Raw genomic sequence first — 72089 nt, 5'->3', positions numbered from 1 at the left:
GAGGTAGAGTTAACACCCTCCGGCATAATACCAGTCTTAAAAAATTCCTTAACCGCCGCCAGCACGCTATCCTTGAGTGTGCTCCAATTCCGCTGAAAAAAGCGTGCAGGAAAACCATCTGGGCCAGGAGATTTTAGTGGCCCAATTTGAAATAATGCATCTGGAAAAAAATTGTCAGAGAACTCAGCACACAAGCGAATATTATCTTCTGTTGTCACCAATGTATCCAAGAGGTCTAGCAACGGACTAGCATCTATATTATCATTAGCCGAGAACATACCCTTAAAATACTCATTTGCCATATTCTTCATTACAGCCAAATCTGAATGTACATTCCCAATGGAATCAGTAAGCTCTCAAATTTTATTCTTCCTAGCTCTCCACACGGCCTTGCTCTGAAAATATTTTGTGTTCATGTTGCCCTCTTTAAGCCACATGATTCTCGACCGTTCTAACCACATCATCTCCTCTTGGTACAATAGTTCATTCATTTTCTCAGTAACCCTTCTAATATCTTTCCTATCGGCATTCATGTGCATCAACTCCTCTAGCTGAGTCCGTGATTTGGCAAGTTCTCTAGTAACGTTGCCGAATTTTTTACTCCACGTCGCTAGGATAGCCATGGTCTTCTTCAAAGCATCCTGTAGCATGGCCAAGTTCTGCACTGCCCCAACCGATTCCCCAAGCATCCTTAATGATTCCTTCGGGCTTTGCCTGCCGACGTTCTAATAAAGAATTCCGGCTCGGCCCGGGAAAGCGCTGGCAACAACATAAAGAAAGGGTCTAGGAGGGTGGCATCACGCTCCCAAAATACCTCATACTGGCGGCTGCATCCCGACGGTCCAAGGTCAGGTGAGCCTTTGAGAACCAGTACAATATGATCTGAGCATGGTGAAGGTACATGTTGTACTGTACAGAATGCATACATATTCCTCCACGAGCTAGACGCGACGGCCCTATCCAGTCTCACCTTCACATTACCTGCACCACTTCGTTTGTTATCATAGGTGAACGGGACTCCCGAGAAACCGAGATCAACTAGTTCACACATCTCCAAAGTATCCCTAAAAGCAACCATCTGTGCTTCCGCTCTCGGGGTCGCTGAAATATGTTCGAAGTCCCAGAGCTTCATTAAAATCACCAATTACCAACCATGGTAAATCGCTGGTACTTTTCAAGGCTTTCAACTTTTCCCACATGAGGTGGTGATTCTCTACGCGAGGTTCACCGTATACACAAGTAACTCTCCATTGTCCAGCTCCTTCATGGGTTCTGACTAGTGCATCAATACATCGATCATCTTTATCCACCACTTCCACAATACATGACTCATGCCAATATAAAGCTAGGTCGCCACTCAAGCCATTGTTGTCCACGCCGGCAAACCCTTTAAGGCCCAATATGCCATGAATCATTTTCATCTTGCTCTCTTTCTGCCTAGTTTAGCATAAGAAAACGATTATGGGGGAATGCGACTTAACCAACATCGCTAACTCGCGAACTATCCAGGAGTTCCCTCCCCCCCCCGGTAATTCCAACTTAGAAGGTTCATTTGTCCAGGCGCAAACCTTGCACCTACAGATCTCCTGACCTTACACACGCAGATCAGCCAGCAATATTGCAAGCACAGATCACTTTCACTTGCACGAACAGACCGTACCTCAAGTAAACAATCAGTAATCAAAAGAACATGCAGCGACCTGGCGTAGCAAGCCGGCTGGATTGACAACGACGCCCGCGGCGAAGCAAGTTCACCAAGGGACGGACAAAGTACGAACGATCTAACGAGCAGACCACCTGGAATCAAAGACGACACCCGCCGCGACGCAAGTTCCTGTCGGGGCGGAGAAAGAACAGACGATCTGACGAGCAGACCGACTAGAAGCAAAGACAACACACCTACGCAGGGCGGAGGGGTCGGAACATAGCAGTGGCGGCGGCGCCGCCGAAGTGGCGGCCGGCGCGACCACTGACCTAGATCACCATTTATTGACAGTAATTAAAATTTGAACTACATCTACATGCAACGGCTAACCACAACGGTTTGAAAAATCATATTTGCGTACTTGTGTGTGAGATAATTCCATGTGCGGTAAATTAGAAGGAATTTTCAAACATATTGGTCTCACGGCATGGACACATGTACATGCATGGAGTGCCATGGCATTTAAATTCCAAAAAATTAAAAAATGATCATAAAAACATGAAACCTTGCTTGATGTAATGTCATGCCATCAAGATGATGTGGTAAAAAAATGGCCTATTTGACGAAAGTTTGGACACACACCCCTCACAAACCGGAGCAACTCACTAGAAGGCTAGTGGTTCCGAGAGGGAACAATGCATGTTTGATGACGAACGGGAGATAGCTTCCCCTTACGGCCTTCAAATTTTTTCTACGTTTAACATGCAATAATACAACTGTCGTGTGAAAATTTGGAAAATTTCAGGGGTCATTTGACCTTTTAAAGACATTTAAGTGATTTTCTAGCCATTTATTGACCGTAATTAAAATTTGAACTACATCTACATGCAACGGCTAACCATAACGGTTTGAAAAATCATATTTGCGTACTTGTGTGCGAGTTAATTCCATGTGCAGTAAATTAGAAAGAATTTTCAAACATATTGGTCTAACGGCATGGAGTGCCATGGCATTTAAATTCCCAAAAATTAAAAAATGATCAGAAAAACATGAAACCTTGCTTGTGTAATGTCATGCCACCAAGATAATGTGGTAAAAAAATTGGCTTGTTTGACGAAAGTTTGGACACACACCCCTCACAAACTAGAGCAACTCACTAGAAGGCTAGTGGTTCCGAGAGGGAACAATGCATGTTTGATGACGAACGGGAGATAGCTTCCCTTATGGCCTTCAAATTTTTTCTACGTTTAACATGCACTAATACAACTGCCATGTGAAAATTTGGAAAATTTCAAGGGTCATTTGACCTTTTAAAGACATTTAAGTGATTTTCTAGCCATTTATTAACCGTAATTGAAATTTGAACTACATCTACATGCAATGGCTAACCATAACGGTTTGAAAAATTATATTTGCGTACTTGTGTGTGAGTTACTTCCATGTGCGGTAAATTAGAAGGAATTTTCAAACATATTGGTGTCACGGCATGGACACATGGCATGCATTGAGTGCCATGGCATTTAAATTCCAAAAAAATTAAAAAATGATCAGAAAAACATGAAACCTTGCTTGATGTAATGTCATGCCACCAAGATGATGTGGTAAAAAAAATTAGCATGTTTGACGAAAGTTTGGACACACACCCCTCACAAACCGGAGCAACTCACTAGAAGGCTAGTGGTTCTGAGAGTAAATATCTGGTGTTCAAAAAATCTTCAGACGATGTAAATATCTGGTGTTTAAAAAAGAAAATGTAAAGATCTGACAAGACAACTGGCTCCCACACGATTGGCACTCTATTTTGCGCCTCGAGGTTTGGAAGGTGAATGGCGGGGGTTATTAATCAGACACGATTCTGTATTGGAAACCGTCAGCTATTATGTTCACACATGGATTCTGATGTGGGAATCGTGTGTAATTCAAACTACAGTACTCATAAATTCCGGCGACCGGCGTGTGTACTGTTCCCGTCGATCTAGATTCCGGCCACCAATAAATACTACCTTGCTCATGCCGTCCCGCCTGCATTCTAATCTACATCCTCCCCTCGCTCGCCCTCTCTCTCTCTCTCTCTCTCAAAGCTCTGCCATGGCATTGCCGATCTGCCCACGCGCCGACGAGGAGTCGCCGCCCCCGAGGACGCTCAGTCGAAGAGCAACGACGAGGAGGACCCCTATGCGCCACCGGACGAGGTTGCACCGGACCCCCCAACTTTGGATTGGTTTTGGGGCCAGTACAATCTTTGTCTGTGGAAGTCACTACCGCCGACTGAGAAAGCCAGGCAAGTGGTGTTCAAGAAGGAGATGGCGGAGGAGGAAGCCAGGTACCAGGTGGCCTGTGAAGCCCGTGATGTCGCCTGGGAAAGGAGAAGGTGGAGCTTTGGGGGCGGGCGCGTTGTCGTGCGGAGGAGGTGTACGAAGACGGGTACTTCGCGAGGAAGGTCAAAGGCGCTAGGCGCCTCATCACTGCGTGGAGGTGGGCCGATAAGCTCCAGCGTGCCACCGGCGAGGAGCTCCGGTGGGCGCCCAACGAAATGTCAAGATCGTCCGCGTGCGTCCGCCAGCAAGAGGCAGATCGGTAAGTCAAGCGCTGCGAGGCGGAGGAGGTGGAGTACTGCCTCCACGCTGGGAAGACGCCGCGCATCAGGAGGGATTATTAGTTTTAGTATTGTTCGTTTTCAATTTTATGCATTGTACCTAGTAGTTAAGTATCATCACGTATATGTGATGATATTATATATATTCTGTGATGAACTAATGAACAATTAATATATATATATATATTATGAATTCCATTTTCTATCTGTTTTTGTATATTAATTTGAATCTAGCTGTTATCATCGACAGATACATAATGGAAAGTGTATATACACACATTGAAACAGAACATATAAGAACGAAAAGCAGAGTACACACATTGAAACAGAGTAATTAACATAGCAATACTATGATTGTTGTTAATACATAGCTATCCACGTCGAAACGACTCAACAAAATAAAACGCGTCCATGAGACAATGACAAGCAGCCCTTGCCTACGGTAGCTCTTGGCTCTGCCTGAACTCGCGCAGTCGTTCGTCCAAGCGGTCGATACGCTCGCGGTACATCTGGAGCACGATCTCGAGCTCCAAATTGGCTATTTCATCGGAGATCACCAGCTCGAGGATGTGACGGCCATGTTCCTCTACTGCGCCCAGGTGGACACCTGGGCCAAGGAGGCGGTCGAGCCTGCCAACCAGCGTGTTGGCATCGAGCGGGCCGCGGACAAGGAGAACGGCGCGACCCATGCGAACGGCGTGGCGGGCGTCCGGTGCAAGTACGACGCGGCCAGCCTCTGATGCAAGTACGCCGCAGAGGGCATCTGCCCACTCCTGGCGAGGAATGGGGGTATTGACGGGACGTGTACCCAGCTGCGACGCCGTGTCGACAGCAGGCAAGCGCCGATGGATCCGCTCTTGCTGTGCGGCGTGCCGCGCCTCTCGCTCTGTGGCGCTCCAATGGTCTCGCCATGCGGCGAGCCGCACCCTATCGGCGCGGACGCGCCTAGCTTGCTCTGCGGCGCGCCATCGATCATGTTGGGCGGCGAGCTGCAGCCTCTCGGTGCTGACATGCCTGTCTTGATCCACGGCGCTCAAGCGCCATGCGCCAAGGGTCTGCTCAACCCTGGCGATGACGCGCATCATGGCGTCGTCCATCGCGTTGCGGGGAGCGCCTCGGCCTCGACGGGCCGTGGGGCCTGCTCGTTTTGCTCATCGACGAGGTTGATGGCAGAGGCGGCGCTTTGGTGGGTTGGCATGCTTGGAAAAGGTGGATGTGCTACAGGCTGCGCTTGTCGCCTCCGTGCGTCGCGCGCCGCCTAGGTTTATGCGCAATATCACTGGGTAGCGGGAAACAGGTGAGGAAATTGTGACACCCAAGTTTTTATTTGGATTTTTCAAAAGATTTTATTTGACTTGAGGGGAATGATTTAAATTTTTCTTCAAGAGAACTCTCCCTCTCATATATTTTTCTTTATGGCAAAAGTTTTGTTTGGATTCACCCAAGATCTGCCTTTGGTCTTGGAAGTTCTTGCTTTTCATTTGGACTCAAGACAAAATGTTTTTCATTTGGGAAAATAACTTTTGAAAATCTTTTTGAATTTGCACTATGGCTTTTGGAAAGTCCTTTGCCACTTTCAACAATTCCTTCTTGCCATGGCATTAGTGCAAATCCTCTCTCCTAACCACTTCCTCACCTTTGGATCATGATTTGCATCAAATCCAGCAAGTTGAACCTCCCCATGTGATTATTTCCATTCAAATTCTATTCAAATAAATTTCTGCCTTCTTTTCTAGCACTTAGAGATTTACAAAGGAACTCCACTTTCTGTCTTGATTTTTTGCCACCAAACCTTTTTCCCCTCCTAGCCCTTTGAACCCTCAACCTAGAACCATGAAGATCCACTGGTCTTCAGTTCAAAATTTTCAAACTACACCTACTGCAAGTTTGGACCAGATTTGTCAAATTTGGTGAAATTCATTCAAAACCTTCTCCAAAAATTCCAAGTAAAATCGGGCAGCCTCTGGGTGCATTGAGTGGTCATCTCACCAAGTTACAGCTCCAGAAAAATTTATCTCATAGCCAAAACCTTCTGTCGAACACCTGCAGTGCACTGTCTATGTCAAGTTCAGAAAGTTCAGAGAACACTGCAGTGGCTGCTGTCGTTTTCTTCAGAGAAGGACGTCGATCTCGCCAGTGCCACCGCGTCGCCTTGATCCTTGTCCCCGCCCTCTTGTTCCTGCACCGCACTGATGAAACGACTCCAGTAACCTCCACTGATGCTGCCTGGCCGCTCAAACCACCTGCCAATCCACTGCTCCGCCGTAATCGCTCGCCGGAGATTCTCCGTTCACGGCCACCCCGTCGATCTGCCTATAAATAGAGGCCCCGAGCTTCAACTCGAGCACCCACCATCCCTGCACTCCCCCTAGAGCAAGCCTAGCCACTGGTAGAGCCCCGAGGAAGCCTCCTTCCTCGACTCCGGCCGCCGCGACCCGCCACGGGATCCAGCCCGATTCGCCCTCGTGTGCGCTCCTCCGCCTCCATTCTCTTGCCAGTAGCTTCACCTTGCATCCCTCGTTCTGACCCGCGCCTCAATTCGTAGTTTGCAGCCCTCCACCGGAGTTCCCCATCCTCACCCGAGCCGCCGTCCGCCGGAGATAGTGTCGCCGTCGACGTGGTGCTCCCCGTTGGACGAGTCCACCACCCACCGACGCGGAAGAAGACGCTGAAGCTCTTGGTACCCTCCGTTTCTCCTAACTCGCCGTGGTTCGACGCCGGCGTCCACCGCAGTCTTCGGGCGCCGGCGAGCTTTTCAAACCTGACATGTGGACCCCGCATGTCAGCCTCTGTTCTTTTATTCGCGAACCGTTTTCTGTTGGCGCCTTCGGGCAAAATACGTTTTCTCCTTTGCGCTTGCGCATTCCCAACCGAAGTGTTTTCTGTTTTCTCAGTTAAAACCCTGGAACTTTTCTGTTTCATTACAGATAAGTCCCTGGACAGAAACCTTTATAACTTTTTAATAAAAAGGTATTTTTGAGTGATTCTTTTTCTGGAAATCTTCAAATTTTGTCTAGTTTTTTATGGGATTTATTTGAAAAATATTTGGAAAAGTTTCTGTGCAAGTGTTGGTTTTCACGTTAGTACCCGTTTCGTGATTGCCGTAGGTTCCGGGAGAGGTGACGGAGCCGCGAACTTCGCCGAGCTAGACTCCGACTTCTCCGAACCAGGCAAGCATGTTTTGAACATTTGATATGATAGGTGTTTTACATGTTCACGTGAGAGTTTGTGCGTGGCATATGAGTGTCGGTAAATACCTCGTTGCTTGTAAGGCAACGACCCGGTTGTTCCAAAGTCGCGATGATCTCTGATGAGAGATGGCCTAATCATGTGGTGACATGAAGGGCAGCAAGGTGGTACTGTTGTAGCATACCAGCCTTGCGTCATCCGACTTTCCCCAACGTTAACGTGGTTGGAGCCACGTTATCGTTCTTTTCCCGCATGTTCCAAAGTTGCAATGATCTCTGATGAGAGATGGCCTAATCATGTGGTGACATGAAGGGCAGCAAGGTGGTACTGTTGTAGCATACCAGCCTTGCGTCATCCGACTTCCTCCGACGTTAACGTGGTTGGAGCCACGTTACCGTTCTTTCCCCTTTCCGTGCTACCACATGTCTCATTGCCAGGATGCGGTTTAGTAAGTTGGTAACCTCTTTCCGTGTACACACCAAACAGAGAGGCCGGGATGATGGTACCTTGCCCTAGGATTAAAGCCAGTCATCCGGTCAGGGGGCATGGGTGTTTCCGGTTGGGACCGAGAGGGGGGGCACCCCCTTAGAGCGCGCGTATAGAAATTTGATCCCATGCTACGCGAGGTTGTAGCCTCCCCGTCTCAAGGTTTTTCTTGAACGTCGCAGAGGGTGATCCCTGGCTTCGGATGGTTGAATTGGGTGTGTACTGGTTAGACGTGTTTCTTCCAAAACACCATAGACGGAACTAGTCCCCGTGACTACTGAAATCCGTTGGCTGTGGTTAAGTACAAACTCTGCAGAGTCAATTCTTTCCAAATCATCGCATCCATGATCAAGTAGTGTAAACATTATATCCATATCTATCCGTGTGAAAAACTTGTCCCCGGTGAACAAGCTCAGTGGTAAATTCAGATTTATTGTTATTCCTGTGGATGGACTAACGTTATATTTGTCTCATGCTTGTGATAAATTATGTTCCCGAACTATTGTTTTATTGAGCTACAATATAAGCCCTTTATGAGACGTCGCTCAGACGTCCGACTGCGGCATGCACTGTCTTTATTTTCTGTTATAAGCCCTTTATGTGGTGTCGCCCCGACGCCCGACTGTGGCATTATTATTCTGCATTTTCCTCTCGAGGAGTCTTTCAGACACTCGTTTGGCACCCGCATTATTATTCTGCATTTTCCTCTCGAGGAGTCTTTCAGACACTCGTTTGGCACCTGTATTATTATTCCGCATTTTCCGCTCGAGGAGTCTTTCAGACACTCGTTTGGCACCAGTATTACTATTCTGCAGTTTCCGCTCGAGGCGTCATTCAAACCCTCGCTTGGCACCCAGTATTTATTATCTCTATGTCTGATCGCACTGGTTAACTTGTTCATATGTTTCATGTTTGCATTCGTTATATCTTATGTCCGAACTGTCTTGCGAGTACTTTCATAGTACTCACCTGGCTTGTTGATTTGGCCAGATGTTGACGAAGGCGATCTCTTGGATGAAGAGTTTGATAGCGCGTCCGATGCCTAGAGGAGTCCCAGTCAGTCCTACGTGATCCCGGATATTGGTCACTTGTATTGTATACGCTTCTGCCACCCGCAATAAGTCTTCTCGAGCCTCACTCCGACGCTCGATGGGTTGTAGTCTTCTGGAATCATATCACTCGCTTCGCGATGATATTTCCACCACCGTTATTATCGTGAGTTAGTAGTTTGCCACCCTATCCGCCGTCTTGTTTTAGCGGCGTGCATGTAATAAATTGTTGGGCAGTCTCTGCTCAACCTTGTATTATATTTAGTACTCCTGGTATTTTTCTTCTGTGACCAAGATATTGTCTACCAGTGAGAAGGGATTCTTCCTCGCTGGTCTGTAAAAGGGATTGGTCTCTCAATAATTATTTTATTGAAAAACCGGTCGTGACAAGCTTGGTATCAGAGCCAGGCTGACTGTAGGAAGCCACTAGGTGCGATCGCTAATCGGTTATTAGCATCTTTTGTGCTTTTTCAGCATTTTGCAATTGTAGCTATTTTCTGTTGGTCATCATAAATTTATGACATGACTACTCAGAATTTTTGCCTACTTTTGTAGATGGCTGGCAGCAACTGTGAGGATCGAGTGTTCACCAACGTGCCCGAGGGGTTTGTCAAGCTCCTCGTCTCCATCACCAAGCTCGCGATCGGGCCAGCAGCTCGCCCGGAGTTCACACTCTATCAGCACAAGCTCAGTGACGACGTGTCTATGCACCAAGCTGTGGTGCAGTTCAAGGGAGGACGATCTGCTGCTCGCCACTTCCGTTTTGTGGGAAGGGCCATGCCTACGGAGAGGCATGCCATGCAGATGGCTGCCCGTGAGGCGATAGCTCGCCTTCGGGACATCCTTCCTATGATGAAGACTCGTCGCTACCGCTACCTTCCATGCCATGTGCCCTACACCAGCCACTATGCGTTCGCCTGCCATCGGGGAGAACGAGATGAAGCCATCGAGATGGTTGTGGAGTATCTCAAGGCTCTGGAGGAGTCTTTCGACAACCTCGTAGATGATCTTGTGGCTGCCCGCATGGACTTAGTCCGGGGCGGCCCTGCCAGCAGGAAGGAGCTTCTCCACACGGCGCCGCCTCTGACATTCGTCTCGTCTTCAGCCTCGTATGCACCGGCCGTTTTGACCACTGCTCGCCGTCTGCCTACCACTGAGGAGTTCGACCGAGTCATCGCTCCTACTCCAGTCAGAGCCGCACCGCCTGCCGCACGCGCTCTACCACCAGTCGCCCCCGCACCATCACCGCAGCGCAGCGTCACGCGCCAGGAGCCAGCTAGAGAGGAGGAGGTTGACTCTCCTGGACCGCTGAGCCTTGCCATCGGCAAGGGGAAGGAGATCTTCACCATCTCCGACTGAGAGCACCGAGTAGCCGCGTGTTATGCCTGCTTCTATGATGTGTTGTTTTATCTGTACGCTAGTTTTTATTGGTGTGTTTGCTGCCTTCCGGAGTAGTACGCTAGTTTTTAATAACATGTCAGGATTGTGTACGCGCATCCTGAGTGCTGTATCCTGTGTTTGCTTTTCGCATGTAAGTTTTATGTTAAGCACTTCTCCATGAAAAATCATTTGTGTTTCTTTGAAAACCTTGAAGCCTTTTGATTATTGCCTTTGCGAGATTTTTCTTGTACTACACAGTTTTTCTCATGGGTTTTGCAAATAATACCCCCAGACTGGAAAAATGTCTCGCCCGTGGACTCGCTCCATGCCCAATCAGCCAGAAGAGGTTTACGGGACACAGACCAGCAACAATTTCACTCAGGGTCAGTCCAGCCAACAAGACAGCGAAGCAGCACTGTCTCAAGTATGCCGTCTCTTCGAGCAAAGCCAGCAACAGCACCAAGAGATGATGAACCATGTCATCAACATGGGAAACCACCGTGAACCCTATCAACCCCATTCCAAGTTATCTGAGTTACAGAAGACTCGCCCCTCAACTTTTGCTCACACCGACAGACCGCTGGAAGCCGATGATTGGCTTCGTGAGATTGAAAGGAAACTGATTATTGCTCAGTGCTCAGATCATGAGAAGGTGCTTTATGCACCACACTATCTTACTGGAGCAGCCGCAGCATGGTGGGAAAACTTCCTACACATGCATCCCAGGGAACACAACATCACCTGGGAAGAGTTCAAGGAAGGCTTCCGTGGGGCACACATCCCCAGGAGCATCCTAAAGATCAAGAAGAGAGAGTTTGATGACCTGAAGCAAAGAGGCATGTCAGTGACAGAGTACAATGGTCAGTTCACTCAGCTGTCTCGTTATGCCTACGACGAGCACATGACAGAAAGCAAAAAGATGGAAAAATTCCTGGACGGCCTGGCACCAGCACTGAGATGCCAACTGATTGTACACACCTTTCCGGATTTTAAGACGCTGGTGGACAAGGCCATCACCTTGGAGAATGAGCGCCGTAGTCTGGAAGATATCCGTAAGCGGAAGAGGGACAAGACGACTCTTGCCCGCAGCAACCGAGGCAAGACTGAGGTCCCAAGGACAGACACAAGGAGATCCACGACTACTGAGCCAAGGCCCGTCGGACAATTTCATGCCAGGGACAAGGAGTTCACATACCGTCCAGGGGTCACCTGCTATGCATGTGGTCAACAAGGGCATTATGCTAAACAGTGCCCGAAGCCAAGAGACTCGGCACCCAAGCCGAACAATGGTGGAAACAATCCAGCCCCCAAGCGCAACAACTTCAATCCCAGCAACAACCACAGGAAGGGTCACCTGAACCATGTGACCAGGGAAGAAGCGCAGAATGCCCCAGACATCGTGCTCGGTACGTTCCCTGTCAACACAGTACCTGCCACGGTTTTGTTTGATTCTGGAGCTTCCCATTCGTTCGTTTCGAAGAGTTTTGTTTCGCAACACGGTTTTCCGATACTTCCCTTGGAAAAATCTATGATCATCAAGTCCCCCGGAAATAAGCAAATCGCTCAGGGTTACTGCCAAGGAGTGGTCATTGAGTTCGAAGGACTACAATTCCACGCGAATCTCATCGTGTTGGAAAGTAAAGGACTGGATGTCATTTTAGGGATGGACTGGTTAACCACCAACAAAGGATTCATCGACTGCTTCAATCGAACAGTGATTCTCACTCACCATCACGGCAAGACTATAAGAGTTTCCGCTCAAGAAAGGCCACGATCACAGCAGCCAAAGCTGAACAAAATGGACATTGCAGAACTGAGGAAAGGTTCCAGTGGTATGCGAGTTTCCTGATGTGTTCCCTGAAGAACTACCAGGCATGCCACCAGACCGAGAGATCGAATTCAGCATCGAACTAGCACCTGGCACCGCTCCCATCTATAAGAAGCCTTATAGAATGGCACCCTCAGAATTGGTGGAGTTGAAGAAGCAGATAAAGGAGTTGTTGGACAAAGGATTTATACGAGCCAGCTCCTCACCATGGGGTTCGCCCGTGTTATTCGCCAAGAAGAAGGATGGGACACTGAGGCTGTGCATAGACTATCGAGCCCTCAATATGGTCACCATCAAAAACAAATATCCGATGCCACGGATCAATGATTTGTTTGACCAGCTCGCACAAGCCAAGGTATTTTCAAAGATTGATTTGAGATCGGGATACCATCAACTGAAGGTACGGACAGAAGATATTCCCAAGACAGCTTTCACTTCCAGATATGGGTTATACGAGTTCACAGTGATGCCTTTTGGACTAACGAACGCCCCCGCATATTTCGTCCACCTCATGAACAAAGTATTCATGAAATTCATGGACAAATTTGTGGTGGTATTCATTGACGACATTCTGGTTTACTCGAGGACACCAGAAGAGCATGCTGAACACCTCAGAATTGTTTTGGGAGAATTGAGGAAACATCAGTTGTACGCCAAATTTAGCAAGTGCGAATTTTGGCTAAGACAAGTTGGTTTCTTGGGCCATATACTGAACCAAGAAGGCGTGGCCGTAGACCCAGAAAAAGTCAAGGCCATACTGGACTGGAAGCCACCCGCCAATGTTACTGATGTGCGGAGTTTTCTGGGAATGGCCGGATATTACAGAGATTTATTGAAGGATTCTCCACTGTGGCGAAACCTATAACACAGTTACTCAAGAAGGACAAGAAATTTGTATGGACGGAAGCATGCGAGCAGAGCTTCCAAGAACTCAAGAAGAAGCTGACAACCGCACCAGTCTTAACTGTGCCAGACATACACAAGAGCTTTGAAGTGTATTGTGACGCGTCCCGAAAAGGTCTCGGATGTGTACTAATGCAGGATGGCAAAGTTGTCGCATATGCCTCCAGGCAGCTGCGAAAACATGAGGAAAATTACCCAACACATGACTTGGAGCTAGCAGCAGTTATACATGCACTCAAGGAGTGGAGGCACTTTCTGTTGGGAAATCGCTGTGAAATATATACGGACCATAAGAGCCTCAAATATATTTTCACACAGCCAGAGCTGAATTTACGCCAACGACGCTGGTTGGAACTAGTCAAGGACTATGACGTCGGTATTCACTACCACCCAGGGAAAGCTAATGTAGTGGCCGATGCCCTTAGTCGAAACCCCAGCCCGGACAATGACGGTCCGCAAAATTTGAGGCCTGAGTTTCAGCGAGAGTTCGCTAGGCTCAACATGATGTTAGTCTCTGAGGGCACCGTATCGAACCTGGAGATACAACCCACCCTGGTGGAACAAATCAAGAAGGCTCAGCAGGGACATCCCAGCATCGAAGGCATAAAGAAGAAAATGAATCTTCGTAAGACTTCCGAGTTCGTCACCGACAGTGAAGGAACATTATGGTACCGAGACAGACTTTGCGTACCTAACATTGAGGAACTCAAGCAACAGATCTTGACGGAGAGCCACACCGCTCCATACTCGATTCATCCTGGAGGAACCAAAATGTACAAGGACATTCAGGAAAGATTTTGGTGGCACGGTATGAAAAGAGATATAGCCACATTCATTGCTTGTTGCGATTCATGTCAGCGCATCAAGGCCGAGCATCAAAAGCCAGCAGGGCTACTCCAACCAAACAGGATACCAGAGTGGAAATGGGATGAAATAGGAATGGATTTCATCGTCGGATTACCCCGATCACAACGTGGGAATGACGCCATATGGGTCATCACAGACCGACTAACCAAGGTTGCTCATTTCATTCCCGTGAAGACTACCTACTCCACCCAAAGACTGGCAAAACTTAATCTCTCTTGTATAGTTTGCTTGCACGGAGTCCCAAAGACTATAATATCAGACCGAGGCACCCAATTCGTCTCCAAATTTTGGGATCACCTACAACAAGCTCTGGGCACGCAACTAGCTTTCAGTACAGCATACCACCCTCAGACTGATGGACAGACGGAACGTGTGAACCAGATCCTAGAGGATATGCTAAGAGCCTGTGTGCTCACCTATGGATCCAGTTGGGAAGAGAGTTTGCCGTATGCCGAATTTGCTTACAACAACAGTTACCAAGCCAGCTTGCAAATGGCACCCTTTGAAGCATTGTACGTACGAAGGTGTCGTACCCCATTGAATTGGTCAGAAACAGGTGACAGCCGTATCTTCGGCCCAGATATGCTTAAAGAGGCCGAGGAGAAAGTTAAACAAATCAGGGACAGACTCAAGACAGCACAGAGCCGCCAAAAGAGCTACTATGATCAGAAGCACCGTGAGGTCAGCTTTGAACCCGGTGATTCCGTATACCTCCGAGTATCTCCTATGAGGGGTCTGCAACGGTTCAAAATAAAGGGGAAGCTAGCCCCAAGATTTATTGGACCATTTTGTGTAAAGGCACGAAGAGGCACGGTGGCCTACCAACTAGACCTCCCCAAGGAGCTGTCAGACGTCCATGACGTGTTCCACGTCTCACAGTTAAGAAAATGTGTGAGCAACCCAGAAAAACATGTACCTCATGAGGACATTGATATGCAACCAGATCTCACCTACAGAGAAAGACCGGTAAAGATTTTAGAAGAGTCTGAACGGAGGACCCGTCAGAAAACAACAAGATTTTTCACGGTTCAGTGGAGCAACCACACTGAGGATGAAGCCACATGGGAAAGGGAAGATTTCCTCCGAGCAGAGTATCCATATCTATTTGAGGATCAGCAGAAATCTCGAGGACGAGATTTTTCCTAAGGGGGTAGGTGTTTTGACACCCAAGTTTTTATTTGGATTTTTCAAAAGATTTTATTTGACTTGAGGGGAGTGATTTAAATTTTTCTTCAAGAGAACTCTCCCTCTCATATATTTTTCTTTATGGCAAAAGTTTTGTTTGGATTCACCCAAGATCTGCCTTTGGTCTTGGAAGTTCTTGCTTTTCATTTGGACTCAAGACAAAAAAAATTTCATTTGGGAAAATAACTTTTGAAAATCTTTTTGAATTTGCACTATGGCTTTTGGAAAGTCCTTTGCCACTTTCAACAATTCCTTCTTGCCATGGCATTAGTGCAAATCCTCTCTCCTAACCACTTCCTCACCTTTGGATCATGATTTGCATCAAATCCAGCAAGTTGAACCTCCCCATGTGATTATTTCCATTCAAATTCTATTCAAATAAATTTCTGCCTTCTTTTCTAGCACTTGGAGATTTACAAAGGAACTCCACTTTCTGTCTTGATTTTTGCCACCAAACCTTTTTCCCCTCCTAGTCCTTTGAACCCTCAACCTAGAACCATGAAGATCCACTGGTCTTCAGTTCAAAATTTTCAAACTACACCTGCTGCAAGTTTGGACCAGATTTGTCAAATTTGGTGAAATTCATTCAAAACCTTCTCCAAAAATTCCAAGTAAAATCAGGCAGCCTCTGGGTGCATTGAGTGGTCATCTCACCAAGTTACAGCTCCAGAAAAATTTATCTCATAGCCAAAACCTTCTGTCGAACACCTGCAGTGCACTGTCTATGTCAAGTTCAGAAAGTTCAGAGAACACTGCAGTGGCTGCTGTCGTTTTCTTCAGAGAAGGACGTCGATCTCGCCAGTGCCACCGCGTCGCCTTGCTCCTCGTCCCCGCCCTCTTGTTCCTGCACCGCACGAACGCCTGGCGCCTTGCGGGCGTCGGCGACGAGCAGCAGAAGGTGCGCCGCCCCGTGACCGACGCCGGCGGCGGCTTTGCGGACGCCAGCGGGAGACACGGCGCCGACGACGCCACCCAGCGCCGCCCAAACCACCGGAGCCCGCCGCGTGGCCTTCCACTCCCCCGAATGCGCTGCCGCTCTCGTCGTGAACCGCAGGGCGCGGAGCGCGCTCTCTGCCGCCGTTGAGCCCGTGCGGTCACCTCACCGTGGACCGACGCCATTACGCCAAGACCATCTCCGTTTAGCTGTGAAACGACTCCAGTAACCTCCACTGATGCTGCCTGGCCGCTCAAACCACCTGCCAATCCACTGCTCCGCCGTAATCGCTCGCCGGAGATTCTCCGTTCACGGCCACCCCGTCGATCTGCCTATAAATAGAGGCCCCGAGCTTCAACTCGAGCACCCACCATCCCTGCACTCCCCCTAGAGCAAGCCTAGCCACTGGTAGAGCCCCGAGGAGGTCTCCTTCCTCGACTCCGGCCGCCGCGACCCGCCACGGGATCCAGCCCGATTCGCCCCCGTGTGCGCTCCTCCGCCTCCATTCTCTTGCCAGTAGCTTCACCTTGCATCCCTCGTTCTGACCCGCGCCTCAATTCGTAGTTTGCAGCCCTCCACCGGAGTTCCCCATCCTCACCCGAGCCGCCGTCCGCCGGAGATAGTGTCGCCGTCGACGTGGTGCTCCCCGTTGGACGAGTCCACCACCCACCGACGCGGAAGAAGACGCTGAAGCTCTTGGTACCCTCCGTTTCTCCTAACTCGCCGTGGTTCGACGCCGGCGTCCACCGCAGTCTTCGGGCGCCGGCGAGCTTTTCAAACCTGACATGTGGACCCCGCGTGTCAGCCTCTGTTCTTTTATTCGCGAACCGTTTTCTGTTGGCGCCTTCGGGCAAAATACGTTTTCTCCTTTGCGCTTGCGCATTCCCAACCGAAGCGTTTTCTGTTTTCTCAGTTAAAACCCTGGAACTTTTCTGTTTCATTACAGATAAGTCCCTGGACAGAAACCTTTATAACTTTTTAATAAAAAGGTATTTTTGAGTGATTCTTTTTCTGACAATCTTCAAATTTTGTCTAGTTTTTTATGGGATTTATTTGAAAAATATTTGGAAAAGTTTCTGTGCAAGTGTTGGTTTTCACGTTAGTACCCGTTTCGTGATTGCCGTAGGTTCCGGGAGAGGTGACGGAGCCGCGAACTTCGCCGAGCTAGACTCCGACTTCTCCGAACCAGGCAAGCATGTTTTGAACATTTGATATGACAGGTGTTTTACATGTTCACGTGAGAGTTTGTGCGTGGCATATGAGTGTCGGTAAATACCTCGTTGCTTGTAAGGCAACGACCCGGTTGTTCCAAAGTCGCGATGATCTCTGATGAGAGATGGCCTAATCATGTGGTGACATGAAGGGCAGCAAGGTGGTACTGTTGTAGCATACCAGCCTTGCGTCATCCGACTTTCCCCGACGTTAACGTGGTTGGAGCCACGTTATCGTTCTTTTCCCGCATGTTCCAAAGTTGCGATGATCTCTGATGAGAGATGGCCTAATCATGTGGTGACATGAAGGGCAGCAAGGTGGTACTGTTGTAGCATACCAGCCTTGCGTCATCCGACTTCCTCCGACGTTAACGTGGTTGGAGCCACGTTACCGTTCTTTCCCCTTTCCGTGCTACCACATGTCTCATTGCCAGGATGCGGTTTAGTAAGTTGGTAACCTCTTTCCGTGTACACACCAAACAGAGAGGCCGGGATGATGGTACCTTGGCCCAGGATTAAAGCCAGTCATCCGGTCAGGGGGCATGGGTGTTTCCGGTTGGGACCGAGAGGGGGGCACCCCCTTAGAGCGCGCGTATAGAAATTTGATCCCATGCTACGCGAGGTTGTAGCCTCCCCGTCTCAAGGTTTTTCTTGAACGTCGCCGAGGGTGATCCCTGGCTTCAGATGGTTGAATTGGGTGTGTACTGGTTAGACGTGTTTCTTCCAAAACACCGTAGACGGAACTAGTCCCCGTGACTACTGAAATCCGTTGGCTGTGGTTAAGTACAAACTCTGCAGAGTCAATTCTTTCCAAATCATCGCATCCATGATCAAGTAGTGTAAACATTATATCCATATCTATCCGTGTGAAAAACTTGTCCCCGGTGAACAAGCTCAGTGGTAAATTCAGATTTATTGTTATTCCTGTGGATGGACTAACGTTATATTTGTCTCATGCTTGTGATAAATTATGTTCCCGAACTATTGTTTTATTGAGCTACAATATAAGCCCTTTATGAGACGTCGCTCAGACGTCCGACTGCGGCATGCACTGTCTTTATTTTCTGTTATAAGCCCTGTATGTGGTGTCGCCCCGACGCCCGACTGTGGCATTATTATTCTGCATTTTCCTCTCGAGGAGTCTTTCAGACACTCGTTTGGCACCCGCATTATTATTCTGCATTTTCCTCTCGAGGAGTCTTTCAGACACTCGTTTGGCACCTGTATTATTATTCCGCATTTTCCGCTCGAGGAGTCTTTCAGACACTCGTTTGGCACCAGTATTACTATTCTGCAGTTTCCGCTCGAGGCGTCATTCAGACCCTCGCTTGGCACCCAGTATTTATTATCTCTATGTCTGATCGCACTGGTTAACTTGTTCATATGTTTCATGTTTGCATTCGTTATATCTTATGTCCGAACTGTCTTGCGAGTACTTTCATAGTACTCACCTGGCTTGTTGATTTGGCCAGATGTTGACGAAGGCGATCTCTTGGATGAAGAGTTTGATAGCGCGTCCGATGCCTAGAGGAGTCCCAGTCAGTCCTGCGCGATCCCGGATATTGGTCACTTGTATTGTATACGCTTCCGCCACCCGCAATAAGTCTTCTCGAGCCTCACTCCGACGCTCGATGAGTTGTAGTCTTCTGGAATCATATCACTCGCTTCGCGATGATATTTCCACCACCGTTATTATCGTGAGTTAGTAGTTTGCCACCCTATCCGCCGTCTTGTTTTAGCGGCGTGCATGTAATAAATTGTTGGGCAGTCTCTGCTCAACCTTGTATTATATTTAGTACTCCTGGTATTTTTCTTCTGTGACCAAGATATTGTCTACCAGTGAGAAGGGATTCTTCCTCGCTGGTCCGTAAAAGGGATTGGTCTCTCAATAATTATTTTATTGAAAAACCGGTCGTGACAGAAATGGCGGGAAACGGTGGTGTGTTCATAAAACGCCATCAATTAATGGAAACTTGGCATAGAAGGAACATCGAGCAAGCACAAGAAGTAGATGATAATCAGATAAACACGGACCACACTAGAGAACCCGTCGGTGATGAATTTATCAATCGCAAACGGTTGTATACTAGCAAGCGTTTGCGCAGAACACACATGGCTTATTCCATCACAAACAGGTCGGATGGATCAACTGTATGCCACGTATCGCACAGTCAAAAAGTAATGTAGTAGACCTTCTTTAACATGTGTTAAAAAAACAAGGACCTCGAGGTTAATTTAACTAATGGGATGGATCATAGAGGTCATTTAATTTGGACCTTTATGACCCATCCTATCAGTTAATTTAACATCAAGACAACTTCCCATCCAGTCACCCATCTGATGGCTGCTCCAGCCTGAGCACAATTAACTTGAGAGTTCTCTTAGATGAGCTATTGGTGGAACAGCTAGTCCTTGCTGATATAGGATGCCTCTTCGCATCCTTATGGCCAATAGATGTTGTGTAGACAGAGCATATCACATACGTCTTATTAGAAGCAATCGTCTGTGTTATTATCGGTCTTCGCACACATTTCTGTTTACAGACCTGTTTGTTGTGTATCGCACACATCCTGTTAAATTGAACTGTTTATGTTCTCTTGGCTCAAAGCAAACAGTTCATCCAAGTGAACGGTATGCCGTATATCGCACACATCTTGATCTGGTTGACCGTTTCTTTTGTGTTGCCTAATCACAAACAGTTCATCTAAGTGAACCGTATGTTGTATATCGCACACCCTTCATTTGGCTGCCCGTTTCTTTTCTTCTTCCTCATCGCGAACAGTTCATTGAACTGAACCGTATGCCCTACATCGCACACGCAACTAAAATCTGAACCGTGTTTGATGTTCCCGCCATCGCAAACGTTTTGCACCTTTTTTGACGGTTGTTTTACACCACCGTTTGCTATTATTGCATCGCACACAGTTTCGTCGAAGGGTCTCTGATCGTAGTCGCGTTAGCAGCATCCTGCAGTAGTGCTAACACAGTGGGTAGCTTACCAGCTTCGAGGTCAAGGGAGACATGGCGGAGACGAGGATGGTCGGACAGAGTCGAAGAAGAAAGGGAGAAGCAGTTGCCGCTGTCGGGGAGTGTTGTTGCCGCTGCAGGGGGTGCTGCTGCCGCCACTTGCCGCTGCTGGGGAGTGTCGCAGCCGCAGATCTGAATCGCCGCCGCCGCCGGTGCAATAACAGAGGAGGGGGAGGTGGGTAGCTTACCAGCTTCGAGGTCAGGGGAGACATGGCGAAGACGAGGATGGCCGGACGGAGTCGAAGAATAAAGGAAGAAGCAGCTGCCGCTGCCGAGGAGTGTTGTTGCCGCTGCAAGGGAGTGTCGCAGCCACAGATCTGAGTCACCGCCGTCACCGGTGCCAATAACAGAGAGCTTGTCCCCCCTGCAGCGAGTAAATGAGGTGGTGAGGGTATATTTCGCGCCATCCCGCCATCTCCGACCACATCCCCCTGCACCGCGCCCTACGCCGCGTCTTCGTTTTCCGCCCGACTCAGCCTGGCTCGCTGGAAACAGTTAATTCGAGCGTTTCCAGCGAGCCAGGCTCTGAGCTGCTTTAAGTTCTATGCCGATGCGAGCCAGGCCGGCTTGCAGGCAACCAAACGGCTCATTTTCATCCCGCTCGGGCCTGGTTGGGCTGTATGCAACCTACCAAACGCGTCCTTGTTGAACTTCAGTTGGATGATGATTACCATGTTTTGTCCGTGCATTTTGACCCTATGCTATGTTTTGATGTTTAGTTTCTATCTTTGTGACATGAAGTTCAATTAGAGTGTAATTCACACACATAGGAGAACCACGAGAGGAAATTTTATAAAGGTTTTAATTTTAGGGAACCTGACTTTGCACACTTGCTCTAGAGCCTTTAAATATGTTAAGGGCCAGTTTTAAAAGACCAACCTTCAGGAAATCTGCTAGTTACTCTTAAGATCACATTTAGAAATGCAAAACAAATAGAGCATGTAGCCAATTTGCAAACCGCACTTTCATCTCCTCTGTGCCAAAATGGACAAATTTTACTATAAATACTTAGAAAAATGAGAAGATTGCCATCTGATAAGGCATTAACCAAGCGAATGCATTGCAGAACACGAAAGAACCGGTCAGCAACGCTCCACTTTCGCCAGGTAAATAATTGAAGGACATCGAGAGTATAAAAAGAGCCGAGGGAGCAACAACCTGACAAAAACATGTTTTCCGAGCTCACTGCAACAGTACAAAATCTGGTAGTAGTAACAATATTTACAGTTGCAAAGCAAAATAACACATTATCAGCGGTTTAGCGAGCCGACAAACATATTGGCAACCAAAACAGAAGAGTTATTTACATCTGCACAACTCAGAAAGCAACCAAATTATGTACAAAATTGGAGCCATCCCCCCTGATCCCCTCCCTCGACCTTAGTCAATGCCTAAGCTAGGAGTTTACAAAATTTCCACCCGAGGTGGAAAAGGTGCGGTGACTACAATCATGGTGCGTATATATTAATTTATACATACTATAGAAGGGCTTTGACGCCACATACAACCTATCCTACAACTGTACAGCTGCACAGACGTATTAGAAACTCCAGTAAGAGCAGGCCAGCTGATGCCAATTGATTCTTCGGGTTAAGGATCTCTAGCAGTACAGAATTCTCACTTCACTGTAGAAGTTTGCGGACAACCAGTTTTCTTCCATAAATACTGTAGATGATAGGCCACACAAGAATGAAGAGACCATAGCTAGGCAACCTCCTCCACACTGAAGTCTACTATTGAGAAGGCCCGGAATATTTGTACGCAGATTCTTTCTTGTGTTCAGGATCAAGGCTGTGAAAAATAAGTTCAGTACACAAAGTAAGAACCAGGTACCAATAATGATAAAAGTTGGGATAAATTGCGGTCATACGGGAGGTAAACATGTTTGAAGCATATCAATCCTGCATATAACCTCAGTTTCACTAATTCACTGACCAGCAGAACTCGAGCACATCATGTTAAATCAAGATAGAACTCAAGGGAACCCCAAAATGTTACACAGCTACACTGGTAATTAGTGAGTTTAGTCAGATTACTTAGCAAGACCCTGAGTAACAAAATATTAGGAATTCCTAGGATAAACATTTGTCAAGATCCAAGAACCTTAAGACCCCTATTCATTATCACATCAACAAATTGTAATAATTGTTAAAACAAATTTATATACAGCAACTCAGCAACAGCTAGCTTGGTAAGTGCAAAACCAGGTAATACTGTGTGTGAAGGGACAAATTAGCTGCATTATTTTTCTTCCAGCCCGAAATATACTGTTAGGACTTCCACAAAACATCGAATGCATCCCTCACTTTTGTTCATTGGCCTCTCAACACTCTCCCATTATATTATCTTTGTTACTTGGTAGGTAACTTTGAAAAGTACAACACTACATATCGGATGTCCAATAAATTACAGGCTTGCCTCATAAAATTCAATTGCATAGTTCTTGTAGGGTTTATCTTCACCACAAATCAGTGTCTTACCGACAATACAAATATTTTATTTAGCAATTAAAGGAGACATAAAATACGGGTTTTTATTTTATGTATTCTGAAAGGCTGCGTACAAAAGACCCAAAGTGGTCCCACCCTTCCCTGGACTCTGTGCAAGCAGGAGCTACGTGCACCGAGCTGCCCTTTTAGTGTTAAAATCTTAAGTGGCAAATGCAAGCTGTTTAGTACTGATTATACATGCGACTAAAGAGGAAATTGCGTACTTAACCACTTGACGTACTACATAGAAGAAAATGATAGGAAACGACAGTTGGTTGCGGACAGACATGAACAAATTTAAGAATTCAGGAAGACATGAACCAAACTAATAGCCCCTTATGGTGAATTGGAGATTGTAACTAATGGTGTATCCATAGACTGTTTTCCACCGATATTTGAAAACGAGCAAAAAACTCACCTGTTCCTTAGCCCAAGAAGTGCATAGTGCATAGCACGAGCAGAAGCTGATACTGGAGCTACTGCAGCAGCTGGAGCTCCACAGATTGCAGTAGCCAGTATTGATCCAGTGCTACCCCCACGATTATAAACCTTGATAGGATTCCCAATCAAAGCAGAAGCTGTCCTTCCAAGCCCATCAGTTAAACTTTCATAGGCCTGGACAAGTTTCATGTTAATCTTAATAACACTACGCAAGACATGAAAAGATTAAAGGCGTATGTAGGCTTGAGCACTACTCCAGTTCAGAGAAATTAACAGGAAGCAAGGTCTATTCCAAACAAACAAACAAAAATAAAGGGAATCAGCAATGCAGGTTCTGGACATTGAATTATCTTTAACTGGCAGAAAAGGAGATGCTTTTATCATACAAATCAGACAAACTGAATACCTGCTTCAACCCTTGTTGTGCACCTTCAGGCTGGTTAGCTCTTATATTTTCTTTGGGTTTTTTTGCTTCACGTGAGGTTAAAGGCGGTGGAACAGCTGTAAGGGCACGCTCTGTCTTCAAAAGCATATCATGAGCTCCCGCTGCCAAATGGACACCAAGGCCTACAGCTTCGATGGATACACTTCTGATGAAAGCAACAGCACCTGCCAAACAGCGTGTAAGATTCATCCTAATTTGTAACCATTCATGTCATCATTCAACTACTGATTAATAATACTGTACCATCACATATTATTAACACTCCAACAGAAATGTTAGCTAATTACTGATATCAGTGTCATGTACAGTGAACCAAATTACCTCTTTGCATTCCCTTGAGCAACTTCCGGTCCTTCTTGTAGCTTTTGATTGGTAAGGAAACCAATTTCTTAGTGCCTGAACCGACGGCAACTAATGACTTTATAGGAGGAAGCCCTTTTAACACTTTATGGACCTGCACAAGCAGCATATTGTGAATTCAGGTGCGAACAGGAATTCTTGTGTAAGACAAGGCAGATTTACAATATTCTCTACGCTTTCGCGTGGAGAAGTGCATATTTAATCTCCGTTTCTTTCTGATATTGCTTGTATTAAATATGTATGTTTTTGTGTGCATAAAACAACAAGCATGTCTAAATGTACAGTCGTGCATGGAGAGATCAGAACCTGATTCTTGGAGATGTCCTCCAGCCACTCTGCAGCTACTGTTTCACATATACTATTCCACCCATAAACACCCATTGCAGAAACATTCTTAAGCTTTAAATCGATTCCCTGCACGCAAAAAAAATCATCGTCAGTGTTGCCTATTGATCTTAAGATAATCAGCAGTGAACTGACTGCTCTAAAGTATTTCCTTTTTCAACAACGAATTACCTTCCATGGAAGGATGTTGAGAAGCTCTGCGTAATTTCCTTTACCTAGTGCAATAGGATCAAACTGGCGAGGAATATAATTGATATGCAGAACCAGAGGCTTCACATCGAATTTCTGGCACCACAGAAAAAGAAGATCAGATTCAACAAATGTTTACTGAAGACAAACAGAGCCCAGCTCGCTGCTGCCTACCAGTGCAAATAAGATGAGAAAGGAAAAGAATTTGATGACTGTTAATGCACACAATTTCAAAATTTTGAATATGTCAGGTTAAATAGGTGCAAAGAGTTCTTATGTGCCCAATCAAGTCCCACAATTAAGAGGAAAACAAGAATTGGTAAATCCAAAATACCTGGAAAAAGGGAAGTAATGCCTCATCCACAATTGTAGTGCTTCCGTAGGTTGTGCTGTCCATACCAACAATCTCATTTTCACAAGGCACATGAGGGTTGTTGTTACTTGAGTCATTCTGGAAGAAACTGATGAGGAAGTTCAGTTGCCCTTGATCAAGATGCAATTGAAGAGGCAAAATCTCAAGGCATAACCTGAAGAAGGATGCAAGAGAAGAGGGTCAGACAACAAACTGAGAGAGCATAAAAAGTGTCAGAAACGAGAAGGTGAAAAAAAGGCAGCACTATTCTTTCAGATTACAATTTAAGATTCAAACAGACACAAATTAGTGGCAAGAACAAAGGTGTAAAGAGCAAGAATGCATAAACAACCAACCATACCGTACAAGCACAAATCATGAATATGGATCTGCCATACAAAATTTTCTTCAGAATTCCCATATCATTAACATAAGCAAACCTAATACTGGAATAGGATGAAAACAACTATTGCACTAGGATACGGTTACTACATGAAACTATGTCTCTGCTATTTAACTGTGCAAACTCCATATTCCATATACCCCTCAAAACTGAGGCAAAAAGATAAATTAGTCAAGTACATTAAGACTTAGTCTTGCAATGTTCTGAAACCAATATATAGCTTATTTTTTACTACAATCTACCAGGTCAAAGGATGTCTTCTATGTATGGATGGATGATGTAGATAGGATATCCTTACAGTAATCTTTATCTTTAACCATTTGAAGCTATATAGCATCAAGCGAACACAGTACAGAGTATAAGAAACAAGCAGGTATCTTTTCCAATAGATTAATCCACTGTGTGTGCAACCTAATGCTGTATATACCTGTAGTCTTCTAGAGGAGCCTGTGGTTCAGGTCTTACAGACTCTAGTTCTAACTTGAATGCAGTGGAGCAAGATTCTCTTGGGTAATCCTTTGAGTTGTAGCATCCAAGAACCTATTAAAATGAATGATAGAAGTTAAAAGGCGTTAATCGATGATGAAAGCAAGTGCTCAATGAAATTTAGAAAGAAAAAGGAATATGTACCATTTTCCATGGAGCATGCATATTTTGGTCACAAAGATTTAGGTCCTGTGCGGAGATGGATAACCTAGAAACAGAAACGGCCCCATCTGGATACATATCAAATTGCACACCGAGTCCTGACACGATGAATTCCAAAGAAGAACTCCTATCTCTTCCATTTGAGCATGGGTGGCTAGTTGAATCATTGTGAGCCAATGGCCAGTCATCACCAGCATACATTCGCCACTTAACATCTATATCATGAATAAGAATCTTGCCTTTCAGATTGCAAGATTCATCAGAATTCAAGCTGCAAACAGCAGGCTTGCCTTCTTGTTGGAACACATGTTCTCCATGTGGGCTGTTCCTTTTGTAAACATGGTTTTCAACTATCGTCAAGGGGCTATTGTTGTACCATCCACCATCATCACAGTTCATGGTTTTACGAGCATCATCGCCAGATGACTGATGGTTTACATTACAAGGAGATGATGACAATGATGAATTGAGAAGATCAGGCATATAATAAGAGTCAATGATCTGCTCAGGACAGGAATTCTGCTTAATTGGTATTTGGGCAGTATTCGCTTCTGGGGTGACTATGTGTGAAACACCGACATCAGCTGCCTCAGGGTTAGCCATATTCATCTCATATTCAGCGTTCATTTCACTGCTGCTCAATGAGTTATGACAATTTTTGTCCCAAAAATTGTAGTCTGTGTAGGCCTGGTCAGTGTAAAAAGCATCCTCAATTATGTCATCAAGCAGACCATCTGACTTGCACTCTCCAGAATCTGCCAAGTTGTCAGTGCTCTCTGACATATCTGATGCATCACTGGGCATGTTTTGTGCGTTTGCCTGTTGGACAATATTCCACCTAGATTGAAGATGAGCTAAAGCATCCCGCATATCCGGAGCATATAGCTTTTGTAGTTGGGAAACCAAACGAACAAGACCATGTGTTGTATCACGACATGTCCCAATATCAAATTGTGACTCGGATATTTCAAGTTTCCAAAAGGAAGTATCAGTTCTTAGAGCAGCTTCAATGAATGTGTTATGGCCAATCTTAGCATAGCCCAATTGACGAAGGTAATCAACATCATAACCACAAGTGACATTTTTGGAACCAGACGATTCACAAATGAGAAGCCCGAGATCTCGCAGTTGGATATCAAAATCAGTAGCTGCAGAATCTGATGCAGATTTATTATGAAGTTTAAATGATGATGCAGCTAAAAGGCATGAGAAAAACTTGCAGTCCGGAGCGTCAGCATTGAATGAGGAATTTTTCAGGTGAGGTTCATAGCTCAGAGCAACATCGGTTAACTCAAGAAAAAAAGAGGACCAAAATGGTTCACCAGCCTGTGAATTATTTGTGCTACTACTGTTATCGGATTGTTCAGTTCCACTTGAACCTGAAGTGAACAGCGAAGATATTCCACTGATCCAATCCATACGTCCACCAGGTGCCACAATTGTCCCAGAACGAACATTGACAGAAGTATAATTCTCTTGTAGGTTTGGGTTCCTGATGTGGGTCACGGAACAGCCAGCAGTACCAAAAGACAATACATTGTTACCTTCACCATCGCCCCGCCTGCTAGCAGAATCCTTGCAAATAACTAGAAGAAAATCTTTGAGTTCTTCACAGGTTTTATCATCTGTACCGGTAACCGAACCCCAAAGCTCACCTTCACCATGATTCACCCAAAGAAAACTGGTATTGTTGACCCCACCAACATTAGAGAAGGAGCACAGAGACAATTTTGAAACAGATAACTTGAGACGATTCCAAGAATCTTCTAGTTCTGTCTGCAACGATGGACCAACTTCCACAGTTTCATCCAACTCAGTACAAATATCCAACATGCTGCATTCAAAAATGACAGATGTTTGAATGGCAATTTCGTTGTTTTTGTCCTTGCCATTTTCAGAACTGCCTGGTGCTTCATCTGAAAGCCCATCGAGTACCTGATCTAGCAGCTGATTAAGTAGTCCACAATCCTTCTTATTGAGATGAACCGAAACACAAGGAAGTTGAACATGTAGCAAGAATTCAGTGCTCCGAATGAGTTCCTGGCGAATACTGAGACTTGAATCTACAAGATCTTGTGAAGTTGTAGAAGAGGCAACGCCGACCCATTTGTTATTTTCTTTCTGAGTAATCTTCTGATCATGTAGGCTCGGCAAACTCCAAGCTTTGTCCACCATCTCAGGGCAAGTTACAGGGTGGTTTTTTCGGATCATTCTAATGCTGGAGTCATTATAATCGGATCTAGTCACAGATAAAATCTTCAGAGCAGAGAAAGTTTGCCTACTCAAAGCACATATACCATCCAATGCACTGGAGGGTTTAACCAAGTAGATGTCAAAGTTCCCGGTAGCCAAATGGAGTGAAGTAGATTGTGTGCTTGGATGAACATCATTAAACCTTTCATTTCGAAGTGGGGAAGAGGCTTCTGTTGAGTTATGAGATGTTGTGTGGTCGATGACAAGGAACTTATCCAGGATGGACGGGCGACTTAAATCCCATGAGGGCTCAGAAGGAAAGCAAAAGACGATTCTTGCATGTGATGGAGCTATTTGAACCTTCAGAGAGTCACTTGAGGAAGTATTAGCCAGTTTGCTGTTTCTTTCATCCCCATCCCTATTAAGTCTATGCTCTCCATGAAACACATCAGACTCGACTTTACTGATAAAATTCAGTATCATGTATACTGTATGGAAGTGCACCCACAAAGTCAAAGGAGCCAAATATATAGACAGTGAAGTTGTGCTTACTGAGTTGCCATCTTGATCTGTGCTACTGACATCATAATGGAATGTGGACTCACCAAATGTTTTTAGCAGCTCAACCTTAATGAATTTTTCTGAACGGCGGGAAGAGCTTCCAACTGTTTCCACCCAATAATCTTGAGCAGCAAATGGAAATTGAGGGAGAGCAGCTTGAACTTCTCTACAGAAATTATTATTTAAGAAAGCAGTGCCAAAGTGTGAGTGATTTGAATCATGGTTAGTACTGTAGTATTCGTCAAGCTTCATGTGGGCAATCAATGCCTTGAACCCTAATTTTTTGGGATATGTCTGCAGACATCAGAAGAAAAAAGATCAGTATCAAGCTATAAGACTTCACCAATGCATGAACTCAGAACAAGTGCTGCAGAGGAAAACAACACCTCGAGTTCAAGATGAATGTTCTGACACTTGGCTTCAAGATGATGCATATTTAAGCTGGAAGCAGTAGCAGGATACATCATCGATTGTTCAAACTGCGGGGGGGAGGAAAGGCAGCTCGAGAACATTTCGGAATTTCTCATATCATTGACGAGACTGACAGGAACACTGGAATCGCCAGTATCCATTTCATCACTGAACAAGAGAATAACAGATATCTCAGCGATGGAAGCCCGTAACATTTTCTCAATCGGCGGTTCTGTTAAAATGAAAAGGAAAGCAAGTCCTGAGATTTAGAAGATCAGACGATAATTAACTGGAAAAAAAGAAATAACACGTTACAGCCACTTGGTTCGATTCAATACTGGAACACATTCGATGGTGTTTTACATGCTCACAATGCTATAGCTTATAGCCATGGCAAGAGAATGGATAGAAGCTATTATACAAACTCACGCCTGTGGTGGAACTCATAGGTGTGGATACCAGCATGGAATGCTCTTAGGGCATCATATACGTCTGCTGCTATTCACAAGTCAACATAATGTATCCATGTTTTTTACCAGGATGTTTCATTTGCATGCTGACTAACAGTCGGTGTAATATTTTTCCTTACAAGTGTGAAACACTATGAACTTAGCATGGATGGCATTCAGAGTGAGCCAAGTTATATTCAAGATAAATGAGGGCAGGTTTGGTTCATGACTAACTTTGCCACAACTAACCAAGGGAAATGTGGCTGCCACAAAAAGTGTGGCGAACGAAATGGCCATCACATGTGTGGTGATTTGGCAAAAAACCGAGCCTATGGCATGTGGACCATATGGCTAAAAAGCATGGCTATGAACCAACACATGCATAAGGTGTTTGTGGCACGACTAAGGTTAGGTGTGGCAACCTTAGGCTACAAAGTACTCCCTCTGTAAATAAATATAAGAGCGTTTAGTTTAGATCACTACTTTAGTGATCTAAACGCTTTTATATTTCTTTACGGAGGGAGTACAAACTATGCCCTGAATCCGCAAGAAAGTGTGTCATAAGAAAAACTCGATTATGGAAGTCAATGTTATCGCGTTTATTGCCATTCCACTGTTCATACAACACAAACAAATTAAATATGAAGCATAAATCCATAACAAAATAAGCATTATATACCTTTAGGAACTTGATCTGATCCAGAAGCTAAAGTGGATGCAAAAGTAATTGCGTTGAATACTGAACACGTCCAGTCCCATATGCCGCTATTTCCTAAATTAGTCTGGGAGTTCCTCAGTTCTTCAAAACATTCAAAGAACTGATCAATGCTGTCAAAGATATGAACGAATCAGTAATCCACTTAGGCTAGTCCAAATCTTGCTTTCTTCTTTGGCTCAAATGACCTGCTTCTCTTAATAAATGTAAATGCAAACACACGTAGCAAGAGATAGACTCTTACTGTCTTACAGGATAACAACGTAAATAAAGACAAAGCAAAGGAAAAAATATGCTAGTCAATGAAGAGTTATATTTGGTCACCGAAACCCCAGGCAACATACCAATTGCAGAGAACTATTCTCTAGCCCAATGGGCAGTGATACTCGTTAAGTTGCAACTATAAGACAACGGAACATCTAAAAGACAGCTGAAGTAAAGGACAGGACAGGAGCAACAAGTGCATACTGCAATGACCACTATTAACTGTAACTCCCAAAGCATGCACATTATAGTTCAAATTGATGACCAAAAATTATATGTAAAATCATACATCTGGTCGATCATTCATAAGCCAAAGAAATGGATGCAATATGACATAGCAACAACATATTTTAATCTTTTCTACAATGATCTCATAACAGCTATGTCAAACATATACTCCCTCCGTCCCAAAATAAGTGTCTTAACCTTAGTACAATTTTGTACTAAAGTTAGTACAAAGTTGAGACACTTATTTTGGGACGGAGGGAGTACTTCTTTAAGGGATTAATCATTAATCATGTGAAGTAAGTAAACTGGAAGCTGATGGAAACACGGGTGCAACGAATGTCATTAGGAAAGAAACAAACCTTTCGTCACAATCTGAATCAGGGTCACCTTGATCCTCGTGGACAACGAGCTCCGGAATCCAGTCTTGAATAACATGTGCCTTAGTTAGGAAAGAATCCTGATATTTGTCTTGCCTGTTTTGTGAAAGTGCAATCTGGTCTGTGTCTTCCCTCCGGATCATCACTGAGTCTGAACCTGATTTCAAAGTGCTTAAGGCAGATCTGGAGGTGCTCAAGGACATATCTGCCGTATTATGGGGACGAATCTGTTCACGTGCTTGATTTCTATGGAGAGAATCCCACACATCCATGAACCACTGGATACTGCTGATTTGTAACAGCAATTCTAATGAATCAACAGATACATCCGCGTCGATTTTCTTAAGGTTCAAGCATCCATTACTCCACGGGATGCTTAAGTTCAATGTCCCTGAGAATCCACCAATAGGACCTGTCAAGACCGAGGTAGTACTATGACCTGATGAGATGTCAGCTGTTGCCTTATCCAAATCATTCTGAAGAAGTACATCAACATCATCCATTTTCAAGAACTCGATCACCGCCTCATGGAACGTTACGAAATTATTCAGCTTGACAAGACCATCTGTTGAAAGATTAGTTCCAAATTCTATCTCTTTAACCCGGAAAACTAGTGACCGATTAAATTCTGAGATCTTGTTATCCAAAATGGTCTGAGGATCAAATACAACATATGTATTTTTAAACTTGATTTTGAAGTTTGTAAGAAACCACTTGACAGCATTGGCTATTCTCTTGACACCCTCATCCACATCTCGAGATGCAGATGTAGAACAGTGCTTCTCAGATTCATTTCTTTTGGTGTTGACTGATGTCTGTCTGGAGCTACTATTACCAGAAACAGAGCATTCAGCATCTACAGGTGGAATTTCACTAGCAACGGATGGAGCAAGCACAAGCTCCAAGTCTTCCACTACGATCTCACAACTCTTTAACTGTAGAGGAAATTTAACCAGCAGAGATTTTATTGATCCTTCTTTCACCATGATAGATAATCCTGATAGCTGAAATGGAGAAGGATATTAACTTTAAAAATCTTAAGTAAGGGCCCAATTGAACAGTTCAAAATATAACAAACTACAAATTCAGATACACCGGTTTCATATTTGCAGTTTTATGATCATCGTGAATCAGAAGAATTTGAAAATGTAAGTTTTCACAGTGGGTGGTGGGAGGAGCATGCGCATAAGATTTGTATATGCTAGGCAGTAAGTATCACAAAAAATCAGGTGTCGGGTTGGTAGAAAAGGATTATACACTGAACTGTTGAAGCTTGAAGATTATCATCCAGCTTAATACCCTAACTGACAGTTGCGCAGCATATGATTGCAAATGCTCCAGTCAGTCCAATGTGACAATATTTAAAGTTACTACGATTCAAATGCAGGAACTGCTGACAGGGACCAACACCCTACTGCTTCTCCCAAACCCTAATACTCCAGCTTGATCGTACACTTCCAGATGCAAACTGCACTCCAATATAGTCCTACTAAACTAACGAAAAACTCACCAGCCTGATTAGTGAAAACGACGCCTTCCCCCGCCAATCCTTTGCCCCTGATATTCGCAAAAACCTGTCCGAAATTCTAACAAAACCGAGCCTATACACGTCGCCCCAGTGTCCAATTGCAACCAAAATCAGAGGAAACTGATTTGGTCATCCCACCCCCACCACCCCACCCTACAGTCAACCTGTCTATCATCACGCCACAATTCGATTCGCCTCAGCACGCGGGGACAACCAATCGCGACGGGACGCATCCGAAAACCCGATTCCGCCGCGCCCGATCGAACACGGAAAAAGGCGCCCTAAACCCACACGGGACAGGGACGAAATCGCGAAGGGGCGGCGAGGCGTGACGCACCTGGCTGTTGATGTAGTCGGCGTTGAGCGCGAGGTCGGTGAGCTCGAGCGTGCCGCGGGTGAGCTGCAGGTCGAGCTGGTCGAGGTCGAGCTCGCCGAGGAACAGATCCCCGAGCCCCTTCTTCAGCACCGCCTTGCACATCCGCTTCATCACGGCCCCCACCGAGAACCCCCGCAGCAGCCCCATCCCGCCCCTCCCGCCCGCGGCGAGCGCGAGTCCGAGGCGCCCGCGCGGGGCCGGCCGGCGCGTGGCGGGGGTGGGGTGGCCGGAGACGGAAGGAAGCGAGGGCGTCCGGGGAGGGGGGTTGCTTCGTTGGTGTGCCAAGTTTTTTCGGATTAAACCTTGCGGGGGGGCGAGTTGTTGCGTCCAGAACCCCGGGAAGGTTGGGTAATTACGTTTATATGCGCCGCCTTCAGGCTCGTGTCCCCGTCCCGTGGGCCACCCGGAGCGCATTAAACAACTTGTAGGGAGATTCGATTTGTTTTCTTCTACACTTTGCAGTCCGTATCTTGTTTTGGCTTAAAGTCTGTATAGGAGTCTTTCCTGTTGTTTATTTATTTACTACTAGTAGTATTATACTCCCTCCGATCCAAAACGCAGCTTTTCCTTTCTTAAGACTTTTTTGGTCTTCATTATATAATTTTGAATATGATTTTATAGTTATTGTATGTCCAATAAATTAGTATAATATACATGAATTAAGACTATTTTGCAAGATAAATACGACGTTACGAGTTATACATGTTCAATCCATGCATTTTTATATGTATTAATGGTCAAAGTTATGCATTAAGGACCCTACAAAGTAAAGGTGCCTTACATTTTGGGAAGAAGGGAGTACAATTATATATTGTTCTGAACATTGTAGCCTCTTGCGTACATTGATAAGTTAACTCCCTTTGCTGAACAGAATAGAAAAGAAGACATTTTATTTAGTGAATAACTTAATTCCATGGTTCACCAGGATGGTCGAGGAAGATGGATTTTTCCAACACATAACCGTGTCTAAAACTTCAATGTTAGGGTTGATTGCTTAGTAACTTCCCACTCTACCAACTTGCCAAGCAAATCAGCAACAAGCCCATAACCATCAACATCTTAGTGTTAATGAACCATTACGGTCGTTCCAATGAGCAAGACGCGCACGTATTATGATATCAAACTTTACCTGTCAATTTAACCAACAAAAATGTAGGTTATGTGCCACACAAGTTATACCATCAAAATCCTATTTGAAAATGGGTTTTAATGGTATAATTTTAAGTCACATAGCTTATATAGTATTGCTCTAATTTTTGTTCTGCGTCATATTATTGGTCTAATTAATTGGCAGCTTAGATTCTGACCTTAATCACTGAAATGAAGGTAGTAACACTAAAATATGCACATATCTTTCCGTGAAAAAAAAAAACATATGCGCATATCTTGTTTTCTCCATTCATATATCTTTGACCCACATCTTTGTGTTTTTTGTTAGATTTATTCTCAACTAGCACCATGTATAAATCATAAGAAATGCGACGTAGTTGATTCATCTTGCATTCAATGCTAAGCCTTTTACCTCGACTTTTTGCCTTGCCAACAAATCCCTTAGTAGTGGCAAAGTCAGTTGTCTCACTCATTGCATTTCTTCGGCATTTTGAGATGTCGATGCTCCATGGGCAAAGTACTCTCCCTTCGCCGAAGGATTTTGTTCCCGTGCAATTCCATGCTTCACTCACGGCTAGACGCCGCCTCTACACGGATAGGGTGCTCGGCTGCATCTCCTTGCTGGTTGCAACACAGTATACTCTGGTCAGCGAAGATGGATGCGCGTGGATGATGTGGACACATGTTGTGATGTTTGTGTTAGGAAATCTATGCTAAGTTGTTATCTGTGTATCATGGGATTGTTAGGTACCTTGTTATACTATGAGTAATGTTAATGAGAAGGGGCTTAAAGTTTGGGGGGAAAAGTGCTTGTTTTGGATAGGTAGAATTTACTAGAATAGTTTCCTCTAATCGTGTTTAAGGGGATAACCATGTTGTTTGGTTAGCCTAACCAATCAAGATAAGAAATTTTTTGTTTTCGTAAAAATCAGAAAAGACAGATTTTGGAAAAAAGAATATTGGTTGGTTTTGTATAAACTCGTTTAGCATATGTCACGCTCGACTTAAACGCGTCGGCGTATTGTGCATCGTATGCACCGCGGTCTTGTATTCATATGTAGTTGGCGGCGGCGAGGCCCTACCGCTGGGGAGGACACGTGGTTGGAGGACGCCGACAATGCTCTGGTCGACACCATCTACCGCAAGTGCATCATCTTCAGGTTCTTCCTCGGCCTTGAGATGAACCTCTGCACATACGCCAACCCGTGCCGATCCCTCTGCTCGTCTGTGGCGGCTCCGCCATAAGCCCCATGTGTCCATGGGAAGTGCCCCATCATCGTCCGCGTGCAAAGTTCTCGAGGTCGGCCCGACGGGAGGCGAGCAGTACCGTTGGAAACCGAGGCTGGAGCGTGCACAATTTCGCCAACTCAGAAAAAGACTAATCGTGTGAGATAGAGGGTCACAACAGAGATAGGGTTGCAGGTACCAAGCTGATATATCTATTTTACACTTTCCACATTCAAACATGCTTTCTTATAAATTGGTTATTCATAAATAATCAGTAAAGCTGATTTTGCTAACAATCAGCTTAAAAATTTATATTATACGCCTGGCAACGTAATTGAGTGGGACTCTCTTTTTATAGTCAACATGCTACAAACACAGGAGCTGAACCGATCTATCTACTCATTGATCATGAAGGAAATCAAGCATCTTGTGTCTCTTCATTATTCTTGTATTACTCATATGAGCCGTTCTTAGAACAGCGGGATAGCTAGCTTTGCTTGATTGGAAAGTAGAACTATGACCTTGGACTGGCTGTGGCCCTCCAAATGCAGTCTATTTCAAGGGCTGATTGCAATGACATTGTGACTGAGTAATAGTACAAGTGTTCCATCCAGAAAAAAAAATATCTACTCCGCGGGCGCCAAGACAAACAATACAAAAAGCACTGTGCTCGCAGGGCGCCAAGCCTTTTCGGCGCAAAGGGATAGGATCTGAGGTGGCCCTTTTTCTATACCGTGCGGGCGAAGTATTCCGCGTCGCACTCGCAACGGTAGCCGCCGGCTCCGCGCTACACGGTCGGGCCGCTCCTTTTTCTAGTCTTGTGACGTGCACCGCCATGGGCCGCTAGGCGTGGGCCTGGCTGGTCTGGCCCCACCCAAGTATTCGTGTTGTCATCCCTCGAAAAAAAAAGTATTCGTGTTGTCGTTTGCCTGCACGTATGCGCGACGAGAACCGATCAAAACTGCAAATCTGCACATACCAAACCACAGACAGCAGAGTTTTTTTTCTTTTTTTTGTGCGGGAACATAGACAGTAGAGTTTCTCAAAAGGAAACTACCGACGTCAGCAATATATCTATTGCAGAGTAAGCGTCACTGCTGGGTTTAGCAACGTGATGAACACTGGTACTCGGACGGATCAGCACGTCGAAAAATGATTAATCGTGTCGGCTTGTACATACGCAGTGACGTTGATGCCGTTAATAATTAGACAACCATACGTTTGTTCCCGGGTGTCCGATTAAAAGATGTGGGTGTTTTACATAAGTTGTACCGACTGAGCCGACGTGGCAGCTAGGGGCATCAGTCCAACATGTAGCGTCCAGCCGTCCACTTTGCCCTTAGTTTTTTTTGTTGTGGTTGAAGTAATGTAATACGTCATGTTTTCCAAATGAAGAAAAGCTCTCGGCTCTTGCATCGAACAATGCATGCAACCGTTATTACCAAGATCAGAAAACTGAATAATTTGTGAAGCATCAATCGTCACAATCAAACAACTTCTCTTCTGCATTAAAGATTGTGTAAGGATTTTAGCTTGACACACCACATGTGAAGTCGCTTATCTTATTTTCTACGTATCTCCGTGGTGTTCTATTCCCCCATTCCAAACAGATCCTAAATCCAACCCACTCGGACCTACCCAACATGTCTGTCAAGTGAGTCAAGTCCTGCCAGTTAAAATCCATTCGAAACGATATACCGACTCATAGAGATATATACCAGACATTGAAAGGGAGTTGAAAAAGTTGGGGTTGGTTTTCCATCTCTGTCATGTGATTATCACAAGATCAATCTTGCACGAAATTCTCACCCCAACTTCACCAAGGTATTAGTCCACACATGAAAGTGATCTTTTACATTTAATAGGTGGTACCATGACGGCCAACGTTGTCAATGCAACATCATTAGACAACTCAAATTCAGGATTTATAATTGCAACTGAAGAAAAAACTCATCAGTACATCAGCTAATCATTTAGCATTTCATTCAAGATTCCCAAAATGAGGCAGCTAATCCTTACAATTTACAAGCGCATGCTGCCAGACATAGCTAGTTCTAGGACTGAACAGTAACCAGCGCACAGCATCACACCTTCTGGCCTTCTTCATAATTTAACAGTTCGTATGCCTGAGAGCAACTCATCAGTGCATAAACAACCCCGACTCATATACAGTGCCAACGTCTTAAGCTGGCAGGTTACAAAATAGCCACATCACCACATAGCTGAAAACCACAGTTGGTGATGCTTGCAGCACATTGCTCTAATATTGTCTCGCAAAAAGGGGTTTCAGATGTTTCTTCATGCGCAGGGTGCTGGCAATGCATTCAAGGAGAGACGACGTCAATCAGCCGCCTGCCCTGTGAAAATTCCAATCGTATAGCTGTCCTGTGAAAATTCCTGCAAGTAAGGCACGGATTAGCAAACCCAGGGTGGAAAGGGAAAACTGAACATGTCAACAAACTGCATGAGGGTCCAAGGTATCAAAATCTTACGAGTTGGCTCAATCGAAGTTCAGCATTGTTTTCAGGCTCAAGATTTGCATTGTCTGAAGGGCCCAAGTCCTTGTATTCTTGCAGATCTTTCTTCAAGTCCTCTACTGGCAATTGGGCATAAACTGCCAGGCGAGGCTTGATCGAACCTGGTTCATCTCCATCGCCGCATGAGGTCTGACTCTGCAGGAACTCATCACAAATGGCCAAGTTTTCTGCTAGTTGCTGAGAATCTAACAGAAACTGGGAATCACCTTCCCACAAGTTTGGATCTTGTGATGGTGGATTATCTCCATCCTCGGGTTTTTCAGAGGATGGATAGACGGCATTTTCATCAGCAGCTTTTTCTTCCATTTTTATTTCACAATCTCCGTTTTCCTGCATATCAGTTACCGACTTCATTATTCAGTTACCTTAAACACTTCTTATGTTTTGTTTGCTAACTCAACTTGACTAGAACGTATAATGCATAGAAATACAGCGATATGAATAGGCAACTACCTGATAAGTATTATGTTCATGGCTATGAAGGGCTTCCTCGTCAGCATTATATTCATTATTAAGAAGAAACTCTTGGTTACTAATACTACTAATACGTTCATCTTCTTCTTCCGCGGTTGGTTCAGGGAGGTCAGTAAGATCTGCTTCAGCAACTGTAGTTTCCATCACATCTGTGTTGGTTAGCTCTAATGCACTCTTTTGCCCATTCTGTTGCTGGAAAAATAATTTGGAGACAACATATTCCCCATTCTGCTCATCTTCCCCAGTGCCTAGATGATATTGATGCATCACCCAGTTAGTCTTCTTGGGCTTTCCACCCTTCACAGTACTCATATATAGCACCATTATTTTCTTACAGCCAAGGTGCTGTCCATCAACCATTACTGGCTTTGTCTTGCCTGTCTTGTGCCAGCGAACATCGGCAAGATCACTAGTGTTGATCTTTCGACGCTTCCTAGTCCCAGTGTTATATGCTTTAAATGTTCTGTGGAAGAAGTGTGATACACTTCCATCTTGCTTAACGCCTGAAAAGGATGAAGTCAATTCAACAGTAATGCAAAGCAACAAAGCAGAGCAGAGAAAACAGATTAAATTTCTCAAAAGCACACTTCTATTGCCAAAGCTATAAAAAAAGGTGCTTTATAAAGAAAGTGAAGTCCCCGTTTGAAAAAAAAGGACCTGAACTGAACCAGTCTAGAGATGCAAGACGTCATAGCAGATTTGTAGAATGTTCCTGAGTGACATATGTGTAAAGGTAATATATTGAATGAAAAAAAAGTGATTGCCAACACCGAAAATACTGCTAGATTTAGCAGAAATGCTGGGCCTTGGGTTTGACTGGAAAAGACCAGATAGCAAACACAGGAAGATATCTGGGTACTTCAAAGATTTAAACTGAGGGGAACCTGGAAGTTTCTGTGGATGAGTGTAACAGATACCATCAGCTTCCTCAACTGTTGGAATAAATTCATCGATGAATGGGTGAGGTTGAGAACCTGCTCTGTCATGTTTTGCCAGCAAATGCCCAAGCAATTCCTGGTCAGACGGATCAAACTTTACACCCTTTGGCAAACCAGGCCACTGGTGAACAACCTGTAGAGAAACCTTAATTCATCAGAGGGTTGCAGTTTACATTACATCTTAGTACCTTACTGGGCATTAATAATTAACAATACTAATCCAAGTCTCAAGTGAGAAAACTCAAAAACTTTAGAAACAATATATTCACACAACACTTGATCTGGAACATGAGAATCACAAAGTCACAGAATTATAACAGAATCTGTTCCAGCTTTACGAAGAAGTGATTGCCTTATTAACATAGACCAATGAGCAGAAGGCTGGATAAAGATAACAGTAATCGCTCAAACATTAACTATATAGTTTTTTCTCTAAATCCTCTATTTAAAATAGGGATATTTACATTTATGCCCCTAATTTGCGCCCACTCTCAGATTTACCCCTAAAAAAATCATGTGCTCAAATTTGCCCCTTTTCCGTTAAGTGCGCTTATAAAAATGCCCTTCCGTACATTTTCCGTCCAGTCAAAGGCGTTTGACCGTTAAAGGCATTTGACTGGACGGAAAATGTACGGAAGGGCATTTCTATAACCGCACTTAACGGAAGAGGGACAAATTTGAACACATGATTTTTTTACAGGTAAATCTGAGTAGGTGGTTCGAGTTAGGGGCTGAAATGCAAATGGCCCTTTAAAATAAGCATGAATCAGCCATTCAAACATACCAACAACAAAATGCTAATGATATACACATGCACCACAGCTAGTTCAATTTTGCATAATAGAAATGCAAAGGCACAACTCTTACATCACTGTTATCAATGCTGTGGCTGCAATTCGGGCACTCCTTAGTTGGGTTGCTCAACCATTTTTGTTTACTGAGATCCCGTGACCCAGAAACGTTTTTTATTTTCGAAGCAATTCTTTGGCTATCAATTAGCCAGGATGTCCTGCAGAAATTATTAGCAGTAGAGTTAAGATAGATGAATACAGAAAAGTTGCTCCACAACTCCAACAAAATTATCACAACTTCAATGCATATTTATGCACCTATCAACAGCATTATAACCACAAAAAGGAAGAACCAAAGGCTGGCACAGGAAAGGGGATAATTTCATTAAACAGATCCAGTCAGTCTTGTACAGGTACAAAATGAACCTGATTTGGAATCTGACAAGCACACCGAAATACAAATATATGTACCACTAATGCATAGTTCCTCAATATATCTTTCGTGTTAATAGTGATCAAGCATCTCGTTTACAAAATACAGGACCAAATTCGACTGCACTGCTGGTTTCTGGCTACGGTGTAAATCCAAATTAAAGCGCTGCTAAGCTGAAGTCAGTTCGAAAGAAACATTTTTTTTACCGAGGAACCATGACACTGGTAAAACTAACGACCAATAACAATGACTGAAGTCAAGTTTGCGTGCAATGCTAATTGGATAAATAGAAGAAAACGTTGGAAAGTGATCTTTAATTAGTCATGCTGAAACGATGGCCATCCAAAAGTTTAAGATGGACACAACAGCAGAGTCGAGGGTGACACGATGAATGAACTCCTTTGACGATTTAAAAAAAAATCACCCAGGGGCAAAAAAACCTACCTGAATTGCTATCGAACAAAGTGTAAGTTCTTTAATTGCTATCGAACAAAGTGCATACATACTGCTAACCTGGAATAGAAACAAATGTCTCCATTCAACTAAAACTAAGTGTATGTTCTTTAATTGCTAAGGACAAAGTGCATACATAGTGCTAACCCGGTATAGAAAAAAAATGTCCCTCTCAACCATAACCAATGCAAAAACGTCATCTTTTTGCCGGGCAATTGCAAGCTTAACTGCAAAACTACAAAGTACTGACGCAATCCAACCATCCACGCCGCAGCACCCAAACCAATCATGCCTTTCATGCACATCCCAAGCAAGAACGTGCCACATTCACATAATCGAGCCGTGATCCTAACACGGAGCTTCGCAAGCAAGAAAAGACGACGCCTTTCGATCCAAACCCTTAACAGAGTGATCGTTTTTAACTGTACAAAATCCCAACCTCCCGACGCCCAAATCGAGCATCCATTGAACCGCAAAAAGTAGTGGTGAAAGGGGATATCGACCCCGCAAGCTCCCGGACCCCAAAGGGGCGCCACCTACTAATCCCACCCGTGCTCGACATGAGAAGGGGATAGAAAACAGCCGGCGCCTCCTATCCCGACCTAGGCAGATCGCATTCCACCGCGGCGGGACGAACCATCGGAGGAGCGCGGCGCGGGCAAAGGTCTACGCGATCGGATCGAGGAGGGGCGACGCACCCGGTCATGGCGGCGGCCGCGTGCCCGGCGACGGGCGGCGACTTCCTAGGGTTCCGGCGGGGGCGGGGCCGGGGGCGGCGTCTGGAGTCAGGAGTCGAAGCGGAGAGTGGTGGGATTGTTTTTTTGAATCGGAGTTGACCACGGGGTGCACGCGGTATACTACTGCACCCTGGGCTGAGACACGGTGCGTGGACGTGGGTGGCTGGTCCTCGTCCGTCCGATGGTGCGTGGACGGCTCGGGTGGCGCGGGGTGCGTGGTCTGGGCCCACGGGGGTGGGTGCCCCGCGTGGGTCCTGCTTGACTGTGTTACTGTGCGGGGTTGACTCGGTCTTCGGACCAAGTCGGTTGCTCGGGTGGGACCGTGAAGTTGTGTTGGATGGGCTATGAGTTGTAGGGGTGAACCCATGGGCCTGATGAGCGGAGAATAAAATGGCGATTTTAAGAGCATCTCCAGCCGTTGGCCCCCAGCGGCAATTTTACGCGCTCTCTGGGGCAAGCCGGCGCTAAAATCGGCGCGGGAGAGAGCGGGTTCCCAGCCGCTCGCCTCAGGGTCGCCCCCAGACGCGTTTTTTTTATTTTTAAAACTTTGAATTTGACAAAGTTTGGCTAAAATTCGGCAAACTTGATATTCATATTAAACATGTTCGACATTTTACATAAATTATAAAATAAAAAAAGTAATCTAAGGGGCACCCACGGCCCGGCGCTCCGGCGAGGGGCCGGCACGGCCGCTGCCGCGGCGGGGTACGCCAGCGGCGGGTTGTTGCCGCCCTCGAGGTGCGCTATCACCTCGTGCAGGGTTCGGCCGGGGACGCCCCACCAGAGGCGGCGCCCGTCGCTGTTCTTCACGCCGCCGACCACCGGCGCCCCGTTCGTGGACGCCAGACGCTGCGCCTGCCGCCGCTGGAAGTAGTCCGCCCACGCGGCGTTGTTGTCGGCGGCGTACTGGGGCAGGGCGCGCTGCTCCTCCGACAAGGACGACCGCACGCGGTCGACCTCGGCGGCGAAGAAGCCAGGGGGTGCGTCGATGTCGGGCACAGGGGGGGTGGGGACGCCGCCGTTGCTGAGCTTCCACCCCGTCGGCCCGGCGCGCATGTCCGGCGGCGCCGGGATGTTCGCCTCGAAGAGCAGCCACGATTCGCACTCCTGGAAAGAGCGGCGGCCGAAGCCGTTGGCCGCCGCGGCGTCGCCGGGGAAGCGTTCCGCCATGGAGAGAAGGAGGGGAAGGGAGGGAAGGGGAGAGCGGCAGTGCTCGGCGGCGGAAGGGAGGGACGGCGGCTGGTTTGGGCTCGGCGGACTGGGTGGCCAGCGGTGAGGGAAGCATTTGGTTTTTATAGCCCCAGCCGCCGTGTGAACGCGTGTCGGAAGGGGAGGCGTCGCCGCGACAGGCAGCCCGTGAGGAATCAATGGCAAGGCTGACGGCAACCTTGCCATTGATTCCCCCGCGGGAAATCGAGGTGTTCTGGGGAAGACGAGGCGCGTGCCGCTGACTCGACAGGCCCGCCGCGTTTTCGCGCCAAAACCCCTCGCCCCCGAGCGCCTCCAGCACGCCGGGTTCGGCCTGGGGCCGCCGGCGCCAATTTCGGCTCAAGCCGGCGAAAAACGGGTTCTTGAGGGCGTGACTGGGCCGATTTTTGGGCGCCGGCGCGGCAAAAACGCCTGGGGAGGGCCTGTTGGGGCCGCGGCTGGAGATGCTCTAAGCATATCACATCTTGAACGTTTTTTCATGACAATTTTAGTTGACGCGAGATGGCAACTTTAGTTGTTAAAAACATGGCAACTTTGTCACAGAAAAAATGGTCATATTTGCCAACTTCACGTGAAGTAAAGTTGCCATTAAAAAAGTTCAGATTGCCACGCATAAAATCCGAATGTTCGGGATTTATCATTCTTTTCTATAGGACACTCTGTGCGTGCTCCAACAAAAATGTTGACACTTTGTGCATCCAACAACATAAAGACTATATCTTGCTTACAACGAGTCTTTCTTCGGTCTCACCTGAAGCAACTACAATTAAATACAATTAAAGGCGGTCCATTCGTGCTAAAAGAAATAGGAATCGATCCTGGGATCTCCTGGTGACGCATAGCGCTGCTAAGAACTGGGCCACCATGCGGTTCGTGTGAAATTAGTAGGTCGCGACCTTGTTAAATAAAAAGATCCGGTTTTTCATAGGTTTTCTGTTTTGTTTTTTCTTGTTTTCAACAGATTTTTTGGGTTTCTTTTCTCTGTTTTTACACGGGTTTTCATATTTTTTATTTATTTTTCTTCATTTTTTCATTTCATTTTTCCTTGTTTTTATGTGTTTTCTCTCGATTTTTCATTGTTTTTCTAATGCAATTTTAATTGTAGTTGTCACCATTTAATATTATTCAAATATCAGATTAAGATTTATTGAATACGTGGTCACCATTTTTTCTATATACATTTTAATTTTTTCCAAATGCTTGATTAACATTTCTAAAAAAATCATTAATTTATTCGAATACAGGGTCAACCATTTTTCTATACATATATTTTTTTCAAATCCTTGATTAGCATTTCTCAGATACAAGTATAACATTTTTCAATACATGGTCAACATTTTTATATACAAATTTAACACTTTATCATATGCTTGAGTAACATTTTTCAGATACTAGATTAACATTGTTTTACATGGTCAACATTTTTTGAAATGCTTGATTCAAAATTTTCAAATACAAATTTAATATTTTATAATACATGGTCAATATTTTTTTCCATACACGCTTCATAGTTTTCAAATGATTGATTAACATTGTTTCAAATACAACTTTAACATTTTTTTAGTACACATTTACTAATTTTAAAATACTTGTTCAATTTTTTTTTCAAATGCTTGGATTAGTTTTTTAAATACATGATCAACTTTTTCACATACATTATATATTTTTTTATACATTTTTTATATACATGAGAAGCATTTTCTATATGTATATTTAACATTTTTCAAATGTTTGGTTAACATTTTTTAAATGTTTTTGTAATATATTATTTAGAATATTTGAAAGTATAAATGAAAGTAAAAAAACAAGAACATGAAAAAAGAACAAAACACGGCTGCAAAGCGCTTCAACAAATCGGAAGGTTGCCTCGCTATAAGCGAGGTATAGCTGCGCCCGTCCAACAGCCGCTTCGCAAAGAAGAACCCCTGACTAGGCAGTCCAAAGGAGGGATCAAATCCGAGATGCCCAATAAAATCACCCAAAAAGTGGAGAGCAACTAACTTGAGGTTACCCCTTGTGGGAGACCTTCAAGGATCATTTTTGGTGCCTTGGGAGCACGCCAAGCTTCTTTTAAGCGATGAGCACGCCAAGCTTCTTTTAAGCGATGAGCACGCCAAGTGGCATGTCTAGCCACCACCACATGCTGCGGGCTGGGCGTTTCCGATCAATGTTCTTTTACGCAATTTCGTGTTTTAGATGGATTTTTCTGGGTTTGTTTTTTGCCTTTTCGGTTTTCGTTGGGTTTTCCTTATGTTTTGAAGAAAAGTGCGCGAAAAAATTTGTGCTTCCAGCAGAAATACAGATTTGCTTCCGCAAGAAAGCATAATTGTGCTACTCGAGAAAAAACATTGTGGTTCCACCAGAAGCAGATACTTGCTTTCTGTGGAAGCACAGATTTACTTCCGCGAAGGGCAGAACTATGCTTCTCGAAAAAATAAAATAAAAATACTTCCATCAAAAGCACATATTTACTTCCGCACGAAGCACGACTGTACTTATTTATGAAAAAAAAGATGTGCTTGCACGAGAAGCACAAATTTGGTTCTCATGGAAGCACAATTTTCCTTACACGAGAAGCTCCCAAGAAAAAGGAAATATAACAGGCTGTGATTTTTTTGAAAAACCGCAACTGTGCTTTTGGGTTTCAATTCTCTCTTCCCTTGTTTGGTATTCACTTTTTTGCGCGAAACCGGTTTAATCTTTTTATTTTTATTTTTTGGGGGTTTAGTTTCTTTTCAATTTTTGGTTTTTTCTTGAAAAGAAGTTTGTCGAAACTTATTAACATGAGATATAGTTTTGAAGATCTCGACACTAGAAATCCAATAGCCAATACGGTTCGAGATTTGGACGCACGATTCAAGAGATAAAACATTTTAAATAAATAAATCTCTAAAAAGGTTAAAAAAAAGTTACGACAAGTGTTGCACATGCAGTGCACACTTGTCAGTGCCTGAGAAGATGGTGTGACCTTTGCAAGGGGTACCCTTAGTTATTCATTTCGTAAAAAGTGTTGTGCGCTAGCGAGGTATCAAACTCGCAACGCCCCGCTCGTGAACTAGGGTTTCAAGCCATTGGTGCTGATGAGTTTTGGATGACTGATTCGCAACATGAACCTTTAAGAACCAACTAGAGCGGTAGAACCAATTTTTTTAATTTTTTTTAACAAATCAAGAAAATTGTGAACAAAAAATTGAAAATCCAAATAGTTTTTTTACAAACGTCGACAATTTTGCAAATTATGAAACAATTGACAAGCGCGAACAATTTTCAAATTCCGAACAATTTTAAAAAATATATGATTTTTTGAAATGTGTGCAATTTTTGGAAAAGGTGAACAAAATTTAAATTTCATATTTTTAAATTCCATTTTTTAATATTTGAACATTTATTGAAAGTTGTGAACGAAATTTGAAATTTCAAACAATATTTTAATATGTAAAGATTTTTTTTTAAACATGAACAATTTTTTTGAGACAATCACATTTTGAATATCTGTTTTTATTCTCTTGAATATATGAAAGAACAAAAAGAGAAACAAAAATAACGGAAAAAGAAAAAAGGAAACCCATAAAGAAAACCCGGTCCAAGAACCTTTTGGATGGTTCCCAAAACCGCTCAGCGACCTTCCAGAAGGTTCCCAAAACTGAGGTTGACGCACATAATAAAACAATAAATGGCCGACCCAAGCAAAGAGCGTGCGATGCGTCGACAGTTTGTCGTACAATGCAACAAATAGGGTTTTCCATACGGAACCTCCTCCTATTTGGCAAGAGTCGTCCTGGATGGGACAGCCCCATTGCTGAGCTAGTGAATCGAGCCGACTATAGGAAAATGTAGTTGTTTTTAATTTGTTTTGTAATCTATATTTTTAAGCGAACATTTTTTTATAAACTGAGCTCATTTATGTTACTCTGTTGTCTGTTCCATTGTACCACATTCGCACTAGGGCTTCCATAATACTAGGGTCGGCCCTGTCTCAAACTAACTGGTCGGTGAGATTCAGGGAACACACGTCGTGGAGAGCCGATGGGTATTTCCCATGTTGTTACACATTTCTGCCATTGTAAAATTTGATTTTCAATCCTTATTAACAAATGGGTTTTCAAACCATCATCTGACAGCAAATCACACACACATGTGGGCACATGACACCTCAATGTTACAAAGGTTTTAAATCTCCCGTTGAGCCAATTGAGCGACCATCTCGTGCCAATTTCATACAAATCATGAAATCTAAAGCATTCTTTTGTTCATATTATTATCTATCCATTAACGTGCTCATTTATGTTGTTGGTGTGTATGTTCCCATCATGGCCTCTATGGTCATAGGGTAAAGAGATCAAACAAAAGAAAACATCATAGCCAAAACGATAAGAAGATTCAAGGAAACGAGAAAAAATTGTCTTTGTTTTACAATTTCAGTTTTTAAATATAATATCCTCATGTTAATTCATTTATTTTTGTTCCATGTTGCATTGATTATTACACAACTATGCGAAATATTAGCGATGTTATCTATATGTGTCAAACGATTTTGTGAAATGATGTGAGTTTGGTGTGTAAGGTGGTATTATGTACTTGTTATGTGCAAGGAATATAGTGATAGATTAAGTGTTTTCATGCCCCAAGCCGCCTAAAATTTGTTTTCATGGACAAGTAAAATTAAGATCGACCTCTAATTAATGTCGCCCTGGTGATTCGAACAAAATACCCCAGCACTAGCGGGCCGAAGGGCGACACACCACACATGGGTCATATCATAGTTGCTTTCTTCCGACTCTAACGTCCTGATGATCACAAACTTATTATATTATCTAAATTTTTGCTTGGAAATAATGTCTGCAAGTTCATTTGCCGCTAGCTGACCTTCTCTTTTAGGAATCTGAAGCTGGAGCCAACAGGCAAGCAAAGAAGCATTTTCTCAACCTTGACAATCCCATCTCTCCCCGAGACCAATGTTGGATGGGGACTCCATGATCGTCTGGATTCGCGTCTTTGACAAAGGTGGTAGCAGACAGTTTTAGAGTGTAAACTGGATGATAAAAGACATACATATGTTATGAAAAATGGAAACTCGATGACCGTTCCTGAACCTATTGGGACCTTAATAACTCCCAACCAAACATTCACCTCCCTCATGATGTCACTCCACTCCACATGCTACGCTCTCATTCAAGTCTTATAGTTTGCGCCGCCCGGCAACCACACATGGACAAACACGTATGACGACCTCCATGCCTTAACACGCGATTCAAACCAGAATAAACTTTGTTCTAATTTAAAAAAAGAATATGCATATCCCGCAAAACAGAAAGTGACATCGACAATGATATAATCCAGTGCCGATCATGCTTGTACATCTAAAATGTGTGTTGAATATATATGTGTTGCATGTATTTGTGTATATCCTGGCCCATCTTCTAGTTGTGTATAGTTAAGGTCGAGACCTACTTGTACTCTATATATAGTGCACCTGCACCGAATCAATATAACGTGTATTGCATTGCCAAACTATCTCTGTACATGGTATCATCCTTCCCGTTCCTACCCTAGGGCGAGCCATCGCCGCCGCCGCCGCCGCACCCCGCCACCACCGCGTTCCCCTCCAACGCCGCCACCGCCCCGTGCTGCCGCCGCTTCCGCTCTCACCTCCCCGCGCCGACCCGCAGCCGCCGCCGCTGCGCCTCTTCTTCGCCGCGCCGCCGCTGCTCCCCGTCGCGCCACCATCCCTCCCCGCTGCCGCTGCCACCTCCCCACGCAGCCGCCGCCCCACGCAGCTGTCGCACCCCTCCCGCCGTCGCTGCTCCTCCCTTCAACCCTAACCCTAGCCGCTCCCCCAACCCTAGCCGCGCCGCCATGGACTCCCCGGGCTCCTCCACCACCCGCTTGTCCAACACCTTCGCCAGCCCGAGCCCCCTGCCGCCGCCATCCGCGACCTCAATATCGAGGCCCGGGTCCCCATCCACCTCGACAGCTCGAGCACCTCGTACTACGCGTGGAAGACCTACTTCAACCTTGTCCTCCTCAAGTACTATCTCACCGAGCACATCGATGGCTCCGTGGACGGCGACAACATGAAGGGCGATCCGGAGTGGTCCGCCATTGAGGCCACGCTCATCCGGTGGTTTTATCAAACCGTCTCAAAGGACATCTTCCACACGGTTGTCGCCAAGGACGACATCGCTTGTGCCATGTGGACCAAGATCAACGCGCTCTTCACTGACAACAAACTTCAGCGCCTTGTTTTCTTGCAGCAGGAGTTCTTCGGCTGTCACCAGGACAACTCCACCATTGATGAGTATTGCATGAGGCTCAAGATGCTCGCCAATGAGCTTCACGACATCAGTAACAAAGTCTCCGATGACCTCATGCCGAGCACCCTCACCGCCGGCCTCAACGACGACTTCAACAACGCGGCGTCCAACCTCACCTTGCTGCCGCAGCCCACCTTTCAACGCGTCGTCGCGTACCTCAAGCTTGAGGAGCGCCGGATGACGAAGGTGAAGCAGCGGGTCCAGCACACCGCCCTCGCCGCCGGCACCACCCGCGGCGGCCCCGCTCCACCGGCCGCACCGACCCTGCCCCGCCCTCCTGCGCCAGTCGGGTACTACTCGTTGCCCCCGCGCCCCCCGCGCCTCCCCAGCAGTTGCAAGGTGGCGGGGGCCGGTGATGACCCACAAGTATAGGGGATCTATCGTAGTCCTTTCGATAAGTAAGAGTGTCGAACCCAACGAGGAGCAGAAGGAAATGACAAGCGGTTTTTAGTAAGGTAGTCTCTGCAAGCACTGAAATTATCGGTAACAGATAGTTTTGTGATAAGGTAATTTATAACGGGTAACAAGTAATAAAAGTAAATAAGATGCAGCAAGGTGGACCAATCCTTTTTGTAGCAAAGGACAAGCCTGGACAAACTCTTATATAAAGGAAAACACTCCCGAGGACACATGGGAATTATCGTCAAACTAGTTTTCATCATGCTCATATGATTCACGTTCGTTACTTTGATAATTTGATATGTGGGTGGACCGGTGCTTGGGTACTGCCCTTCCTTGGACAAGCATCCCACTTATGATTAACCCCTCTTGCAAGCATCCGCAACTACAAAAGAAGTATTAAGGTAAACCTAACCATAGCATGAAACATATGGATCCAAATCAGCCCCTTACGAAGCAACGCATAAACTAGGGTTTAAGCTTCTGTCACTCTAGCAACCCATCATCTACTTATTACTTCCCAATGCCTTCCCCTAGGCCCAAAAATGGTGAAGTGTCATGTAGTCGACGTTCACATAACACCACTAGAGGAAAGACAACATACATCTCATCAAAATATCGAACGAATACCAAATTCACATGACTACTTATAGCAAGACTTCTCCCATGTCCTCAGGATCAAACGTAACTACTCACAAATCATATTCATGTTCATAATCAGAGGGGTATTAATATGCATAAAGGATCTGAACATATGATCTTCCACCAAATAAACCAACTAGCATCAACTACAAGGAGTAATCAACACTACTAGCAACCCACAGGTACCAATCTGAGGTTTTGAGACAAAGATTGGATACAAGAGATGAACTAGGGTTTGAGAGGAGATGGTGCTGGTGAAGATGTTGATGGAGATTGACCCCCTCCCGATGACAGGATCGATGGTGATGACGATGGTGACGATTTCCCCCTCCCGGAGGGATGTTTCCCCGGCAGAACAGCTCCGCCGGAGCCCTAGATTGGTTTCGCCAGGTTCCGCCTCGAGACGGCGGCGCTTCGTCCCGAAAGCTTCCTTCTGATTTTTTCCAGGGCGAAAGACTTCATATAGCAAAAGATGGGCACCGGAGGCCTACCAGGGGGCCCACGAGGCAGGGGGCGCGCCCAGGGGGTAGGGCGTGCCCCCACCCTCGTGGATAGGGTGTGGCCCCCCTCTGGTGCTTTCTTCGCCCAATATTTTTAATATATTCGAAAACTGACTTTCGTGGAGTTTTAGGACTTTTGTAGTTGTGCAGAATAGGTTTCTAATATTTGCTCCTTTTCCAGCCCAGAATTCCAGCAGCCGGAATTGTCCCTCTTCGTGTAAACCTTGTAAAATAAGAGAGAATAGGCATAAGTATTGTGACATAATGTGTAATAACAGCCCATAATGCAATAAATATCGATATAAAAGCATGATGCAAAATGGACGTATCAACTCCCCCAAGCTTAGACCTCACTTGTCCTCAAGCGGAAGCCGATAATGAAAAATATGTCGACATGTTTAGAGATAGAGGTGTCGATAAAATAAAATACGGACATGTGGGCATCATGATCATTCTTATAACAACAACATATATATATATATTGTCATATGATTTATTATGCTAAAGTAACAATCTATTCACAATGTAAAGTATGAAACAGAAACTTCATTGAAAACTAACAAACTATAATCTCAGTCACTGAAGCAATTGCAATTTATCATAACATCGAAAAGAGTCAATATAAGAGCTTTTCAGCAAGTCCACACACTCAACTATCATTGAGTCTTTCACAATTGCTAACACTCACGCAATACTTATGGGTATGGAGTTTTAATCGGACACAGAGAAAGATAGGGGCTTATAGTGTTGCCTCCCAACCTTTTACCTCAAGGGTAATGTCAACAATAATAGTTTATGATAACTTACATCCAATTGGATATATATATCAGGATCTTTCCAACACAATGTGCTTGACAAAGGATAAAGTGTAAAAAGGAAAGGTGAAGATCACCGCGACTCTTGCATAAGATATAAAGCAAAAAATAAAAGATAGGCCCTTCGCAGAGGGAAGCAGAGGTTGTCATGTGCTTTTATGGTTGGATGCACAAAATCTTAATGCGAAAGAACGTCACTTTATATTGCCACTTGTGATAGGGACCTTTATTATGCAGTCCGTCGCTTTTATTTCTTCCATATCACAAGATCGTATAAAGCTTATTTTCTCCACACTAATAGATCATACATATTTAGAGAGCAATTTTTATTGCGTGCAACAATGACAACTTACTTGAAGGATCTTACTCAATCCATAGGTAGGTATGGTGGACACTCATGGCAAAACTGGGTTTAAGGATATTCGGAAGCACAAGTAGTATCTCTACTTGGTGCAGAGAATTTGGCTAGCATGAGGGGGAAAGGCAAGCTCAACATGTTGGATGATCCATGACAATATACTTTATTTCGGATATAAGAAAACATAACCCATTACGTTGTCTTCCTTGTCCAACATCAACTTTTTAGCATGTCATATTTTAATGAGTGCTCACAATCATAAAAGATGTCCAAGATAGTATATTTATATGTGAAAACCTCTCTTTCTTTATTACTTCCTATTAATTGCAACGATGACCAAAACTATGTTTGTCAACTCTCAACAACTTTTATTCATCATACTCTTTATATGTGAAGTCATTACTCTCCATAAGATCAATATGATCTCTTTAATTCTTTTTATTCTTTCTTTTATTCCCTCAAGATCATAGCAAGATAACCAAGCCCTCGACTCAAAACTAATATTTATTATATATAGCCCACGGACTCGATTACATAGAAGGATCGTAAAGCAAAACTCAAAACTAGATCATGCTAAAACTTTATTCTACTAGATCAAGATATTACCAAAAGGATCGAACTAAGAAAAAGGTAAAGATAGGAGTGTGATGGTGATACGATACCGGGGCACCTCCCCCAAGCTTGGCAGTTGCCAAGGGGAGTGCCCATCCCCATGTGTTTATGTCTCTTTCTTCGGAGGTGGTGATGATAGAGTTGTTGATGATGCAGGCTTGTCGTCCAACATCGAGCGTAGGAGGTGCTCCAACTTACGAATAATGCCCTTAAGTGCGGTGATATGCTCTTGCAACAGAATATTTTCACGAGTTAGATACTTGTTCTGCATCCGAACTATTTCAATCATCTTGAAAGCTTCAATTTCAGTAGGGGTAAGAAGATTGTAATGAGGTTGAAGGATGTCTTCTTCTTCTGCTGCCGGAGCTTGATCCTCCGTGGCCTTCTTGATCCTATCATCCTTGTTGATCTCCCCGGGTTCTTCTCCCTTTAGCTCTATCTTCATTAGCCAAGCATCATCGCCCTCATTGTTGGAGGAGGGGGACGGCATGATGCCTGTCCTTGACAACTCTGGCAGAAAACAGCTCGAAACAAAAGCAGGAGATATTTGCATGGTGCGGTGGTCAAAACCTTCGGGAGATTATATAATGAATTTTTACCGACCAAAAGAAGTATCGTGCAAGAAAACGGAGTCCGGAGGGCACACGAGGTGCCCACGAGGCAGGGGGCGCGCCCAGGGGGTAGGGCGCGCCCTCCACCCTCGTGGATGCCTCGTGTCCCTTTCGGACTACTTCTTATTTTCCTATTTTCTTAAATATTCCAAAACGGAGAAAAAATGCTATTAGAACTGTTTTGGAGTCATTTTACTTACCGTACCACATACCTATTCCTTTTCGGAGTCTGAAACGTTCTGGAAAGTGTCCCTTATGTACTCCTCCGGGGTTACGGTTTCAATAACATTAGTTTCAACATTTATGGGATTACCTGAGATATAATGTTTGATTCTTTGACCGTTCACCACCTTCGGATTTGTGCCTTCGAAGTTGTTGATTTTTATGGCACCGGAACGATAGACCTCCTCGATAACGTAAGGACCTTCCCATTTAGAGAGGAGTTTTCCTGCAAAAAATCTTAAACGAGAGTTGTATAGCAAAACATAATCACCTACATTAAACTCACGCTTTTGTATCCTTTTGTCATGCCATCTTTTAAGTTTTTCTTTAAACAGTTTGGCATTCTCATAGGCCTGGGTTCTCCACTCATCAAGTGAGCTAATGTCAAATAGTCTCTTCTCACCGGCAAGTTTGAAATCATAATTGAGCTCTTTAATGGCCCAATATGCCTTATGTTCTAGTTCGAGAGGTAAGTGACATGCTTTTCCATAAACCATTTTATACGGAGACATACCCATAGGATTTTTATATGCAGTTCTATAGGCCCATAATGCATCATCAAGTTTCTTGGACCAATTCTTTCTAGATCTATTAACAGTCTTTTGCAAAATTAATTTAATCTCTCTATTACTCAGTTCTACTTGACCACTAGACTGTGGGTGGTATGGAGATGCAATTCTATGATTAACATCATACTTAGCAAGCATTTTACGAAAAGCACCATGAATAAAATGTGAACCACCATCAGTCATTAAGTATCTAGGGACTCCAAACCTCGGAAAAATAACTTCTTTAAGCATCTTAATAGAGGTGTTATGATCAGCACTACTAGTTGGAATAGCTTCTACCCACTTAGTAACGTAATCAACAACAACTAAAATATGTGTATACCCATTAGAGGAAGGAAACGGTCCCATATAATCAAAGCCCCAAACATCAAATGGTTCAATAACAAGTGAATAGTTCATAGGCATTTCTTGACGTCTACTAATATTACCAATTCTTTGACATTCATCACAAGACAAGACAAACTTACGGGCATCCTTGAAAAGAGTAGGCCAATAAAAACCGGATTGCAATACCTTATGTGCAGTTCTATCTCCAGCGTGGTGTCCTCCATAAGCCTCGGAGTGACACTTGCGTAGGATCTGTTCCTGTTCATGCTCAGGTACACAACGTCTAATAACACCATCTACTCCTTCTTTATAAAGGTGTGGGTCATCCCAGAAGTAATGTCTTAAATCATAGAAAAACTTTTTCTTTTGCTGGTATGTGAAACTAGGTGGTATAAATTTAGCAACAATGTAATTAGCATAATCAGCATACCATGGAGCAGTACGAGAAGCATTTATGACAGCTAATTGTTCATCAGGAAAGCTATCATCAATAGGTAGTGGGTCATCAAGAACATTCTCTAACCTAGATAAGTTGTCTGCAATGGGGTTCTCAGCTCCCTTTCTATCTATAATATGCCAATCAAATTCTTGTAGTAGGAGAACCCATCTAATAACTCTAGGTTTAGCATCTTTCTTTTCCATAAGATATTTAATAGCAGCATGATCAGTGTGAACAGTTACTTTAGAATCAACAATATAAGGTCTGAACTTATCACAAGCAAATACAACTGCTAAAAATTCTTTTTCAGTAGTAGCATAATTTCTCTGGGCACTGTCTAGAGTTTTACTAGCATATTGGATAACATTTAATTTCTTATCAACTCTTTGTCCTAGAACAGCACCTACAGCATAATCACTAGCATCACACATAATTTCAAAGGGTAAATTCCAATCAGGTGGCTGAACAATAGGTGCAGAAATCAAGGCTTTCTTAAGTATTTCAAATGCTTCTACACAATCATCATCAAAGACAAAAGGAACATCTTTTTGTAAGAGATTAGTCAGAGGCCTAGAAATTTTTGAGAAGTCTTTAATGAACCTCCTATAAAAACCGGCATGACCAAGGAAACTTCTTATACCTTTAATGTCCTTAGGACACGACATCTTTTCAATAGCATCAACTTTAGCTTTATCAACTTCAATACCTCTTTCAGAAATTTTATGCCCCAAGACAATACCTTCATTAACCATAAAGTGGCACTTCTCCCAATTCAAGACAAGATTAGTTTCTTCACATCTCTGCAAAACTCGATCAAGGTTGCTTAAGCAATCATCAAAAGAAGTTCCATAACGGAGAAATCATCCATGAAAACCTCAACAATCTTTTCACAAAAGTCAGAGAATATAGCAGTCATACATCTTTGAAAGGTAGCAGGTGCATTGCATAAACCAAAAGGCATACGTCTATAAGCAAAGGTACCGAAAGGGCAAGTAAAAGTGGTCTTTTCTTGATCCTCTTTTGACACAGGTATTTGAGAGAAACCAGAATAACCGTCTAGAAAGCAAAAATGTGTATGTTTGGATAATCTTTCTAGCATTTGATCAATAAAAGGTAAAGGGTAATGATCCTTTTTAGTAGCTTTATTTAGTTTGCGGAAATCAATTACCATTCTATAACCTGTAACAATTCTTTGTGGGATCAATTCATCTTTATCATTAGGAACAACAGTAATACCTCCCTTCTTAGGGACACAATGGACAGGACTTACCCACTGACTATCAGCAACAGGATAAATTATACCTGCCTCCAGAAGCTTTAGTATTTCTTTTCTTACCACTTCTTTCATCTTAGGATTTAACCGTCGTTGGTGATCAACAACCGGTTTAGCGTCTTTCTCCAATTTTATTTTGTGCTGGCATAGAGTGGGACTAATGCCCTTAAGATCATCAAGAGTATATCCAATAGCAGCATGATGCTTCTTCAGAGTTTTCAATAATCTCTCGTCTTCCTGCTCTGAAAGGTTAGCACTAATAATGACATGATATATCTTCTTTTCATCAAGATAAGCATATTTAAGAGTATCAGGTAATGGTTTAAGCTCAAACACGGGATCACCCTTGGGTGGAGGAGGATCCCCTAGAATTTCAACAGGCAAGTTGTGTTTCAAAATAGGTCCCTGTTTAAAGAATACTTCATCTATTTCCCTTCTTTCATTCATAAACATATCATTTTCATGGTCTAGCAAATATTGTTCTAAAGGATCATTAGGAGGCACGACAATAGAAGCAAGACCAATAATTTCATCTTTACTAGGCAATTCTTTATCATGGGGTTGTCTACGAAATTTAGCAAAATTAAAATCATGAGACATATCCCCTAAACCAATAGTAACAACATCCTTTTTGCAGTCTATCTTAGCATTAACAGTATTCAAGAAGGGTCTACCAAATATAATGGGACAAAAGTCATCTTGTGGGGAACCAAGAACAAGAAAATCAGTAGGATATTTAACTTTCCCACACAAGACTTCAACATCTCTAACAATCCCAACTGGTGAAATAGTATCTCTATTGGCAAGCTTAATTGTAACATCAATACCTTCTAACTCAGCAGGTGCAATATCATGCATAATTTCTTCGTATAAAGAATGAGGTATTGCACTCGCACTAGCACCCATATCACATAAGCCATGATAACAATGATCTCCTATTTTAACAGAAATAACAGGCATGCCTACAACAGGTCTATGTTTATTTTAGTATCGGGTCTAGCAATTCTAGCAGCTTCATCACAGAAGTAAATAACATGCCCATCAATATTATCGACCAAGAGATCTTTAACCATAGCAATACTAGGTTCAACTTTAATTTGCTCAGGGGGTGTAGGTGTTCTAGTATTACTCTTACGAACCACAGTTGAAGCTTTAGCATGATCCTTTATTCTAGCAGGGAAAGGTGGTTTCTCAATATAAGCGGTAGGAACAATAGGATCAACATTATAAGTGATAGTCTTTTCTTCAACTTTAATAGGTTCAACTACTTTTACTTCAATGGGAGGATGATATTTAAACCACTTCTCCTTAGGGAGATCAACATGAGTAGCAAAGGATTCACAGAAAGAAGCTACTATCTCAGAGTCAAGTCCATATTTAGTGCTAAATTCACGAAAAGCATCGGTATCCATAAAAGATTTAACACAATCAAACTTAGGTGTTATACCTGACTCCTTACCTTCGTCGAGTTCCCAATCTTCAGAGTTGCGTTTAATTCTTTCCAATAAATCCCATCTGAATTCAATAGTCTTCATCATAAAAGAACCAGTACAAGAAGTATCGAGCATGGAGCGATTATTGAGAGAAAGCCGAGCATAAAATTTTGAATAATAATTTCTCTTGAGAGCTCATGATTGGGGCATGAATATAACATTGACTTAAGCCTCCCCCAAGCTTGAGCGATGCTTTCTCCTTCGCGAGGCCAAAAATTATATATATAATTACGATCACGATGAACCAGATGCATAGGATAAAACTTCTGATGAAATTCCAATTTCAATCGGTTGTAGTTCCATGATCCAATATCATCACATAGCCTAAACCATGTCAATGGCTTTCCCTTCAAAGATAAAGGGAAGACCTTCTTCTTGATAACATCCTCGGGCATACCTGCAAGCTTAAATAATCCACAAACTTCATCCACATAGATTAGGTGCAAATCGGGATGCAATGTTCCATCTCCTGTAAAAGGATTAGCTAGCAGTTTCTCTATCATACCCGAAGGAATTTCAAAGTAAACATTTTCAGTAGGTTCAGTAGGTTGAGGAGCAACTCTTTGCTCTACTGGTCGGGGTGAAGATACCCCGAACAAGCCCCTCAAAGGATTACTTTCCATAGTAACAAGTGACAGTAAATTTCAGCACACTATATAAATTTTTCCTTACCAAATTCCACTTACCAAAGGCGCTTCACTCCCCGGCAACGGCGCCAGAAAAGAGTCTTGATGACCCACAAGTATAGGGGATCTATCGTAGTCCTTTCGATAAGTAAGAGTGTCGAACCCAACGAGGAGCAGAAGGAAATGACAAGCGGTTTTCAGTAAGGTATTCTCTGCAAGCACTGAAATTATCGGTAACAGATAGTTTTGTGATAAGGTAATTTGTAACGGGTAACAAGTAAAAAAGTAAAAAGGTGCAGCAAGGTGGCCCAATCCTTTTTGTAGCAAAGGACAAGCCTGGACAAACTCTTATATAAAGGAAAACGCTCCCGAGGACACATGGGAATTATCGTCAAGCTAGTTTTCATCATGCTCATATGATTCGCGTTCGTTACTTTGATAATTTGATATGTGGGTGGACCGGTGCTTGGGTACTGCCCTTCCTTGGACAAGCATCCCACTTATGATTAACCCCTCTTGCAAGCATCCGCAACTACAAAAGAAGTATTAAGGTAAACCTAACCATAGCATGAAACATATGGATCCAAATCAGCCCCTTACGAAGCAACGCATAAACTAGGGTTTAAGCTTCTGTCACTCTAGCAACCCATCATCTACTTATTACTTCCCAATGCCTTCCCCTAGGCCCAAACAATGGTGAAGTGTCATGTAGTCGACGTTCACATAACACCACTAGAGGAAAGACAACATACATCTCATCAAAATATCGAACGAATACCAAATTCACATGACTACTTATAGCAAGACTTCTCCCATGTCCTTAGGAACAAACGTAACTACTCACAAATCATATTCATGTTCATAATCAGAGGGGTATTAATATGTATAAAGGATCTGAACATATGATATTCCACCAATTAAACCAACTAGCATCAACTACAAGGAGTAATCAACACTACTAGCAACCCACAGGTACCAATCTGAGGTTTTGAGACAAAGATTGGATACAAGAGATGAACTAGGGTTTGAGAGGAGATGGTGCTGGTGAAGATGTTGATGGAGATTGACCCCCTCCCGATGAGAGGATCGATGGTGATGATGTTTCCCTGGCAGAACAGCCCTAGATAGGTTTTGCCAGGTTCCGCCTCGAGACGGTTGCGCTTCGTCCCGAAAGCTTCCTTCTGATTTTTTCCAGAGCGAAAGACTTCATATAGCAAAAGATGGGCACCGGAGGCCTGGCAGGGGGCCCACGAGGCAGGGGGTGCGCCCAGGGGGGTAGGGCACGCCCCCACCCTCGTGGACAGGGTGTGGCCCCCCTCTGGTGCTTTCTTCGCCCAATATTTTCAATATATTCGAAAACTGACTTTCGTGGAGTTTCAGGACTTTTGGAGTTGTGCAGAATAGGTTTCTAATATTTGCTCCTTTTCCAACCTAGAATTCTAGCTGCCGGCATTGTCCCTCTTCGTTAAGCCTTGTAAAATAAGAGAGAATAGGCATAAGTATTGTGACATAATGTGTAATAACAGCCCATAATGCAATAAATATCGATATAAAAGCATGATGCAAAATGGACGTATCAGCCGGCGCAACCGGCGGGGCGGCGGGGCCGCCGTCAGCAGCAGCAGCCGACCCAGGGTGCTGATGACCCACAAGTATAGGGGATCTATCGTAGTCCTTTCGATAAGTAGGAGTGTCGAACCCAACGAGGAGCAGAAGGAAATGATAAGCGGTTTTCAGCAAGGTATTCTCTGCAAGCACTGAAATTATCAGTAACAGATAGTTTTGTGATAAGATAATTTGTAACCGGTAACAAGTAACAAAAGTAAATAAAGTGCAGCAAGGTGGCCCAATCCTTTTTGTAGCAAAGGACAAGCCTAGACAAACTCTTATATAGAGAAAAGCGCTCCCGAGGACACATGGGAATTATCGTCAAGCTAGTTTTCATCACGTTCATATGATTCGCGTTCGGTACTTTGATAATTTGATATGTGGGTGGTCCGGTGCTTGGGTGATGTCCTTACTTGGACAAGCATCCCACTTATGATTAACTCCTATTGCAAGCATCCGCAACTACAAAAGAAGTATTAAGGTAAACCTAACCATAGCATGAAGCATGTGGATCCAAATCAGCCCCTTACGAAGCAACGCATAAACTAGGGTTTAAGCTTCTGTCACTCTAGCAACCCATCATCTACTTATTACTTCCCAATGCCTTCCTCTAGGCCCAAATAATGGTGAAGTGTCATGTAGTCAACGTTCACATGTCACCACTAGAGGCAAGACAACATACATCTCATCAAAATATCGAACGAATACCAAATTCACATGACTACTAATAGCAAGACTTCTCCCATGTCCTCAGGAACAAACGTAACTACTCACAAAGCATATTCATGTTCATAATCAGAGGTATATTAATATGCATAATGGATCTGAACATATGATCTTCCACCAAATAAACCAACTAGCATCAACTACAAGGAGTAATCAACACTACTAGCAACCTACAGGTACCAATCTTAGACTTAAAGACAAGAATTGGATACAACAGATGAACTAGGGTTTGAGAGGAGATGGTGCTGGTGAAGATGTTGATGGAGATTGGCCCCCTCCCGATGAGAGGAGCGTTGGTGATGACGATGGCGATGATTTCCCCCTCCCGGAGGGAAGTATCCCCGGCAGAACAGCTCCGCCAGAGCCCTAGATTGGTTCCGCCAAGGTTCCGCCTCGTGGCGGCGGAGTCTCGTCCCGAAAGCTTGCTTATGATTTTTCTTCGGACGAAAGACTTCATATAGCAGAAGATGGGCACCGGAGGGCCACCAGGGGGCCCACGAGGCAGGAGGGCGCGTCCAGGGGGGTAGGGCGCGACCCCCACCCTCGTGGCCAGGGTGTGGGCCCCCTCTGGTATTTTCTTCGCTCAGTATTTTTTATTATTTCCAAAAATAACTTCCGTGGAGTTTCAGGACTTTTGGAGTTGCGCAGAATAGGTCTCTAATATTTGCTCCTTTTCCAGCCCAGAATTCCAGCTATTGGCATTCTCCCTCTTTATGTAAACCTTGTAAAATAAGAGAGAATAGGCATAAGTATTGTGACAAAACGTGTAATAACAGCCCATAATGCGATAAATATCAATATAAAAGCATGATGCAAAATGGACGTATCAGGCGCCAGGGAAGCACCGCGCTACCAGCAGCCCCCTCCACCGTGGGCAGCCAGCCAGAACCCGTGGACGGGCGTCGTGCATGCCTATCATATGCCCGTCCGACGGGCTCCTGCGCCGGGTCTTCTCGGTCCTTGCCCCGCGGGCCACCAGGCATTCCTCGGCGCGCCCTACCAGCCAGCTGGCGCCGGCTATGGCCCCCCTCGCGCCACCGCCTCTTAGCGGCTATGGCCTGCCCGCCCCGGCACCGCCCTATGGGGGCATGCAGCTGCCGCCGGTTCCTGCGCCATGGGACCCCGCCCTCCTGGCCGCCCTGCACTCTGCGCCGTCACCGAGTAACTATGGCAGTGGAGGCGACTGGTACATGGACTCAGGTGCTACTGCGCACATGACAGCTCATCCCGGTAACCTAACCTCCCCCACTCCCGTTCACACACCCACTCGTATCACCGTTGGCAACGACTCTTCTTTACCTATCACTCATGTCGGTAGCACTAGTTTTCCTTCTACTTCCACACCTATCACTATGTCTAATGTTCTTGTTTCACCTGACTTAGTAACGAGCTTAGTTTCTGTTCATCATCTTACTCGTGAAAACCCACATACTGTTGAATTTGACGGTGTTGGCTTTTCTGTGAAGGACGCCCGTACCCGGATGGTACTTCACTGATGTGACAGCCCCGATGAGCTCTATCCCATGCACGTCGGCGCCTCCACCTCCACACCCGTCACCCTCGCTGTCGACGTTGACCTTTGGCATGCTCGCTTGGGCCACCGCAACCCAACGTTTTGCGCTAGATTCTTAGGAGTTTTTCTTTCTCATGTAATAAGCTCGACGAGCATACTTGTGAGGCTTGTCGCTTAGGCAAGCACGTTCGTCTTCCCTTTAGTGCATCTACAACTGTCTCCACTTTTCCGTTTCAATTACTTCATAGTCATGTTTGGACGTCTCCCGTCGCGAGTAACATGGGCTACCTATACTATTTGGTGATTTAAGATGATTATTCTCATTATGTGTGGACTTTTCCTCCACGTCGCAAATCCGATGCTTTAGCCACACTCACCTCCTTTTACTCCTATGTCACCACACAGTTCGGTCGCCCCATTCTTGCACTACAAACCGACAACGGAAAAAAGTTTGACAACGTTGCTCTTCGCACCCTTTGAGGGAGTCCTGGATTAGGGGGTCCTCGGGTATCCGGCCTATTCGATATGGGCCGGATTGATGGGCCGTGAAGACAGATCGGAAGGTTATCCCATGTGTCCGGGCATGACTCCTATATGCGTGGACGGCAAGTTTTGGTGTCCGGATGTACTAATCCATTCCTCTACAAAACAAAATTGTATAACCCTAGGCCCCTCCGGTGTGTATATAAACCGGAGGGTTTAGTCCGTAGAGGCTATCAGAATTCTCATAGGCTAGACAACTAGGGTTTAGCCATTACGATCTCGAGGTAGATCAACTCTTGTAACCCCTATACTCATTGAATACAATCAAGCAGGACGTAGGGTTTTACCTCCTTTAAGAGGGCCCGAACCTAGGTAAACATTGTGTCCCCATCGTCCTTTGTTACCATTGATCCACAAACGCACAGTTCGGGACCCCCTACTCGAGATCTGCCGGTTTTGACACCGACATTGGTGCTTTCATTGAGAGTTCCATTGTGTTGTCATTAGAAGCATCGATGGCTCGCCTTGTCATCAACAACGATATCACTTCTGGAAGGAGCCTAACTTCAGGACAGGTCCTCCAGCTCGACGGTTTCACCATGGGCACCCACACGGCCATCAAGCCGACGACGCCCCCCGCGATCGCCAAACATCACCTCCGCATCAGTCTCGAACACTCCGAAAAGATGGATCCGACAGACATCTCGTCCTTGAACGAGCTGCTAGATCGCATCGCCGCCCTGGGGCTTTCAACGGATTATGATCGGACCGTGCTTAAACCTGACCAGAGGGAAATCAATCTCCCGCCGGTCACTCACCTGGTGGCAGTCGTCGAGGAACGAGACAAGAACACTTCTTCCCCTAAGTTAAAAACCAGCTACGTTCGGATCTCTGAATCCATTGAACCGGATACTCTTCCTTTGGAGGAGACCCCGCGTCCCCCAAACTCAGGGTCGGACTTAGGGTCCGGGGAGCACTTGGATCTTCCTGGACCCGAACCGATGACCTCGGAGATTTTACCAGCTCCGAATATAATTTTGGGTAGGGATTTAAGTTTTAGCCCACCCGCCCACCACAATCAATACTCTCCTAGTAATTCAGGCCCTCCAGGCATATCCGACCTAATGTATGTACGACATCAACCTCAGGAAACGGTCAATCACTTTTGGGCCAGGTTTCTACTTGTCAAAAACAAGATTAAAGATTGCTGCGACGATGATGCAGTCTCGGTTTTTCACCACAATTGCACCGATGAGGGAATTCGGAATGCCCTCGACCGCCGCCGCATACAGAGTTTCACGGAACTATGGCATGTAGTACGGAAGTACTGCGCGATGGAAAGCACATGGAAGGCCCCAAAAACCCAATGGGAACCTGATGCGGCTTGAAGCAACACTGGTATTTCCCCAAAGAGGAAGGGATGATGCAGCACAGCAGCGGTAGGTATTTCCCTCAGTGATGAAACCAAGGTTATTGAACCAGTAGGAGAACCAAGCAACACAACGTAAACAACACCTGCACACAAATAACAAGTACTCGCAACCCAACGTGTAAAAGGGGTTGTCAATCCCTTTTGGGTAACGACGCCTAGAGATAGGCAAACGGACGTGAGAGAGTTGTAAATATTGATAGATCGAATGCCAAATAAAATAAATTGCAGGAAGGTATTTTTGTATTTTTGGTTTAATAGATCTGAAAATAAAAGCAAAGGAAAATAGATCGCAAAGGCAAATATATTAACGAAGAGACCCCGGGGGGCGTAGATTTCACTAGTGGTTTCTCTAGAGAAAAATAGCAAACGGTGGGTGAACAAATTACTGTTGGGAAATTGATAGAACTTCAAATAATCATGACGATATCCAAGCAATGATCATTATATAGGCATCACGTCCAAGATTAGTAGGCCGACTCCTGCCTGCATCTACCACTATTACTCCACACATCGACCGCTATCCAGCATGCATCTAGTGTATTAAGTTCATGGAGAAACGGAGTAATGCAATAAGAACGGTGACATGATGTAGACAAGATCTATTTATGTAGAAATAGACCCCATCCTTTTATCCTTAGTAGCAACGATACATACGTGTCGGTTCCCCTTCTGTCACTGGGATCAAGCACCGTAAGATCGAACCCACAACAAAGCACCTCTTCCTATTGCAAGATAAATAGATCAAGTTGGCCAAACAAAACCCAAATATCGGAGAATAAATATGAGGCTATAAGCAATCATGCATATAAGAGATCAAAGAAGACTCAAATAACTGTCATGGATAAAAAGATAGATCTGATCATAAACTCAAAGTTCATCCGATCCCAACAAACACACCGCAAAAAGAGTTACATCGTATGGATCTCCAAGAGACCATTGTATTGATAATCAAAAGAGAGAGAGAGGAAGCCATCTAGCTACTAACTACGAACCCGAAGGTCTACAAAGAACTACTCACGCATCATCGGAGAGGCACCAATGGAAGTGGTGAACCCCTCCGTGATGGTGTCTAGATTGGATCTGGTGGTTCTGGACTCTGCGGCAGCTGGAATTGATTTTCGTCGACTCCCCTAGGGTTTCTGGAATATTGGGGTATTTATGGAGAAAAGAGGCTGTCCGAGGGGGGCACCCGAGGTGGGCACAACCCACGAGGGCGCGCCTGGCCCTCCTGGCGCACACTGGTGAGTTGTGCTCCCCTCTGAGCACCCCCAGGCGCTTCTCTGGCCCACTGGATGTCTTCTGGTCCAAAAAAATCTCAAAAAAGTTTCGCTGCGTTTGGACTCTGTTTGGTATTGGTTTCCTACGATGTAAAAAACATGCAGAAAACAGCAACTGGCACTTGGCACTATGTCCATAGGTTAGTACCAAAAAATGATATAAAATGACTATAAAATAATTATAAAACATCCAAGAATGATAATATAACAGTAGGGAACAATAAAAAATATAGATACGTTGGAGACGTATCAGCATCCCCAAGCTTAATTCCTGCTCCTCCTCGAGTAGGTAAATGATAAAAACAGAATTTTTGATGTGGAATGGTGCCCAACATGTTATATCATATTCTTTTCTTTATAGCATGGATATTTGGACTTTTATATGGTTCAAAGCAATAGTCTAGTTTTGACATGCGACTTAAATACTCAAGCATATCAACAAGCAACCATGTCTTTCAAAATATCAATGCTAAAATAAGTTATCCCTAGCCCATCATGCTCAACCATTGATCCATTCATGAAACACATTCGCATATTAACTACACCCAATGCTCAAGTACGATCATAGTGCCTCCTAGTTGGTGCTTTTATAAGAGAAGATGGAGACTCAAATTCAAAATAAAAAATGCATAAAGTAAAGAAAGGCCCTTCACGGAGGGAAGTAGGGATTTGTAGAGGTGCCAGAGCTCAAAGCGAAAAACTTAGAGATAAAAACATTTTGGGAGGTGTGCCTTTCCCACCAACGAAAACGACTTAGAGTTCCCAACACTTTCCATGCTAGATATATCATAGGCGGTTCCCAAACAGAAATTATAGTTTATTCCTTTTTCAACCATACTTTCACTTTCCATGGCTAGCTGTATCCACGGTTGCCCTCCATACCAACACTTTCCAAGGAATTTATTATTTGACAACATAAAGTAAATTCAGTTTTCATTTCGGGACTGGGCATCCCTAATACCTTTGCCTTACTCTCGTGCAATGACAAGTGAATAAACACTCATTGTGAGAATAACACATCTAGCATGGAAAATATTAGCCACCCTCACCGCCTCGCGAGCGGTAAGAACACACAAAAGAGAAGTTTATTTTGAAAATTAGAGATGTCACATACAAATTTGCTTAGAACGGCAAAAGAATACCGCATATAGGTAGATATAGTGGACTCATGTGGCAGAACTGGTTTAAAGGATTTTGGATGCACAAGTAGTGATCATACTTAGTGAAAAATGAAGGCTAGCAAAAGATTGAGAAGCGACCAACCAAGAAATGAATAATCTCATAAGCGAGCATTAAGCATAATTAACACTGAATAATGCAGCAAGTAGGATGTAATTTCATTGCATGATAATTGACTTTCGTGCTTGCATAGGGGATCACAAACCTTAACACCAATATTCTTACTAAAGCACAATTACTCGTCAACATGACTCACATATCACATCATCATATTTCAAAACTATTACAAGGAATCAAGTTTATTTTGTCCAATGATCTTCATGAAAGTTTTGTTTATATCCTTCATGGATATCTATCACTTTGGGACTAATTTTCATGTGTTGCTTTTGATAAGCTCAAACAAATATAAGTGAAGATCATGAGCATAATATTTCTTTCTCTCAAATTAATTTAAGTGAAGCAAGAGAGAATTTCTAAAAAAATTACTAACTCTCAAATAAATCTATGTGAAGCAAGAGATCATTTCTTCAAAAATAACTAAGCACACCATGCTCAAAAATATATAAGTGAAGCACTAGAGCAAATCCATAGCTCATAAAAAATTTAAGTGAAGCACAGAGAGCAATTCTAACAAGTCATGGCATAATTTTGGCTCTCTCAAATAGGTGTATCCAGCAAGGAATCAAGACTTAAAAAGCAAAACAAAACAAGCAAAGACTCATATCATACAGGACGCTCCAAGCAAAACTCATAGTATGTGACGAATAAAAATATAGCTTCGAGCAAAATACCGATGGTCGTTAGAAGAAAGAGGGGATGCCACTCGGGGCATTCCCAAGCTTAGTTGCTTGCTTCTCTTTGGATAATAGCTTGGGATGCCATGGGCATCCCCAAGCTTAGGCTCATCTTACTCATTATTCCTTCATCCATCGTAAGATAACCCAAAACTTGAAAACTTCAATCACACAAAACTCAACAAAACCTTCGTGAGATGCGTTAGTATAAGAAAGCAAATCACTACTATTAGTATTGTATCAAACCAACTCATATTTTATTCTTGCTTTATATATACCGTATTCCAACTTTTCTATGTCAAAAACTCATCAAAGAAAACCATAGAGTCATCAAAATAAGCACACAACGCAAAGAAAACAGAATATGTCAAAAATAGAACAGTCTGTAGCAATCTGGATATTTCGAATATTTTGAAACTCCAAAAATTCTGACAAATTAGGACGACGTGAGAAATTTGTATATTAATCTTCTGCTAAAATAATTGGTATTTTATCACGCTCTGGTTAAAAATGAGAATTGTTTTCGTGAGCGCGAATTTTTTTGTTTTATTCAGCAAGGTCAAACAACTATCACCCAAGAAGATCCTAAAGGCTTTACTTTGCACAAACACTAATTACAACACAAAAAACACAATCATAACAGTATCTTAATTGTGCAAACACTCAAGAACAGAAAGCAAAAGGCAAAAATAAATTTTATTCATTGGGTTGCCTCCCAACAAGCGCTATAGTTTTACGCCCCTAGTTAGGCATAAAGCAAGGATCTAAGTTTTGTCATCTTGCTCTTAATTTCCTTAGGGGTATCCTTGTCATGAGGTTTTGTAAAGACAACATAAAACATATTATCCATAGAAACCTTTGGCATTCCTGAGTTGGTTTTCATCATATCCCCTTTGATTTCCAGCAACAATCCAAGAGTGATGTGGATTAACATTATTGAAAACTTGTTGGATTATATCTAAAACGGGGACTTCCTTTCTAAGATTCTCATCAAAGATTTACTATCCCCAAGAAAATGCCTTAGCGCATAATCACTATTGTAAAGAATTTCATCTATCACGGGTTTTTCACGATTCATACCATAAAAATCAAAGATTTCCCTAGCTTCCTGTATTATGTAATCAAATTCATTCATAAGGACAAGGGTGGCCAACTTTTTAGCCCTAGGATTGTTTATAACGGGAAGCTCAAAAAACTATCTTTGCAAAGTGGGATGAGTATGAATAAATTTACTTTCAAGTTTCAAAACTAGTGCTGAAATAGCATCCGCATAAGATCTAGTAGTTCTAAGTATAGGAGTATCATCAAGATTTAGATTCCCAACACAACTGAAAAATTCTTGGATATGTTCTTTTCCCATAACATTCCCTTGCCCCAAGATAAAAGTTTTAGCATCCAGATTGCCCATACGTCCAATCTTAGGAGTTAGGCCGTCATCTGTTGGTGCCATACCGAAATCACTCATGTTTGCAAGCAAATGATAGATCTGACGAGAAAACGGCGAACGAAAAAGAGGGCGAATAAAATGGCAAATCTTGTGAAGTGGGGGAGAGGAAAACGAGAGGCAAATGGCAAATAATGTAAATTGCGAGGAGATGAGATTTGTGATTACGAACCAGGTATATGTTGAAGATCCTCCCCGGTAATGGCGCCAGAAATTCCTGTTGATGCGGGTTGAAGCTACATCGGTATTTCCCCAAAGAGGAAGGGATGATGTAGCACAATGATACGTCTCCAACGTATCTATAATTTTTTATTGTTCCATGCTATTATATTATCTGTTTTGGATGTTTAATGGGCTTTATTATGCGCTCTTATATTATTTTTGGGGCTAACCTATTAACCGAAGGCCCAGTGCAAATTGTTGTTTTTTTGCCTATTTCAGTGTTTCGCGGAGAAGGAATAGCAAACGGAATGAAACCTTCGCGAGGATCGTTTTCGAAACAAACGCAATCCAAGAGACTTGGAGTGGACGTCAAGGAAGCAATGAGGCGGCCACGAGGTAGGAGGGCGCGCCCAGGGGGTAGGCGCGCCCCCACCCTCCTGGGCCCCTCGTGGCTCCACCGACCTACTTCTTTCGCCTATATATAGTCATATACCCTAAAAACATCCAGAAGCACCACGAAACCCTATTTCCACCGCCGCAACCTTCTGTACCCGTGAGATCCCATCTTGGGGCCTTTTTCGGCGCTCTACCGGAGGGGGAATCGATCACAGAGGGCTTCTACATCAACACCATGGCCTCTCCGATGATGCGTGAGTAGTTTACCACAGACCTTCGGGTCCATAGTTATTAGCTAGATGGCTTCTTCTCTCTCTTTGGATCTCAATACAAAGTTCTCCTTGATTCTCTTGGAGATCTATTCGATGTAACTCTTTTTGCGGTGTGTTTGCTGAGATCCGATGAATTGTGGGTTTATGAACTTGATTATCTATGAATATTATTTGATTCTTCTCTGAATTCTTATATGCATGATTTGATATCTTTGCAAGTCTCTTCGAATTATCGGTTTAGTTTGGCCTACTAGATTGATCTTTCTTGCAATGGGAGAAGTTCTTAGCTTTGGGTTCAATCTTGCGGTGTCCTTTCCCAGTGACAGCAGGGGCAGCAAGGCACATATTGTATTGTTGCCATCGAGGATAAAAAGATGGGGTTTATATCATATTGCTTGAGTTTATCCCTCTACATGATGTCATCTTGCCTAATGCGTTACTCCGGTCTTATGAACTTAATACTCTAGATGCATGTTGGATAGCGGTCGATGTGTGGAGTAATAGTAGTAGATGCATAATCGTTTCAGTCTACTTGACACGGACGTGATGCCTATATTCATGATCATTGCCTTAGATATCATCATAACTATGCACTATCCTATCAATTGCTCGGCAGTAATTTGTTCACCCACCGTAATACATGCTATCTTGAGAGAAGCCACTAGTGAAAACAATGGCCCCTGGGTCTACTTTACATCATAGAAGTTTTCAATCTACAATTCTAGTTTACTATTTATTTTGCAATCTTTACTTTTCAATCTATACAACAAAAATACCAAAAATATTTATCTCATTATCTTTATCAGATCTCACTTTTGCAAGTGGACGTGAAGGGATTGACAACCCCTTTATCACGTTGGTTGCAAGGTTCTTGATTGTTTGTGTAGGTACTAGGCGACTTGCGTGTAGTCTCCTACTGGATTGATACCTTGGTTCTCAAAAACTGAGGGAAATACTTTCGCTACTTTGCTGCATCACGCTTTCCTCTTCAAGGGAAAACCAACGCATGCTCAAGAGGTAGCAAGAAGGATTTCTGGCGCCGTTGCCGGGGACGCTTACACCAAGTCAAGTCAAAATTTGATCTCCCGCCAACGTGCGACTTCTGGCGCTGTTGCCGGGGAGATCTACGCATAAGTCAAGACATACCAAGTACCTATCACAAACTCTTCTCCCTCGCATTACATTATTTGCCATTTGCCTCTCGTTTTCCTCTCCCCCACTTCAACTTTGCCATTTTATTCGCCCTCTTTTTCCGTCCGTCTCTTTTCTCTTGCTTCTTGTGTGTCCGTGTTTTAGATCGTTTGTTTCGTCGTCATGGCCAGTCCTTTATCTGCTCCTTTGTCTCCCGAGTTTGAAGTTCTTCACTTCAAACAAAGACAAGGAGAAAACATAAAAGATGCTTGGTATAGGATGATGGAATCTTATCGTAATTGCACCTTAGAGGTGAGTTATAGAATTTTACTTAGCAACTTTTATGTTGGACTAAATATGTCCCATAGACAACTCTTGGATTGCGTTGCCAAAGGAAATTTTATCGAAATTGATCCCAGTATTGCGCATGAAATGATAGAGGGAATAGTAGGAACACTACCTCAACAAAAGGGGCCACATCATACCCAGGAAGAGACACAAGTCTTTGAGAAGATTTGCGAAGTAACGAAAATTTTACAAAAGTCTCTTGAACCTCTTAAAGAGTGTTAGCGGAAATCTTCACCGCATGAATATGTTGATTACCCTTTGCAATAAGCGGTTGGATTCTTTAGATCTAAAAAATTCCGAATATGAAGGAAAACGTAAAGAACCTCCCAGATTCGAGCATGACTCCGCTAAAAAAATTAAAACCAAAGATGATAATACCTAGATCTATTCTTGCTTTTATGCCTAGCTAGGGGCGTTAAACGATAGCGCTTGTTGGGAGGCAACCCATTTTTATTTTTGTTTCTTGCTTTTTTTCTGTTTAGTAATAAATAATTCATCTAGACTCTGTTTGGATGTGTTTTTATGTTTTAATTAGTGTTTGTGCCAAGTAGAACCAATAGGATCTTCTTGGGTGATAATTGTTTGATCTTGCTGAAAAAGACAGAAATTTTGCACTCACGAAAATAATTGTTAAAATTCACCAAAACGTGATAAATTGCTAATTATTTTTGAAGTAGATCAATATACAAATTATTCAGGTTTTACTAGTTTTGCAGAATTTTTTGAGTTCCATAAGTATTCGAACAAATCAGATTACTACAGACTGTTCTGTTTTTATCAGATTCTGTTTTTCGTGTGTTGTTTGCTTATTTTGATGAATCTATGGCTAGTATCGGGGGGTATGAACCATAGAGAAGCTGGAATACAGTAGGTTTAACACCAATATAAATAAAGAATGAGTTCATTACAGTACCTTAAAGTGGTGATTTGTTTTCTTATACTAACGGAGCTCATGAGATTTTCTGTTGAGTTTTGTGTTGTGAAGTTTTCAAGTTTTGAGTAAAGATTTGATGGATTTTGGAATAAGGAGTGGCAAGAGCCTAAGCTTGGGGATGACCAAGGCACCCCAAGGTAAAATTCAAGGACAATCAAAAGCCTAAGCTTGGGGATGCCCCGGAAGTCATCCCCTCTTTCGTCTTCG

General features: G+C 44.0%; 2 protein-coding genes across 2 annotated transcripts; both read right to left on the bottom strand.

Annotated features, from left to right (window-relative positions):
- Positions 1 to 21506: 21506 nt before the first annotated feature.
- LOC123166140 (autophagy-related protein 2) lies at positions 21507 to 33382 on the bottom strand. The gene is made up of 13 exons (XM_044583909.1): positions 33036 to 33382; positions 31153 to 32174; positions 30266 to 30414; positions 29113 to 29369; positions 25955 to 29020; positions 25752 to 25864; positions 24904 to 25096; positions 24552 to 24665; positions 24342 to 24449; positions 23997 to 24129; positions 23637 to 23839; positions 23208 to 23404; positions 21507 to 22091 (listed from the first exon to the last, which is right to left on the bottom strand). The coding sequence occupies exons 1-13, from the start codon at positions 33219 to 33221 to the stop codon at positions 22034 to 22036; spliced, it is 5799 nt and encodes a 1932-aa protein (XP_044439844.1). The 5' UTR covers positions 33222 to 33382; the 3' UTR covers positions 21507 to 22033.
- A 3990-nt stretch (positions 33383 to 37372) lies between these two features.
- On the bottom strand, positions 37373 to 41863 carry LOC123167587 (SUPPRESSOR OF GAMMA RESPONSE 1). The gene is made up of 6 exons (XM_044585418.1): positions 41736 to 41863; positions 40228 to 40369; positions 39307 to 39493; positions 38402 to 38925; positions 37904 to 38278; positions 37373 to 37808 (listed from the first exon to the last, which is right to left on the bottom strand). The coding sequence occupies exons 1-6, from the start codon at positions 41741 to 41743 to the stop codon at positions 37752 to 37754; spliced, it is 1293 nt and encodes a 430-aa protein (XP_044441353.1). The 5' UTR covers positions 41744 to 41863; the 3' UTR covers positions 37373 to 37751.
- Positions 41864 to 72089: the final 30226 nt, after the last annotated feature.

This window comes from Triticum aestivum, chromosome 7D, assembly GCF_018294505.1.
Source record: "Triticum aestivum cultivar Chinese Spring chromosome 7D, IWGSC CS RefSeq v2.1, whole genome shotgun sequence".
NCBI classification, from domain to species: domain Eukaryota; kingdom Viridiplantae; phylum Streptophyta; class Magnoliopsida; order Poales; family Poaceae; genus Triticum; species Triticum aestivum.
This window is presented reverse-complemented; position numbering and strand designations above follow the sequence as displayed.

Excerpts from the sequence above, each read along its gene's own strand:
- LOC123166140 (XM_044583909.1), bottom strand. The coding sequence starts at position 33,221 with ATGGGGCTGCTGCGGGGGTTCTCGGTGGGGGCCGTGATGAAGCGGATG. Across the intron at positions 29,370-30,265 it reads ATCAGATCAAGTTCCTAAAG|AACCGCCGATTGAGAAAATG; the intron begins GTATATAATGCT and ends TCATTTTAACAG. Across the intron at positions 23,840-23,996 it reads GCTCAAGGGAATGCAAAGAG|GTGCTGTTGCTTTCATCAGA; the intron begins GTAATTTGGTTC and ends GCTGTTTGGCAG.
- LOC123167587 (XM_044585418.1), bottom strand. Across the intron at positions 39,494-40,227 it reads ACAGCATTGATAACAGTGAT|GTTGTTCACCAGTGGCCTGG; the intron begins GTAAGAGTTGTG and ends GTTTCTCTACAG. Across the intron at positions 38,926-39,306 it reads TCATCCACAGAAACTTCCAG|GCGTTAAGCAAGATGGAAGT; the intron begins GTTCCCCTCAGT and ends CATCCTTTTCAG.